The sequence below is a fragment of the Lepisma saccharinum genome, chromosome 19, assembly GCF_977018435.1.
Source record: "Lepisma saccharinum chromosome 19, izLepSacc3.1, whole genome shotgun sequence".
Classification (NCBI taxonomy): Eukaryota; Metazoa; Arthropoda; class Insecta; order Zygentoma; family Lepismatidae; genus Lepisma; species Lepisma saccharinum.
The window spans coordinates 15,415,262-15,487,350 of NC_139247.1; the positions used below are offsets into that span (position 1 = coordinate 15,415,262).

The 72,089-nt window shown below is 38.3% G+C and overlaps 1 protein-coding gene across 1 annotated transcript; it reads left to right on the forward strand.

Moving 5' to 3' along the window:
* The first annotated feature begins 22,653 nt into the window (after positions 1-22,653).
* On the forward strand, positions 22,654-45,459 carry LOC146003078 (uncharacterized). Its single transcript, XM_083141248.1, has 3 exons — positions 22,654-23,276; positions 37,452-38,060; positions 44,889-45,459. The coding sequence occupies exons 1-2, from the start codon at positions 22,760-22,762 to the stop codon at positions 38,051-38,053; spliced, it is 1,119 nt and encodes a 372-aa protein (XP_082997374.1). The 5' UTR covers positions 22,654-22,759; the 3' UTR covers positions 38,054-38,060; positions 44,889-45,459.
* The last annotated feature ends 26,630 nt before the right edge of the window (positions 45,460-72,089 follow it).

Sequence of the window (72,089 nt, forward strand, 5' to 3'; positions counted from 1 at the left end):
AAATCATTTATTGTGTTAAATTAATTTTTCCTACACCAAACTTAAAATACTTTGTGTGAAACCTGATTTGAGGTTTCCTTGTTGGTCTCTATTATCGCTTTAATCTCTGGTTTTATAGTAAAATTAGTCACAATATTTAAAAAATATTATCTGATGTACGCGAAACATGAAGATGTTCGCCGACTACTGTCTCGTGGAAGGTCTACTCTGAATAAGATGAATGACATACAGAAAAACCTTGCGGTGTATTTAATGTAACCTTGAAGTAAAAATAACACTTAATTGCTTTTATCCCTTTGCTTCAGTAGTTTAAACAACCAAACAACAATCTTTCCCGAATTACTCCATTGTAATGGATGAAAAAATCAAGCTTTTATTTCAGATCAAAAGTTACTTTGAGGCAAGTTGGATTGATTTAAATTAGGTTTCTTTCTTAAATAATCACTGATTTAAATCGCTCTAAATAAATTATTTATAGAATAATGAACATAAGGATTTTGTAGATATCAGAAACACTTTTGGTGAAAGTACATTACTCTCGTAATCATTTAATGGTGTTTATTAGGCTTTAGATAGGAAAATAAAGGAAATAAAATATATGTTCTGATGGTGTGAAGCTCATACGAAAGGAAATGTAAACACAAGATTTGTCTTGATTTAAAATTCAATAATTTTATTGTCAAAAATAGCAAACATTTATGTTAAACCATAAATAGTGTCAATATCATTAAACTGTAAATAAACATGGCATCTGATATTTTTCAAACTATCATTAAAAAAATCTCCAAAATTCAGGTACAAAGACTATGAAAATATTTAAGTTACAATTATAGAGTACATCCAGAATGTTTTGGTTTAACTGAAAGAAATGTTACTAAATTTTATTAGTTTCATATAACAAACTCAACAAACATTTCCATAGTCAGAAACAAAGAAATGTAGCTTACGTACATTTTTTATTTGCTTTAATCAATTTGTTCAAATATTTTACAGGGACATTTACTAGAAGAAGTATTTCTATATAAAACATATATCTATGTGCATGGTGCCAAAAACCATGAAAGCAATTTTAAGCTTGTTTTTTAAAAAAAAATATAAAAATATCGATTTAAATAAAAAAATCAACAAAAAAGATTTTTTGAATAAAAATCATGATTTTTATCAACCTTCTTTGAGGCACGTTTTTTAAAAAATAAAAGTATTTTATATTATTTTAATATTGACTTCGGAGCCCTAATTATTTGTAACAAATATGCTGCTTAGTATTACACTCTAACTTATTCAATAGAATAGCTAATGCCGTATTTGAAATCGTATGTAAGATAAATAAAGCCTTAAAGACACAAAGCATTGTGTAACTGTCTCACTGATCTGGTGGGTGCATAGGATAGAAAGGCCTCCCCAAAGACTGCAGAAATAATAATATTAACCATGACCTGTCCTGCTCGCTTGACGTGAGCGCTCACTCTTGCTATTAACGCATATTTCACTGCATTTTAATTATTTAAAATTTATATTTTGTACTTCTAGTTATCTATTTATTATATACCTTCTTCTTTATTACATTTTTCTTTCAAATTGTTTATTTGTTTTCAATTCAAACAGCGTAATATATCGTCGAATCGAACAACTCTAAGAAAAAGGGTATTTTCCTCAAGGTACTGAAGAACTCTCGCGCAGGACCATCAGAGCTACACAAACCCGATAAAATATAAAATCTGTGACACACTTTTCGTGTTTTCTCTTAACAAGGGAAAAACACACAGGTACGAGAACTCATTAGAAACAGCGTAGACTTATTCATTAAATAATCCACAAGAAAAATGTATGATAATCAGATTAAATGACGCGATACGTCTTTTAAAAGAGCATCGAGTTCTGGAAAAATTACCCTGAAGTTCATGATGATGAGTGACGGTAGATTCCAAAAGCATTGAATCTTCTCCAGAAACCCCGAGAAAAACCTAATCTTCCTCACCAAAACTTATAGCTCTGAAGATATCAGCGATGAAAATAATAGGAGAGGAATGACGCAAATCAAGAAAACTGTTGTGAAGTGAAACAAGCGGCACCAATCAATACTTGATTAGGGGAACTGTATCCAAGCAATCCGAAACATGACCCTTCCTGCTCTCTTACATGTTTACCCCTTGAGAAACTCTATGGGAACAGGATACTTACAAAACACTCAGTATCCAGAAACTGTCAATACATAAGTTAGCTGAAGTATAACTGTCTCGTCATTATCGTCCACACTCCAAACAATGCAAATCGTGACCGTGTGAATGTGCTTAAGGGTATGCAATTACATGCAGGGTCTTGCACGCACTGCATAGTAATTTTGCAAGGTGAGATTTGTTCTTCATCATCTGACATGTCTATCATTTTTCTGCCGAAGTTGAGAAAATGGGCAGATATAATATCCAATATTAACCTTGACGAACTCCACTGCCTGCTAAGAATCTAAGAATAAAATACGTGTATCACCTTGTGACGCTTCTCTCAGTCAAGATATGATTAACCCTTAGCTCTCTCAGCGACGAACAATGAGACTTAACTATGAGACCACCCAAGCAGAGCCGGGCTTAGAGAGAGGCAACTAGGGCCCTCGAGCCGACCTTGTGTAGGTATGGGTTGAGGGAAATACATACATTATACCCGGGGCCCAAATAAAGTTAAAGAAAATTGCTCCCCTGTGCACTGCACCACGCCATTAAGGCGTATAGGGGGTTTAAAGTTAGGGCCCCACACTTTCTGGATCAAAGCTGTGATCAGCAACAGGCCCCTGGCCGTCTTTACCCACTGGAGTCTCCTCCAGGCAGCCACATATAAGACGCGGGGTGGGCGTCGGATAACCACTCCGCCACGGAGGTAGACATCGACTGAGCTACCGCGGCTTATACGCAGATCCTATAACCAAAATTTCCTGGAAAATTAAAGATTTAATTTCCTTAATCTAGATTAGAGATGTCCTATATTATCACAATATAAACATTATTAACTAATTAACTAACTCTCTAGCCTTCTTAAAACTGAAGGTTCATGGCTGCAGCAACACAGGTGTTGAGTGTCAGTTTCCAGAAAGCCCCGCACTACATTGGCTAACTGGCTGAACTCCACCCTGGCCCGAATTATCCTAAATGCGTCGGTTCCCGCACGGTGTCTGGTTAAGTAACAGACGCACAAAGACGATATATACATACATTTAATGTCTATAATACACATATACGAAGGACTATACAATAACTAAACAACATACACGAAGGACTGTCTATTAGGCTGTAGACTGTCTCTACAACGCACTTGTAACCGCGCGCGTGTGACACGGTTCTTCTCACGACGACTCTCTGATGACGACTGTTCTTTTTTTCGTGGCAACACCCAAGCTAAGCGCCTGGCTCAACTCTCGGGACGTTCCCGAATTTACTTGTGGGTGTACGTAAGTTCCCGTAATCAAGAATACGGGAGATTCTGCAGTTTCTTACTCCCACACATTTCACATGAATAACTCACACATTATATACAAAAATGGAAAACAAGATAAAAACACTAATTATATACATTGTTCACCGAACAACAGGCCTTCCATCTGTCTTTATCCTGAACAAGATCTATATACTCTTTACCATCCCTACCACCTTCCTTCAGGTCCATCTCAACATTATCCCTCCATCTTCGTCTTGGTCTTCGTACTGGTCTCTTACCATCAGGTTTCCCAACAAGAATCCTGTAAACTCCTCTTTCCTCTCCCATTAGTGCCACAAGGCATGCCCACCTAAGTCTTCTTGATTTAATCATTCTAAAAATATCTGGACATGAATACAAATTATGTACATCTAAACTACGTAACCTTCTCCACTCACCTGTCTCCTCATCCCTTTAAGGCCCAAATATTTTCCTAAGGATCTTATTTTCAAATACTCTCAATTTATATTCCTCTTTCAATACATAAACATTGTTACAGTGAATAAATTTTGTTTTTAATATTTTGTATTATCTAAGAGCAGAACATGTTAAAGGTTAAAACAAAAAACAAAGATAGGCTAATACAAGTTTTTGAACTATTGATTGTTTTCATTTCCCTTGTGCCACTGTTGTATTTAACCTTCGAACGCTCACGTGGGCGGCATTTACACAGTCTTTTTTTAAAAAAACGCGCCAGATCCCAATGCTCAGGTCCATTTGGCGAGACAGTCAGGTGTATTCTCTAGTTAACTATCAACACAACAGATGGCGGTCCTGCCGTTACTTCGGTTGTCGTGTGATCTTCACAAAATAGTCGCAAACTTGACGTGGTGCGTCTGAGCGGTGAGAGTGCCGCCACGCGATCTGTTGTGTATCAGTTTTTGTCGGCAGTGAGAAAAAAATGTAATTATATTTTTCATGTATTTTCGTCATATATACACACTGTAACTTGATAAATACTTACTGTTAGGTTATTTTTTTTTTTTTTGTATGATTCTTCATGGTTCTTATATGATTTTCTCTCATTTTCTTCTCTTTCTCTCGTCTGTCGGCCCCCGTGGCAGAGTGGTTAGCACATCGCACTACGAAGATAGGGGTCCCGGGTTCGAATCCCGGTCTGGACGTGGATCTTTGTGAGTGTCCATTCATTAATTTCATCATGTCATCACTCATCTTCTTCTTCGCAAATTAGCCAAAAGTGGCACATAAAGCGAATCAAAATTTAAAAAATCAAAATCTTTCCAATGCCCTAGAAAAGTTATTATTAATAAACCTTTTTTGTTGAAATGTATGTCTACTTGATGTTATTGATTGAATTACCAGTGATTTCTGATGTAAATATGCAATAATATATATAAAGCAAGCAGACGCGAGCGCCCTAAGGTTAATACAAAAATGGGTGTGGTCAATTAATAATTAAAAAATAACTAACATAGTGGCAATTTTTAATCATATCCAATAAAAATCTATATTAACATTCTCTTCTGTGTACCTTTTATTGAATTTTGACCCTCTAGCTTCTATTAACGATTTGGTGTTAATCCTTTCAAATCTTCCATGCCACCTCTGGAACAAATTGTTCAGCTTCCTGCACGATTTGCAACATTAGCATCCGCTTAATCTTGAAATTTCACTAAAAATAACAGCGATTTATCTTCCATCAACTGAGCATGGACATGTACAGGCTTCCGTGCAACGCGTCTCAACAATGGCAACCCGGACTATGTTTCAACAATTGAAACGTGGAGCAGATAAATGTAATTCTACCACGAGGGAAACAAAAGCACTATACTCTCTCCCAAGAATCTCTGGAGCGAGCGAACAAAAAAACAAGGCTCTGCGCAAGTAGTGACTCCAGAGGGCTCGACCAATGAACGCGTGAGAGGGAACGGGATTGCGTGGAGGAGGAACGCCACTGCAGTTACCAGCTGTTCGTATCAGCGTGTACTGCTTTGCCCCTCCCACTTCCTTCCTGTCATTCTGCTTGTAAAAGGGCACTCAGCACACAGAAGGACAAAAACAGGACAACACACAGAATTATACTGGTCATAGGGCCAGTCGCCAGAGCCTCGTTCGTCTGCAAAAAGCAGTCCAGGGTGTACTGCGTGGAAGTGAGGTTCACAATTGGGTGTACTTCGTGGAAGCTTACCCCTTATACCCCTTATTGATCGTTAATAGTAATAATACTAACGGTATAATCCGTTGCATGATGTTAATAATTACATTTGTAAAGGGTTACCAATGTTTATCATTACTATTATCCTCCTCCGTGGCCGTGCGCAGGACTGCAGGACGGCATGGGTTCGAGTCCGCCTGGGTTCAGTCTCTATGTTCTCGGCCTGTGTATAGGACCGGTGGCAACCCACCATCGTGATGAAATTGGGGAGCTACGAGTGAGTAGCGTAACTCGGTTGAAGAACTCCACACCTCTAGGTAGGATTGTGGGAGGGAGACTGGCAATCGGGAGATAGGGCAAGGCCCTAACGGGTTGTAGAGCCACAGGTTGTTTTTATTATGATGATGATTATTATTGAATAATTGTAAACTGTATAATAATAAAATAATATTTCCTTTTAAACACTCTCACGCTTATTGAAGGACTGAATTCCTGTTTCCATTTTCAACTTTTAAAAATCTATAAACAATGTCTTAAATTTCACTTTTGAGGCTACATAGAATAAAGTGTTGGTAATCTTCAATAACAGGTTCTGAAACTTGCTTAGGATATAAAGAAAATAACCTTATTGTAATTGAAGAATATGTGACTATCAATTAAAAACAAACCATACATATTTTTTTTCAAAATTCTTCCAGGTAATTTAATTAAATAATTAATTGTTCATTTGATCAACTAATTAATGAAAAATGTTTACTAAACGAATGGGAGGGGTTTGGACTCGCTAAATCCTTCTTTTATATACGGCCATGAGTTTTATGTAATAATTAGAGGTATCATAAATTTCACCACTGACGTCCTCACTCAATTTTTTTTCTAGTCACGTTACCACGGTGACTATGACTTCGACACAAAATAAAGATGAAGTTGTCGTGACCAGTTTGCCCGTCGGGTTCACCGGGACCAGTTTAGTCGCCTGACCAGGACCTCAGACCTTGATTATTATGTCACAAACAACTCCTTATTTAATTTACCATTTAGCTGAAATGAAGATAATTTATTATTACCTATTCTTTCTTGTCTTACTACAACGACAGAGACCCGGTTCGATTCCTAGGGTTGATTTCCCTGGTTAGGTTTTTCCCCGTATATGTCTCTGCATAATCAGCAGGGGTACTTCCACTCTCCATCATGTACATGTACAGTCACGAACACTTCTGGCTTGTAACTAAATCCTTGATTTTCAACGGTATAGTTGTAACCGAGATTTGTCCGTGACTCAGTGGTGTATGTTCAGTCCAAGATCTGGCCTATCTCAGTATGTCACGTGGTCCTAGGCTTTGGAGGAAGGGAGAAGGGTAGGCTCGCTTAAACTCCGTGTGTAAGTGGTTAGACACACCCATTTAATCGTTTTCGGCCTCTTCAAGAAGTCACTTTGCCATGCAAGTTGCAGCCATTGCCAACTCGTAAGAAATCAGGTTGCCAACTCGTAAAAAATCAGGTTGCCAACTCGTAAAGAATCAGGTTGCCAACTCGTAAAAAATCAGGTTGCCAACTCGTAAAGAATCAGGTTGCCAACTCGTAAAAAATCAGGTTGCCAACTCGTAAAGAATCAGGTTGCCAACTCGTAAAAAATCAGGTTGCTAACTCGTAAAGAATCAGGTTGCTAACTCGTAAAGAATCAGGTTGCCAACTCGTAAAAATCAGGTTGCCAACTCGTAAAAAATCAGGTTGCCAACTCGTAAAAAATCAGGTTGCCAACTCGTAAAGAATAAGGTTGCCAACTCATAAAGAATCAGGTTTTCAACTCGTAAAAAATCAGGTTGCTAACTCGTAAAGAATCAGGTTGCCAACTCGTAAAAATCAGGTTGCCAACTCGTAAAAATCAGGTTGCCAACTCGTAAAAAATCAGGTTGCCAACTCGTAAAGAATAAGGTTGCCAACTCGTAAAGAATCAGGTTGCCAACTCGTAAAAAAATCAGGTTGCCAACTCGTAAAGAATAAGGTTGCCAACTCGTAAAGAATCAGGTTGCCAACTCGTAAAAAATCAGGTTGCCAACTCGTAAAGAATAAGGTTGCCAACTCGTAAAGAATCAGGTTGCAAACTCGTAAAGAATCAGGTTGCCAACTCCAGAATCACCATCATCATCTCACTGAAATGAGTAATCTTATTTACAATTTCTGATCAATTTTTCTTCTGTATTTTATTCCTAGTCTTCAGGCTTCGCAGATAGCCTACCTAGCCTAGAGTATACGCTCCTGCCGTGACTGTACTTTAGGGACAAACCAGAAGGTAAAGGCGGTCAGGTAGTGGTTAGCACAGTGCTCTATTACGCCAGGGCTTCCGGGTTCGAATCCCTACCTTGGCATGGGTATTCTTTGTGAGTGTCCCTTCATCAATTTCATCATATCACCACTCATCCTCATCTTCGCGATTAGCCAAAAGTAGCAAAAAGCGAAGTAAAATAAATCAAATCAATCAGGCATTGGCCCTCAATAGCTTGATTTGCCTTGGGTTTTTATGAAACATTGTGAAAGAATGTTTTTTATACTCGTAGCATAGTGACGTATGTGATTACTGAAATGCTAATTGGTGATATCTCGTATCGGAATGAGCGAATATTTCATATAATCCTCCCAATGTAACTAAATACCATACGAACACTTACACCCAGTGGCAGCGAATAGGGATGACGAGGGAGGCAGTTGCCCCCTCCCCCCACACCTTTTGCCACTTTTGCCACCGCACTATGCTAAACCTTATCTACAAGGGAAAGTAAACTGTATTTGCCCCCCCCCCCCCAGTTTTGGAACCTTGCCCAACTAGTTTTGGAACCCAATCGAAGCTACTGCACCTATAAGGTAAATGTAAAGGCATGTGCGCACATGTCATAAAGTCGTATGGGATGATATGGAGGTAGAGGTCTACATATTATTGATCTCTGTCATAATTGGGATGATGTGATCAGTATTACGCCCGACCGACTTTACTCCCAGGGTTTTCCCCCAGGTACTTATTTATTAAAGACATGGTTGGCCTCTGAGCCCTTCAGAAACAGGAAATTAAAAGGAAACTTCCTGGTTCATATCACCTGCCCCGGGATTCGAAGCCGGGTCTTCCGCGAGGTAGTCACAATCTCGACCAACTATTACCATTTGCACCTATACACGAACATACCATGTACAGTGGGATCCATGAGTATTACCGTGCAAATTGTCCATCACCATGTTCGTGCACGTTATTTGACCCAATAAGAGCTTCAACAATTAAACGAAAACAAAACTGTTGACAACTTCTGTACCAGCATATATAAAAATCCCTAGCTTAAAAATACAAAGGATGTAAGAGAAAAATTAATGAAAATAGTCGTGGACAATTTGCACGGTAATACTCATCGATCCCACTGTACAGTCATTGGCAATAAAAATGCGAGGGTTGTAAGGGGTGGCCCTTTCTCAGTACACCCATGTCAAACTCACTTCACGTAGTACACTCTGGACTACATTTTGCAGACTAAGGAGGCTGTGGTGCCTAGACCCATGACCAGTATAAGCCTTTATGGGATTTGTGTGGTGTATTGTCCATATGTGTGTGATTGTCCCATCATCTACGCTGTATTTAATCTTATCACTATTAGCCAAAATAGGCAGATACGCGAAGTAAAATATACCAAATCATTCATTTAATAAGCATGGGGCACATATATCCTGCAATATTGACTTCCCTGCAATGTGTATATAATGTGTGTTGACTAGTTGTACGCCGAGGGGCGATTTTCAATAACAACTTCTCAATAGGAAGTTCTTCTATCACCGTAGAGTGAGTCCCGGTTTGGACGAAATAATTTTTCTTACAATTTTTCTTAACATTTATGCCATGACCAAAATGCTACCGTGTAAAGTGAAAAATCTTATGGCATTTCTCAAGGATACGATTGGTTCTATTTCCGTAGCATTTTTCGTAGCATAACCAATCAGAAGCGAGCACTAGGTCACGGGTGCAGATGTAATGGCGGCCGAGTGAGATGTAAACAACGCATTACTTCACATTTTTAAAATACGATAACTATTCAACCGAGAGGAATAACGTTTCATACAAAAAAAAATTAAAAAAATAGGTAGGCCCGACGCAGCTATCTCTGCCGTTGCCCAGATACCAATTTTCGTTTCATGTCCCTCTCTCTTAGCATCAAGTGTTCTACCCTGCTCGCCAACCTTCGCAATTGTTGCCATATTGTCATTCCATTCCTGGACACACTCGCGTAAACATCATTGAAAACAATTGAATAGCGCTCCAGCTCGCGGTTCACACCGTTCGGCAGGGACGGTAATGTGGCAATATAACATGGCGTAGTGGTTGCTTCTTTTATGCAGTTCATGTTCATTGGCTAGCTAGTGACTAGTGTTGCCAAATGTAAATATGAAACACTATTTCTGTTACGGAATGAGGAAGGCAAAATAACGGTGAGTTTTGCTGGATTGTAAACACCATATTTTTATTATAAGTATTTGACCGGTTTGACATTGTGTGCGTGTATTGCGTGTGTGTAAGTGAAAGTGTATGTGTTTGGTTAGTGAACGTTAAATTCCATAATGCCTCCAGTACTATTGTTCATATTTCATCACTTTAGAATTGCTCAAAAGAAATGAAGTATGTGGATGCATGAGCATATCAACCCTCGGCTCCGTCACGTGTTCTTGTAGGAATTGTATGAAGGAAGCTGTTATTTTTGCTGCTTAATGCCATGCATGTTGGTTTTCTTTTTGTATATGTGTGTTAAAATTTTCATGTTTTGATGGGTGACAAGTTCAGAACAAAAGATAAAGCCGCGCGGCTTATCGTCTGGTGGAAATATATGTACTTCTTATGCTTGTTGCGGAAACCGGCATCGTTTGTAAATATACAACAAAGGCAGCCGACTCTCGGCCATCACACAGAGGCAATAATACTGCTTAAGGAGTAGTGTTTGTGGTTCAATTGTCGCTGTTTAACACGTTCGCAAGTTACACTGTTCTACAAATTTTCACTTTTTTCTGTTACAAAAAGGAAAGTAGCTCTTTCTTACTGAAATTGACGTCCTGAACGCGAATACGAATTTCATTTTCTAAGATTGGCTCTTAATTTTAGTTACGGCATAATTCATGTTACGCATAAGCAATGCGTTGGCTCTTATTTTCAAGATAGCATAATTCATGTTACATAACAATTAATCATAATCAATGTGGGGGGTGTAAGGTGTGCTTCTTCCACTTAGCGCACCCAATAGTCAACCTCACTTCCACGTAGTACACCCTGGACTGCAGACTAACGAGGCTCTGGCGACTGGCCCCATGGGCACTATAATTCTGTGTCGTCCAGTGTTTTGTCCTTATTTGTGCTGAGCGCCCTTTTTAGCCTCAGCTTTTAACCAAGGTAAGGAACTTATAGTTTTCAGACATGCTTTTATTTTTATTATGATAAGGGGCTGGACCCGTATAGTGTGACGGGTTCAAAATAGCCTCAGTGCTGACGCACCCAAAAAATGTAATTCAAATTAAAATAATCAATGTGGGCATAACTTAATAAATATATTAAGAGCGCCCGCAAAAGGAGGCCACGGGGGCACTTGGGAAAAATTAATACAATTCAAATTTTGAAATTAAAGCGTGAAAACATACATGAGAAATGCCGTGAAAGACAGGTGCAAATTAACTTAATGCTGGTGAAGCTTTATAACAATTCTCTTAACTGGAGGAAAGCATAACTCTGTTTCCTCCACTTTAAACACTTCCGTATTCAGCATCCTCATATTAGTAAAGATTGGGTACTCTCATTTCTGTAACAAAACGTGTGTAGAACAGTGTTATTAGTTATTAAACCAGCGGTAGGGTCAGTCGTGCATCACATGTCGTTGCAGTTCCAGTACCAGTGTGAACGGGCTTATTAGGAGTAGAACAGTTAAAATGCCACCAGGTTCATTAATGCAATGTAAAAATAATAAATTGTTTAATTTTATTTGAAATCACTATGAAGTTTTCTTTACATCATTTTGGGTAATTTTACGCAAGGATAAGTCCACATTTATCGGTATTAGTCCATATGTATGTACATGTACACTTGTTAGCACATATAAATCCCAGCCTTACTTATAATGCATGGCGTTTAAAACTCAACGTTAGATAGAGCTGAGTTCTCTAATTTCCTTGTTCTACGAACAGCTGTGCCTCGGCGCACTGTAGTGATTTTTCTATCGAGCAGATTAGCAACACTGGCTCTCCCGTTCTATTGCGCCGATCGCGGCAGAAATATCTGGGTTTGGCTTTTAATACAACGGAATGGCGCTGCTTAAATACGTACATACTTTATAACGTATACAGTACACGTATGGAAGAAAATTTTAGTTACTTCAATGGGCCTCGTCAAAGCAAACAATTGTAGTTGGCAGCACCCCTGTTGTGTCCCCACGCTTTTGATGGGCAATTGTTTTCCCATTTAAATACATGGGGAATTTGATGCTGAACGTGCTGCTATTACATTAATTTGCAAGTTAACCTCAGAAATTATGTCGGAACATGATAGAAATCAGTGCTCTGAAACTAAGAATTTTAATAAGACGATCGTCAACAACAGAAAATATATCGGAATTCAAAAAAGCTTTAAAATTTGTACAGCACTTGTTTACGTCACTTGCAATTTTCACAATTTAAGTGCTATATTCTTGTGAATCTGGTAAAGAATAATACATAATAATTGCACGCGACTGTACTTTATTTTTTATATAGTTGTTATTAATAACACTCCTTTTTTAAGTGATGTCATACTTTTCCTCATGGCTAGTAAATATGGTTCTCTATTTTATTCATACCTATTTATCGAGAAGAATAGTTATTACAAGAAATATTTTATATTCTGTTTCATGTCTCGCAACCTCTAGGGCTTTCTTATCTACAGGAAGTATAATTTTAATATTGTTGTAACCGCAAAAGAAAAAGGACGAAAATACGAGTGGGAAGATGTCTGCTTAATACAAAGAAAGCATATGTTAATATGAAGTTATCGCATAGGGTATAGTGTATAATAATAAATATCATGCGCTTACTCACTTCATATATTTTTTCTTTGTAATTTGGGAGTTTCTCTGTTTCCTATACTCCCGCCGTTGAATTACACATACTCGCAAGTCGCAACAAGAGGAAACATAAAAGTGGAGTGTAAAAATCTAAATTTTTGTATTATAAACCCATGGCAGCTAGGGACGACGCAAATTACGTCAAGTTCAGTGCTCTTCGTGCATAAACATACTATATTTAGCTCGTCTGAGCTACCCTAAAGTTACGCATTTATGTATTAATTCTTAGGTTCAGGAGAATGTAATTTTCGGAAACTTATGGCTTGCTACATAATCTTAAATATTTGCTAAACACATTTTTGTTATCGATTTACACAAGAAATTCTTACCGTCGTTGAAAATAACGTTTGATTAGCCATCCTATCGCGCTCCAATGTAAAGCTTAGGGCAACCAGATGACAAACGAAATTCTTTAGGGTGGCGCCTCTAGCGGAAAAGTATGGCAATGAACAGCCCCATTGTCAACACCATGTACTCACCATAGATTATGTAAATCGACGTGCCTTTCGTGCTGTATATATTATACATTGTAATCGCAATAGCTAACCGAAATGTTACATGAAATGCTTCAGTGCAAAGTACTATATGCTACAAGGTTTTTGGAATCATTTACATAGCATTTATGCTAGCTAAAATGTTATAAGAAATGCTTCCGTCTAAAGCGAGATTTAGACAACACACATAAGACAAGTGGAATGTAATGGTCAGCCATTAATATTAATCAATACTTTGAACAACCTTCATTTGTTACAATTTTCAAGCATCGGTATCGGTTGAGCCCTACTCAATGGCGCAACCACAGGGTGGGGCAGGGGGGCATTGTCACCCCCCCCCAACCTTCGATGGAAGTCAATTCTAGGAGGGCAAGGGGAGGCAAACATTGACGGCCACAGGCACCTGCAAGGGGGGCACAGAAAAGAATTGACCCCTTCGATTTAAAATGTTATGCAAATAAAAGTACATTTGGTAAAGTTTTCTTGCTCGCTTCGCTCGCAACGCCTGCTTTTCTCAGTTTTCCATGGCGTCCAGTGACATTATTTGTGCCCTTTTAAATCAATATTGTTTTCAATTGCAAAAATTGGATCTAAAAATTTAAAGGTTTAACAACCTTTCGACGCCTAGAATGATAAAAGCAAGCTCCTACCCGGAGCTCGCTCTCTTTTGATTCTGACACTCATCGACGCTACATGGATAGCTAGTCCGATTACTTTACAACACGTTACACTGCTAACTACGACGATGGAACACGGAGTTACCGCTGCCTAGCATGCTACAAGGCGCAAGGGATCGCCCGGTTTGGTGAGCTGAGGGTCGCTGGATAGAACCTTGGAACTGTCACGATTCGGTCTGCGAGAAGCATTAGGACAAGACATCACACACATCTACCAGGTATGAACAAGCGTGAATAACCTTTTACACCAACTTTCCATATCTCTACCCTCCTACGGAGCAGGTTTAGCCAACAGATATTATTAAGCTCTACCTAAATGTTTAAATGAAACTTCCCTGTGACCTCAGAGCCCAGGTAAAACGGGCTTACAACATGGTGGAGATGCTTCAGGCCCTTTTTGCAATTAAGTACCCTCCTGTACGAATTGCTTTACATTAAATTATTCTCCCCCCCCCTCCCTCCCACTTTGGGAGCATTTTTAAAGTAAATTTTTAGTAATTCCTCCTCATACTCCCACAGTACGCTTAAGATGCGTCAGACCCAGTGACAATTTTGTGTATTACCCTATGGAAAACAACCCCTCTTTTTCTTTTATGCCGAGCCCCCCCCCCCTTTTTCAACAAAATCTAGTTCTTCTGCATAACATGTATTCAAGCATCATTCACACAGGAATGAGAACACTTGCTTATACTTATTTGACCAGCGATATATTAATGACATAAATAACTGTATACCCATACTTTCATTTGTTCTTTGGTCAGCACGACGAACCTTCGTTTATGAATACGTCACAGATAGCGTTGCACGAACACCTAGATTCCTCCCTCGACCAAATCATAGAGTTAGCAACTGCAATCACGGCAAATCCAATAAATTCACGACCTTTATCCCCAATTCCCTCCCCTCCACTAACACGGTTAAGGTCTGCTAATAGAAATTACCCTCAATTTGTCCTTGGACTACAAACACCCAACAAAAACAAACCCCAGCCCTTAGCAAGTACCCCAGGTGACGTTCCTACTCCCTCTAACACTGTTAATAGTTCTGGTAACGTAGCTGTACAAACTTCCACCACTAACATGGCCACCCCAATCCCCACTGCATTGTACCCGGCACCATTTAGCGGAAATGACCCTAAGCACATTGACTCATTTTTCCTCAAGTTCCAAAATGTAGCACACGCCGCAGGATGGACGGAAGTTAAGCGTAAAGAGATGTTACCTTTATTTTTGACTGACACCGCTTTAACTTATTTTCATGACATACAGAAACGACCCAATTTTGTAGACTTGACATACACCCATATCAAAGACGAGCTAAGTACGCTATTTAAGGGATCATACCTATCAGCAGATCCTGTACAGATAATACTCCAAAGAAAACAAGTGGTAACCGAACCCATTCACACCTACGTTATTGCTAAAAAGGCATTAGTCCAGCAATACTTCCCGAACGCCACTGAAGAACAAACTCTCTCTTACATCATCACGGGACTGCGAGCCAAATACATTGGCTGTTTAACCAACAAGCATTTTGCTAGAACAGAAGAATTAATTGCCCACCTACAGAATTTCGAACGCCAGCAGTCATTAATTAATTCACGTATGTTGGAAGAGAAATTGGAAATAGATCAGGCAATTGCTCAGGCAAGCTTGCCCCAGACATTCAACCCGTCACCACTTCACAGCTGTTCGCATGCACAGGTCTATTCCCCCCTCCCCAGTAATCCACTCAACCCGAGTCCGCACTTTGTACCGTACAACCAGTGTCCATCTCCTTTTCTCCCACCATCGACTCATCAAGTCCAAAGTCTACAGTCCAATCCGGCTCCCGTAAATAACTCCCACGCAATGTATCAAGGAATGTATCATGTACCGAGTTCTGATAGTGCCCGCTGCGCGGCAACACCAGCCGTAGCAACAGTGGAACACGCTCAAAATGCCGCCTCTGGTGATGAAATAAACAAACTTTCGTCACAAATGTCGAACTTAGCTTTGCACTCAACCGAACAGATGAACGCAACTTCTCTTTTCAATCTTTGCTCAAATGTACTGGAATTTGCGAAAACGGCTAATCAAAACGCACAGAACAGAGATTTCAACAAGGGGAATAATAAGTCCTCTTCCTACAGAAATAATAATAATAATCATAGAGCTAATCACAGAGGTAACTTTCGATCGAACTCACGAGGCCAGTTCAGAGGTAATAGTAACAAGAGGTTTCAACGTCGAGATCAGGCTAATCGCGACGATGCAAATACCTCAGCCTGCAGGTTTTGCGGTCGTTATAATCACGAGAGCAACAATTGCTTTTACAAGCCACAACGAGAGAGCAGTTTAAACTAAAATCGTCTTCGACTTGCAGGAACGAAATCGAAGATAATAGCAGATTAGATAAAGTTCCTATAATTGAGAGAAATGGCCTATACTTTATTAATAGTAGCATACAAGGAAAACAGGTAGATTTACTTATTGACGTGGGTTCCCAAATCTCAATTTATCCTTCCCACCTTCTCCCTACTGAAAGAAAAACATACAGGTACAATCCACAATCCAAGGTGTGTCGGGATCGAAACTGAGTGTGTCTGAAATTGTAGTTCTTCCTATCATAATTGGAAAGCGTAAATATTCGCACCCATTTAGAATAGTAGATTCAACTAACGTCCCTCCCCTTTTAGGAAATGACTTTTTACGAACGCAGAGGTGCGAAATGTCGTTGAAAGACAACACAATAACTCTTTGTCATTTAGGACGTACTCCAAATTATAGTATTTTAAGATCAAAGTACAAGACTCACCAGCTGTCACATGACATATTTACCCAAATTGAGAATGTAAATGTGTATGAGGGAAAAGCTACCCTTTCAAACACAGTTCAGTTAAGTCCACGATCCAAGACTTATATCAATTTGAACATCACCACTACGACACCTAACACCCCTAAGCCTGTACTTTTTACCCCATCTGCTTCCCTTATGGCCCAGCATCCAGTAGTCCTTCCCAATGATACAGTAAACACTCAGTCACCTGTAATTCCCAGAGACAACCCTATAGAAAAGACTAATCCTGACAAGAAAGATGATGATGATGATGATGACTTATTTTTTTCATCAAGTATTTCATGCACAAGCAGCAGATTTTGATATTAGTTCAGAACAACGTAAAGACCCCTATTTCAGAGACATTATTAATGTTTTAGAAAACAAAGATAAAGCTAGTGACCCTAAACTACAAAAACTTTCGTATTCTTATGTACTCAAAAATGGAGTCTTATACAGGACTAATAAAATCAAAACTGGTAATAGGGATAGACTTTGTATTCCTCATGCATTAAGAAATCAAGTTTTCGACCTTATTCATGCACACAAAATGAATGGAAGTCACCAAGGTGCACAAAAGACATATAATTTAATGCTTATGCGTTACTTTTTCCCCAATATGAAGAAATTTGTGTACGATAAGGTTCGACATTGCATCCCTTGTCAGATTTCAAAGAAACCACAAGGTTCTAAACCGCATACGCTGCAAACATTTCAACCAGCCCAAATTCCTTTCCAACGAATTCATATTGACGTATGTGGTCCTTTAGTCTCTTCAAAAACGCACAAATACAAATATTTCCTATCAGTAGTCGATAGCTGTACAAGGTATGTAATTACAGCTCCTTTGGCTAATCACGATGCACAAAACATAGCAACAGCCCTAGTTGAGAAAGTCTTTTTAGTTCATGGCATCCCGGAAACGATCTATTTAGATCGTTCAACACCCAATTCAAGTTTACTCTTACGAGAATTAGCTAATATTACAGGCGTACAACTAAAATATGTAGATACTTGTGCCCATTTCACGAATGGATTAGTTGAGAGTTCATTTAGTTACTTAAAGAAAGTTATGAGAGTTTTTGTGTTAGAAAAGAAGGCTTCATGGTGTGACTATTTAGCTAGCGCAGCGTTCAGCCACAACGTTACAATCCATTCTGGATCCCTCCAGAGCCCGTATTTTACTTTGTTTGGTTACAACCCAAGGATCTTAGCTGACGCAGTCCTTCCTTCGAACCCCGACAATGTTTCCCAGACGAACGCACAGAAACTTGAACTCCTGACTTCCATACGTAAGACCGCACATGACAACTTGAACAAGCGTTACGAACAGCAGAAAAAGTACGTAGACCGCACTTCTAGGAAAATGCAGTACTCACCAGGACAACATGTATGGATTCTAGATGCCACTCCAACTCCAGGTGTGTCAAAAGCTTTTGCGTCCTCTTATAAGTATAAAGGAACTATTCTTCGCAAAGTTAACGAGAATTCCTACGAAGTAACTTTCATCGACGGCAGAAGTAAACAAAAGACTGACACTATTACTATTTCTAGACTCAAAGCCCGCTACGACTAGTGCCATGATAACCCCACTAACATTCATTAACACGCCACTCCGTTGTCACTCGCTTTAGCCTCCTCGCTCCTCGTTGCGTACATGCTAGCATCCCCTGATCCAGCATTTTCTCACGCTCATCGACTCCCCTCCCCCCTCTTTCCACTTCCAGTGCTCGCACTGCATTTCTTCGTTAGAACGAACTCATTTTATTTTTAACAAGATCAGGATTACAGAATGCTATCTCAATCGTCGGAACATTTATAATACATCTCTTGCCTAATAATTAATTTTTTTTACAGATATTTTAATGTTATTTTATAATTTGCGATTCAACGCATAGTAATAGTCAGAACATATCACTTAGCTGATTTGACTAATAAGTACTTAGTGTGTTTATGATTCTAACTAGCAAATATTTTTTTTTCCCCATTTGCTGGTACATATACGCTCAAATGAAGAAAAAGTACAAAGAAATAAAGAACGAATGAACTAAGATAGAACAAGATCAATGATTTAAAGAACAAATGAACTGCGTAGAACTTGCTTGAACTATTGGCTTTTTGGCCATAGCAATTTTTTTTATTTACGCTTAGGTGTAACGCGAACTGCTTCTTTGAAAGCTGCAATGCACTAAATATGTTAATAAAGCATATAATAAAATAGGCAAATGTTCCCACTCTCTCCTTTAATTTTATAGTTCAAATATTGATAGCATACAACATGGTATAGCTCATATCCCATGAAATTAAAACCTACTCTATTTTTCAATGAACTATTACACAAATATATTACTTACTCTTTTTCACTTCTTTTTCAATTTTTTTTTTAATTAGCAGCGAATCGAAGGCGCTTAAACCTTTGTCCACAAGACACGTAAAATTCTTGCAATTGCTTTTATAAACGACATTTACACATATTACAGAAGGAAATGTCTCGTAATCACTTAGTTCGTTCTATTATCGCTGAATTCTCCTTTCTTTTCTCATTTCATTCCCGGCTAAGCCGACTATTCTAATTTCCCCCTCCCCCGTTGCGCCCCGGCGAACTTTCCTTACCACATGGAATTATTCCACCTATTCCCCCCCCAATATAAATAAAACTTTGAATACGTACACAATTAATGTTAGCATGTTGCATATGTATTTTCTTATTTTATGTCGCTCCATGTTATATATGTGTAAAACATATGTTGTAAATGAAAGTTATACTTGTTATATGTACAAAAATAATTATCTTCGGAATGCATTTGTCATTATTTTTCTGCCATTCAAGAATACAGTTTGTGTGCTTGTTTTCCATTATTAACTAATGTGAAATTGACGGTGTTGAAAAAATATTTCAAATAGTTTGTTTCAAACAAAGCCTTTAGTACCGACTTCTACCCCCTCTTTGCGTAATTTATGAGGATAATAACGTCTTTGATACTACTACCACTAGTAATAATAATAATAGTAGTAGTAGTAGTAGTAATAACAATAATAATAATGCCATTATTATTATTATTATTATTATTATTATTATTGGTACGTTTATCCTGGTACTTGCCCCCCCAGACAAGAATTCGTGGTTGCGCCTCTGGCCCTACTACATGTATTTGTAAATAAAGCGGGCTATAAACTCAATCTAGTTGTGCGTGCAGCAATCGTGTTCACTGCAAGACGGTCAGCTCACCTGGCAATACAGTCAGCTTGACATTAAGTAAAACTATTTTGTATAATTTGTTTGCAGTGAAGAGTGAAAATGTAGACAGCAGATATTATTTTGCTCACAACTTTGGTGAAGAATAAGTTCAAAGAGCATGAACAGAAGCGGCAAGTAGGAGAAGATGCTCTTCTCTAGACTTTAGAAAGTTTCTTCGTAGGGGGGCTTCTTTAGCTGTACCTTCGCTGCCCCTGTTGCGACCTTCCGTTTAGACAGAAATCTGTGACTTTGACGTTATCATGAAAATTCCCTCCATGTTTGCGTCAAAGTTCAACAGATCCCAAGTTTTGGGAACGAAGGGGAATTTCATTGTTTCAGAAAGGTGTGGAATGTACGCTAGTCACTATGACTATTGTCCATTTTTGTCTGATATCTGTATCATCAAAAGTAGTATGGAGTGTGCAGTAAGGGACGATTTGGAAATTGCGTATGTACACGTGTGTATGTGTGTGTGTGTCTGAGTGTGTGTGTGTGTTAATGTATCTGTCATTGTATTCTCTTTTAATTTTATTATTTTTCATTTATGTCAAATTCATTCATGTTATGTTATATATTTGATTTCAGTATTATAAATATATGCATTGTAACTTTTATTTACCAGAGTTAGGTGGTAGAGCAGCCCGAGGCTGAATCTCGCTCTGTAGTAAATAAAAAGACTTTTCAATTCAATTCAATTCAATTCAATTCAGTGGCATTCAATTAACACTTCAAGTGATATTTTAAAAGATATGGAAAAATGTAGTATTTGTATATTTCTAAACTTTATATAACTTCATGACCCCCTCCCCCCACACACAATTTGCCTTCATTTAATACTGTTAAACTTTGGAAAATGGACTTGATTTACATAGCCCCCCAAGTCCCTGATAACCCGTGAGCCCCCTGGAGATCAATTCTAGCTACGGGTCTGGTTCACTGGGACGCACTTCAACGCACCTCCCTTTTGAAGACGAGATGAGAGTAGGAAGTGAAAGAGGCATAGTTAGCAGACGAGACGGGATAATGCAAAGTGTGCCCAGCGTCTGAATTCCTTTAAGAATTTCGTCAATTCATCTCCGTATTAGCGTCGTACGCCGTCCTACATAGAAACACATGGCGGAGGAACCGCTGACCGCCTTTGGGCCCCCACTCGAGCACAAGGGCTCTTCAGCCTTGACGTCGTGTCCCACCCAGGGAGACGCGATTTACCCGAGTCATCCAGAAGCCACTCAGTGTTGCCACTCGTAGGGAAATTTCCCTTTCGCTGGGAAATTCAGACCGAATTTTAAGCGAAAAGGGACATTCAATGAAAATACCAAAATTTTGTGATAAGATTCAGTTTCATATCCATGTTTTTTTTCCTTTGCTGTTACTTGTTAGTTCCACACCTATCCACGTCTCTATTTCTATTTTGTTCATTTTACGTCTATTTTCTACATCTTCAGTTAACACTGACTACAAGGACAATGAACTCACAAAATGCGTAATGCAATAAACAAAACATTACATTCAAGACTAACAAGGGTTCGAACCTGGCATCGAGTATGCTGGCTATAAACATGTATAGTACCTACGATTAAGTTGTTTAACATTTTTCATTAATGTAACATATACGCACATAATATATACAGGGTGTCATTTTAATGGCGCCCACGGACCACGGAAACGTATAGAGGACATCAAAACAAACAACTTTTTTCAGTAACATTTTTCTCGTTGGAGCGTCGTTTCGGCGCTACAGTCGTTCAAAAAAGCCCGTTTTGCCGCCTGAATGCTGGCAACCACACACTACATTTGATTGCATTTGTGACGTCATATCCCGCAGTGAAGCGATGCGTTACAGGGTTGCCAGGAACACACACATTCTGTGAAAAATGACATAGCTACAATCAGCCACATTATGTACCGTAAAACAAAACGAGAAAACACGTTCTGTAACCTAACAGGCAGTAAACAAACGATTCAAAAAATGGTAGAAAGAAAATAGAATTCAAGTGGAAGTGGTCATATCGAATTTTGTATCAACTTGCATGTCAAATATTTGCAAATATTTACCAAGTTGGCATCTACAATTTAGTCTATCCACTTCGTCCTTCTGATACTATTTGTCTGTGACACACTGAACAGATGACAAAATAGAAATGAAAGAACTCAAAATTCCAAAGGTAAGCAGCACATAGGTTAATATAATTATATTCAGGGCGTTATGAGGCAAGTGACAAAAATGGTTGAAAATACAGGGATATAAATAGTAGTAAAACAAACACTGATGTGGCAACACTGATTAGACACTTTTCCCGTGGAATATTGGAACGCGATTGAGGCACACGTTTTTATTGTCTTTATCATCTACATAAACAGGGAAGTGACTGCGGGATCCGTTAACCATGCGTGCTTGTGTGTGTGTGTGAGTGTGTGTGCGATAACTCCTGTCCTCCTTCGGGCATCGGATGAGCACGCTGCTTGTCCCTTAGCACACTTTGCAATGCGCCTCCCCCGCTTCTAACCAACACACTTTCCCACCTGCGCGATCCTCATTATTGCCGTGGTTTCCTTTCTCGACGGCCGTACCATCATTCACCTTATGCAACCCTCCCTCTCTCTCCCCCTAATCCCCCTCCCCCGCGTTTTATCTCGCAGGGGGTGGGGGCTCGGGAACCATCCGAACCTACTGACCGTGTTTTCTTAGCGATTTGAATAAAACCAGCGGGTACGTTGTTTCCCGTGTCAGTATTACCACAGTCCTGCAGCTCTCGAGTGGGTTCTATAGCATGTCCCGTAGCGTCACCTTGCGACATTGAACTTCAACAGTGCCAGTGTTGAGATAGTGTTGAGTTGCAACAATGGGACGTTTTATTCTTCTAGGCATCCTCTTGCTGTTTTGCCTCAGCGAAACGGCCAGTGGTTATTCCACCGGTGCAACGTTCGCAGGAACGAACGAGGAACACGGCAGGAAATTCTTAACACAAACCAGCGCCGACGATGTAGGGGAAGAGAGTATTTTCACCAGCATCTACCGGGAATGCTTGGCAAAGCTGTCGTTCTCATGCTTGCAGAAGAAGGTCCTTCTGTTCGTGGACAGATTGACACGAAGCGCCACGTACAGGCTGAATGACTATTTGTCCGTGGTTCGAAACACGCCGTATCCCGAAACGGCGCCGGAGATCAAAGAAAATGACCTTGACGCTAGGCTCCCTAGAACCCTACAGGAGAAGGAAGACGCCTTGGAGACCCTCCTGGAAGAAAGGATAAACAGATTCTTCAGGACGCATTCGGTGAGGCTCACACTACCTGGTACCGGTGCCCGGGATCTCAAAGACAACACGGTTGACATCAGCCTTGAAAACACAGTCGGAACAGGTAAGTTAATGTTCCATAAACGATTATTAACAGTTACTAACATTGTTTAGGGAAGTTTTGAAACAAAAATATTAGATCTGGGTCGGTACCACTTTAAAACGGATACCGATATCTACTCTTACCGATTCAATTAAAAGTTGTTCAATAAGTATTAATTTACCACAATTTGGGTTTAAAATATTTTTAAAATTACATCAGAATATGAAAGATACCTGTTATGTAATAAAAGAACTACAGTTTTTAAACATAATATTAGTTCAAAATCAATGAAAATTCGAATTTTTCATGACTTTTAGGATAATTAAAAATCCGAATCCGGGAAAGTGTCGTGCGCCATATTTGTGAACACTGCGAACTATCAAAACGCCGGAAAAGTATCGGCCTGTATCAGTAAATAAATCCAACCGATACTTTCCGATATAAATACCACTGGTATCGTCCGATACCGATACATCGGCATCGGTATCCGCTCAGCTCTAAAAAATATGCAATAGTCAGGATTGGCATGATTAAAACAAAAGCGTTTAAAACATCATGTTTTAAAATGTTTAAAACATCATGTTTTAAAATGTTTAAAACACAGGTCTATGTTTCTTTTACACGAGTTTAAAACACCCCTATAATTAAATACTATGTGGATGAAAAAGTTTCGTTCTTCACTTAATATACATTGTAGTTATTGTCAGTTTATTTTAATGCATTCACCAAAAAATGTGATAGTTGTAAAACGGAGTACCTAATGCGAAAATAGTGTTGAGCCTGGCAACCAACAAGTTAGTCACGTGTTTAGTTTTACCATCCTTCCTTGAATATTTATTTGTTTGTTTGAGTCTGTTGTTATGTCAACTTTATGCACAGAAAGGCTAATCGGGACTGGACCTACAGTTCAAAGTGGAATACGAACAATTGCGTGCCTCCACTGATTGGATATTTGTAAAATATATCTTATCAATAGAAAATAAGTCTTCTTGTTATTTGTTTTAAACGTTTTTTATTTAAAATATGTTTTCTGTTCTTGATTAAAACGGTTTTAAACATTTAAAACATAACATAAAAAGCGTTATATTTATTTCTATGAAAAGAAAACAACGCTATCAACAATATCAAGTTATGCTGTCTAAAAACGGTCTGATTCCTTCTGTCACTCTTCTTGTGTTAAAACTCTCGGTACAGTATTTACATTAGACAAAAAATAATTTAAAATACATTAATAATAATAATAACCCATAGCTCTACAGCCCGTGAGGGCCTTGACTTACCTACCGACTGCTGGTCTCCCTCCCACACTGTTCCTCCGTCACCTGTTTTAAAATACATTATAAAGTTATTTAAGTGTAATAAAATAGTTTACTTGCTCATATTACATATAAAAAACCATGAAAATATTGACAATCAATCGAAAAATAATAGACTAACATAAAATTACGTTGTACATATGGTGAAAATGTCATATGCAACACATCACCTTTTCACTTTAACGTATTTGATAATAAAAAGTAAAAGAAAAGTGAGACGTAGACTTTACAACTATTTGCAAACTAGTGTTTTTTTTGTAATGCCAGAATTTAAATATGTAAAAGAAGCACTTCAAATATAAATATAATTAAGAATTACAAAGATGTTTAGACATAAATGGACATTGTTTAATTTTTAGTATATTGCTCTGATATAGCCTATACGGAAATGTAGTTTTAAACCCCAATATCTTAAATACTTTCCCAAAATTTCATTTATTCTATTCACTCTATTTTTTATCTCAAATTAGTTGTCACGTGATCATCCTGAAACAAAGTTGTTTTTTTTTTCAATAAATATACATTTGTACTGTAAAACTCTGCATTCATAAACAAAGAACATATATTATGTTGATTTTTCTCTGAAATTGAAACGGTTTTAAAGGTCTAAGGTAAGTGAATTATTTACTGTCAAGGAAATCTTCTAACATTAGAGTCTTGCAGACCATATTTATAGGAATTTTCTTTATCTTATATTACGTCGCTTTTCTGCCTCTTGAGGATAATCGTGACAAGGAAAAATGATAATTACATGTAATTGATGAAGGGACACTCCAAGGGAACAACTATGCCCATGCAGGGGCTCGAATCCGGAATCTTCAACACTCGGAATTGTCAATGTGAAAAGCCTCAGGTTTATTGAATTAACACGTGTCAATTTATTTTTGATAATACGTCGATGAGACCAACCACTAGAAATTTCTATGCACACTAATGAAAGATGTCTGAAATTAATGGAATTAAACTGTCTATTAGATTTGTACGTGAGATATTGATAGTAAATATACTCTCCCAGAAAGACTATTGTTTATACATTGTTGTACAATTCTTCTAATTCTTGATATCTGTATATGATTAACAGGAAGGAACGACCTTTGTTTCAGCATTAAGGCTAGTAGACATTGTCACGTTCCCTGGATTATTCTCAATGGATCAACTTACGTTTGTTCCTCAACGGTGAGCCTGAGACTTATCAGCCTACTTTGAAGCCCTCAAGTAGTGGAAAATCAAATAAGGATATGTTAACGTAAACCTTGAACTCTCGCACACCAAAAATATATTTAGATGTCAGTTAATGTTAATATATAACACTTGCACTCACAATTAAACTTCTTATTACAAACAAAATTGTATTAAGATCATAATACTTCTTGACTACACAAATTAACACATTCACTTTTCCAAAAATCACTTCCATTCTCCACCAACATTCATAATATCTCTCACCTCACAACCCACAATCAAAAGTTTTAAGGTTAGTCCATAACCATAACAGACTACCCAATTGAACAAAACAAATTACGTCATAATAGACAATTAACATATTAAACATATCAAACACTTCAAATGATACAATAAGTGGGTGCGTATCAACATTAATGAACAGAGGCTAGAATAAATTATTATTAATCCTTTTAAATAAAGTAACTGTCAATACATCACTTAGTTGCTAGGAGTTAGGTGAAATTTAGCGGTCTTAAAACGTTGTTAAAACATATTGGCATTTTTACACACTATATCCTCTTCTGAAAAAAAATGTGTTTTATAATAATTGTACTAGAGGCTCATAAGTTGTAGTGATTTTAGTGCCAGTCTTTCAATGCATAAATTGCCCAGTATATACCAGGTACGCATATATTATCATATAGTAAGCTTCTAAGCTCATATTTCAACATTTTCAGCAATTATAGCGTTGCATTTTCGTGTTTTGAGTTTTCCAATAACTCTGGATATTATGATCAACTTGGTTCAAGAAATTACACTAAGCAAGCCATACATTATTTTTATGTTATGTGTTTCGCTAACTATGTCCATACAATTTATAGTTGCTATCCAATGTTTTGCTCAAGTCTTCCAATCTTCGCTTCTTCGTTTTTTCCCCAAGGGAATCTCCCGTGATAATGAAACATTGTCTTCCCACAAAACAAACTGCATAATCCTAATGAGCTCAGATGTTTCACACGAAACAGATTTGCTAAGTTTATTTATAAAGATGTCACTAGGGCAGCGAAATAATAATTGTGTTCCATCGTGCTGCAAAACAATAGCATCTTTCACCTGACAAACACAACTTTTAATTAAAACATCGAAATTAGGATATAATTAGTTACAACAATGAAACGTAAACACTTATAACCTTGGGAACTGTTAGTAAGAGGTAAGTGTTGAGTTGGTGTACATTTTGCTCGTAGGTTACACATTGAAATAAAAATCCGCACTTATATTCATATTAGGTAAATACTAATACTTCAGAAACTAGCCTAAAATTACAGCATAATGTGAAAGACTGTCGTGTCTGGAAGGTTATTTTAAGTGTTCGGCATATTCTAATTGAATAAAACCTGATCTTCCTAACTGTTAATCATCCAAGTTCGGAGATGACAGTGTTTTATCACATTCTTTTAGATTTTTGAGAAAAGCAGGCCTCTTTCACTGTTGCTGGGGAAGTTTTTGGTTAATCTTGTCATTTTAATACTTTGTGTTTGTTCTGCGCGGGACCTTTTACAACCTTGCAGTTTTAATCTTTCTCAAGGGGCTCTTTACACCCTTTTTAACTCTAAGGTAAAGGTTTTACGTAAGAGAATGATTTTTTGGTATACTTTGAAGGGTTCAAAATGACTATGCGTGCCGACGTAACCAAATAATTTTAACTCATTCAGTAATTAATTTAAATCAATTATATTTTAACAATATGGTAATTATTTTTAAGTCCAGTCTTGAGTGTGTCTATGAGCATGGCAAGTTCAGAATGCAAGGCTTCCTGGTAGGGTACGGCAGGGATCCAGGGTAAAAAGTGGACAATTCTCTTGGTTGCTCCTAATTAGTGTCTTTTGTCAGTTCATAGTAGACTCTTATCGTCACGATTAATATCTAGAAGCAGTAAAGTAGCAAAAAGTAATTAGAAACAAATTAAATGTGATGGACTGGTAACTATCTGATTCATTTCCAGCACATATACTGTGAAAACCAATAAATGTCCTGGTGTTTACACAAATCATCATTTTAAGAAATACCTGGTAATACTTGGTAGAAAGGAATGTAAAGTAATTTTTGAAGTAAGTCTGACACTAATGATGAACAGATTTTCTCGGACTATTAACTAGGTGAGTTGTGGGAAAAATTTCAACCTTTCGAGAGCTAACGTCAATCTATAATCTTTCTTCTCCTACCCTAAGGATGAGAGTAACGTTAACTCTCGAAAGTTTGGAAATCCTTCCAGAACTCCTGGTTGCTAGCCCGAGAGAATCTATTCAACAAAGTATTTTTCGCCTTAGAGTGTCTGTAATTTTTGCGGTACCAGCCATGTGGGTATATCCGAGTTCGATCCCATGCAGGAACAGCAACAGTTCTTTCTCGATTTAGCATGAGCAACAGCGACATATACTTGAAAAGAAATAGCAAGCCTCTGTCCGGAAATCCAGATAAGAGTAGTGATTTGACCGAACCAAAAGTCGATTCACAGACCTTGTCAAAGAACTCTATCGTTTTGTCATTCACATATACTGAAGCTTGTTGACAGAAAAAATAACAATTAGATTTACTAAACAAATATAGCTATTCAGGTGAAATATCATTTTTCACTTCGGAGTTACCAGAACGTCATTCCATGGCCACAGAGCCATTGCTCATCACTTTGGTACTTGGCTACATTCCTTCGAAACAAATTCTGTTTGCAAAACAACGGTTTCATGTGTGGTGGTGGGGATGAATGTAGAATTGCAATATCCAATAACGGTGGATACGATAAGTCGATAATTCAATGTACGTAGCTCGAAATTGAATGTAATATGATACTCAAAGTGGCCATATGTGACGAAATTAATGATGTAGAAATACTGTTACATCCAGCAATTACGGGGGGGGGGAGGGGTGCAAATGCCTGCCCCTCACTTTTTGGCACTTTTGCCTCTACAGTATGCTAAGCCTTATGTATCAAGGGATATTAAACTGTCTTTCCCCCCCCCACACTTTTTCCACCTTGCCTCCCTAGTTTTGGAACCCAATCACCGCCACTGCATCCATAGGAAGAAAGTTCAGCACTGTTATTGAAGAGGAAGTATATATTTTTTCACATGTGAACTCGGCATGGTACCGAGACGAGGTGGGACTTGCCTTATCTCGTGAATATTATTCATGTTCCAGTTCTTAGTCTCATCTCAAGTTGTAAATAGATGTTTCCTTCTTGATTTCGGCTCGGATTGCAAATATCTGTCTCATTCTGGGACTGGTCTCGAGTTGTAAGTAACATTATGCGTCTCGTTCGTACTCTGCATCTTCTCTGAGTCTATCTCTTGAAAAAATATAATGGCTAAAAATATAGTTTTTTTTTTTTTTTAAGTTTTGTTTTACGCTTACTATGCACAGATAGGCTAATCGGGACTAAGAGGGATCCTGGGTTCGAATCCTGGCCTGAGGATGAAAGTGCTTTACGATTGTCCTTTCATCAGTTTCATCATATCACTCATCATTCATCTGAGGAAATGACGTCCTGGTTTATTGTTTTAACGCACCATAACATTAGCGCATACTCCCTGAATGTATGCGGGCGGAGGCGAGCTTCATTTATGGGGTGTTCCCCCTTTAATTATTCATTTAGTATATCACTCATCCTCGTCTTCGCGATTCGGCAAAAGTGGCAGGAAAGCGAAATAAAAAAGAAATCAATTCAGCAATAATCGGGACAAGACCTAGCTTAAAGTGGGATCCTAACCACTATGTGCCTCCGCCTGGTATGGAACCCAGTAACTATGTTACCACTATGCCATCGGGAAGACCCTAAAAATATAACATTAAAAGGATATCGAACCCATCTGTAAATAACCAATTGGTGTGACCAAAAAAAGCAGTTTGGATTTAAACGAAATCATGTATGACTTACATTCTCATTTACCGAAGTCCAAAGCAGAGTCTAATGGCAGGAAAGAGGCGCTAAATAACAAAAATCAAATCAAAACCCTTAACTTCTAAATTTTAACAAATCTGAAAATTTTCTGGGAGGAAATACCGCCTGGCTCTTGCCAAGTTACACCTATAATAAAAGCAACATATATGATTGTACTTACCCATAAACGACACGATTAGTACCCGATATCATCGAATAAATCATTTATAGAAGCTATATTTCTTGTTCCCGGTGAAACCACGGCAGTTTGAGTCCCGATTAGCCCTACCTGTGCGTAAAATGGACTTGGATAATATTTTTCACACAACTTGATCAATAAGTAGGCCTTCACCTACGCGAAAAGTTTTAACTCTCATGCTAAAAAGGAATATAGTACCTTAACAGCAGTTGAAACCTGTTTTGAGGTCGGAGGTCGCAGGTGACGACTGGGTTCAAGGTTCAAGCACTTGCCAATAGAGTGGAAACAAATGAAAACCGGCCCACACGACCCGACGTCACGACACGACCCGAAATTCTTCGTTGTGTCAGGAAAGAAGCACGCCAAAAGCCTACTGAACCACGACGGATGAACCGTTAATATGTCCACGAGGAGAAGGAAAGAGAAGTTTCAACCTTGACATACAGAAACCCTTCTCAAAGGCTGTTGCAAGGATACATCGTGTTCCGAGTGCAATGTTCCATCATTCGATGTCCCGGTAGTCGAAATTAGACTCACGATTCGATTCCACTGTTGCACATTTCAAATTACAACACTTTGAAGTTGTCATTACTTCTGAAATTTCATTTTCGGAATAACGCCCATTTTAGAAGGAAGCATTTCCTTTAACATCTTTGCTAGCATAAATGCTATGTAAATGCTTCCAAATATTTTATAGCATATACTTAGTACTTTACACGGAAGCATTTCATGTAACATTTCGTTTAGCTTTTGCGATTACAATGTATAATATATACAGCACGAAAGGCACTTCAAGTTACACCATCTATGGTGAGTGCACGATTTTTGCAATTGAAACAACTCAAATATTATTTCCTACGTGTACGGTATACGTTGTAAAGTACGTATTTAAGAAGCGCCATTGCTTTGTACCTAAAACCTTTTTATAGGAAACATTATTCTTGTCGGTTGAATAGTTATCGGCTTTTTAAAATGTGAAGTGATACGTTGTTTACATCTCACGCAGCCGCCATTACAACTGCACTCGTGACCTAGAGCTCGCTTCTTATTGATTACGCCACGAAGAATGCTAAGGACGGATCATATCCTTGAGAAATGCCATGGTATCTGAAATGCAATAAGATTTTTCACTTTACATGGTAACATTTTGTTCATTGCATAAATGTTAAGAAGTCAAATCGAAAATACAGAAAACCGACAATATTTTGAGAATATTTTGAATATTAGGAAATTAAGATGTGGTGAGAGCAGTGGCGTATGCTGGTTCTAACGAGTGGGTAATCTTCGACCCTTGATCCTCAAACTCCAAAAGTTTCCGTGCAATTTATGTCAGGATCCATATTGGATTTAGGAATATTGTGTCGGAATATTTGTCTTATTGCTACGACCACAATCAATTAATTCTCGTTATTGCAGTTTAATATTCGTGTAGAATTTCAAATAATAAAACAAGACAGTATTATAAAGCTATAAAAAGAACAACCTGTGAAATATAAAATGAAAGACGTGCACTAATGAAATAACAACCCGCAATATTAATTTAAGTGCAAAATCCAACTTACTCCAGGACCCGATTACTTGTGCCGTACCACATCCAAAGCACGCTGTTTGTCCAGTTGCACGTCAATACGTGTCTGTGCGAAAGATTGCAGCTTAACAAAGGAAATTATTTGACTTTTGGATTTTTCATGTTTGGTACAAGCGTTGCAAAGATTGTTTAGATTACAGTATCCGCCCCGCGTCCATACATTCTTTTCAGCCCCGAAAAGTAAGCACGGCCAACCAAAAAGCAAAGCTTATTAACACTTATACTTCCTGTCAACCATAGTGTTTTGTCATAATTTGCTTGCAAAAATGCCTCACATATTCCCGATTTTTGTCTTTGTGTGTAGTAATAAGTTCAAGCGATGACACTGGCCTACCTGTATTAACAATTTGCAACTTCTCCTGAAAAGATCTTGTTCCACCAGCAAATCTTGTATCACATCCATTACCCTTTAACACAGCACTATCACGACAAACACTAACACCTAAATAAATAATAAACACGAAGCTAACGACTACACGCATTCAGTTTCACGCGCCAAACTTCTGTTGTTGTGTTCCAGGCTAAGAATAAAATTCCCTATGAATGATAAAAAAAAATCCCTTTCCGAGCTCAAAATGACAGATTTTAAAAGTTCGAATCATTGCAGGCCAGAGCCAGAATTTTATTTCGGGATGGGGATCATCCCTTATTAGCAGCCACCACATAAAGTTGAAACGTGGGGTTAGAAGTCCTGAAGATGAATCTCAGATTATTACAACGTATTATGCAAGGTGTTTAATCCTGCTAATGAAGTAAAATTAATTACCACTATACACTTTTTAAATTATATATTTGTAGGATTTCGGGGAGGGGGTTTTAGCCCCCGAGTCCTCCACCTGGCTACGTGCCTGATGTGTTGTTTCGTTTTATGTTTAATTCGTTCATCTTCATCACTATTAATCTAAAGAGGCGGAATATAGCAACTTAAATTAACTAATATATATATAATTTATTTTTGATATCTCTCCCTTTAAAAGAGGGGTCCCGGGTTCGATATCCGGTGGAGGCACAAGTTGTTCGGATCCCACTTTAAACTGTAGGTCCAGTCCCGATTAGCCTTACTGTGCATAAAGTGGACTTAGAACACCAACTCAAACCAAAACTCTCCCTTTAAAAAATATTCAGTTCCGTGAAAGAAGTATACTCGCTGCTTTTGAAGATTAGAGAGGAGAAACAATCACTATTTTTGTAAATACAAGGATGGGGGGAGTCAGCATATAGGTGCTTTAATTGCTTAAGCTTTGAATATTAATTTAGTTTGCTTCGTCTTCAATTTAAGCTTTTTCCTTTTGATAAATTTATGTTCAAGTGACAGAAATCAGCAAGACAGAAGCAAATATAAAGTGAAAATTAGCGTAGAATTGGTTTGCCCATGTTATTCAATTTTCCTGTTCTTCGCACTCGACCGGGTATGTTTCCCCTAGTTCAGCAGAGGGAACGGAAAAGGCTCTGAAGGTTGAGAGTGCGACCGGTGGACTCTCACAAGAAGGAGGTTACCCCGGCCACGGAATCACCGCGCCTGAGAAGCAGTGTTTCCTCCCCCTCTTTCCTCTCTCCTCCCTCCTCGCCAAGGGTTGTAAGGGAAGCGGGAGGAATGACGTCAGGGTGAGATTCCCTGAAGTCATTCCACCGGCTGGAGAAAGGTTCCCGGACATTCAGCGGCAAACGGTTGGAAGCATTCGCGCGCTGGAAGCAAAGAAATGTATGCATCGAAATTTGTTTGGAAGAATATTGCGAAGAAATGTATATATATATATATATATATATATATATATATATATATATATATATATATATATATGTATATACCGTGCGTCCATTTCGATCTGCAGCCGAGAGATCGGGAGAAGCGTGGCGGGCGGCGCTTGCAGAGTTGCCGACATTTGCGGCCTGAAATGCCCGCTTATTTTTATGGACATATGCAGACATTTATATAAATATTGCAAAACGAGCACTAACCTGTGTTATAAGAGTATGGTTTTAATTTTAGTAGCTTAGTGGCTGTATGTGCTGATGATTTTGACACTACCATCTCCTGTGAAACACGGCGTAGAGGTTTGTTTGGATAACTTTCTAACGCTGCCCCAATTTCATCGAGTTCATCGAGGAAGCTCACGAAAACCATTGACTTTTAATGGTTTCGTCGGCAGCGTAATCTTGATACAGTGTTGCACATTCGAAACCTCCAAACGATCCCCATCGACACAAAACTCTTTCAAGGATATAAACTTAAGCAGGACGTTGCTGGTCAAAACTATGATTAAAATGTTTTATTATCTGTGACTCTTATCGTCACTTCTAAAGCGTATTTTTTTGTGTATATAATTGCAGAACTTGGATGAATTACAGATGATGAATTATAACCCAGGTTAGTGCTCGTTTTGCAATATTTATATAAATGTCTGGATATGTCCGTAAAAATAAGCGAGCATTACAGGCCGCAAATGTCGGCATCTCCGCCAGCGCCGCCCCCACACTTCTCCCGATCTCTCGGCTGCAGATCGAAATGGACGCACGGTGTGTATATATATATATATATATATATATATATATATTTAAAAAAAAAAAAAAGAAGTACAGCCGGGTCATATGCGATTACCTAGATCAGTGGTTTCCAACTTCAAAAGGTCCGAGGGCCAAAATTATGTCCATTAGTTGATTGGCGGGTCGAATTTTTTTTTTGGGGGGGGGGGAATTAAAAATTACAAAAATTGTAAGTACTGAACAGAAAAATGAGGCCGATCTGGTTCTTTTATTAAAGTTGGAATGTCCACTTCAATTTCTGTATTTGAAAGTCTCAGAAGGTGAGGCAGTGAAGAATCTGCCAGTCGGCTTCTGTAGCGGTTCTTGATGGACTTCATTGAAGAAAAAACACTTTTACACGTGTATGTACTGCCGAACATCGATGTCATTCTTTGCCCAAAACTACGAAGGTTTGGATAGCGTTGCTTTGAAAGGTATTCGAAAAACTCGGGCCCCTTTTCTTGCCTAGTTTGAAGGAAATCACCTTGCAAATCACACAATTCAAGTAGGAGAGAAAAGCTTCTTGTTCTTCGATGTTAACGCCAAGAGGATTGATAAATAGCTGGATGCTTTGCACTGAATTCAGAAAAGTCCAGTGTTTCTTCATCTTCTGCTAGCCGCCGACAGCTTGGAAAATTGACCAGGTTATTCTTCTCCAAAGTAACGTTGAAAATCTTCAGTTTATTACGAAACTCACTTATGTTTCCCCTTAAATCTGACACCAGCTGGTTTCTTCCCTGCAATTCCGCAAAGCGAAGAGGTGGAAGCAGCCAAGTGAAGGGGTTGAATGCATGGTGTGAAGAGAACGTTACGTCACTTTAGATTCTTCTGGTGATTATTATTGACTGCAAAATCAATTCTACTTGTGACATTGTCTTTCTTCACAGAGCTTCCGTTCCTTCAGTAAAAATAGAACATATTTTAATAATTATACATAAAATTTATGTATTTTGCAAACTGGCTTCGCGGGCCGCAAAAAAGGCATCACAGGCCGCATGCGGCCCGTGGGCCGCCAGTTGGAAACCCCTGACCTAGATGACCCAGAGTATACGCCGCTGGCTGAGAGACATATGAGAAACTTACTTCTATTATTTTTATGACAGTTGCCTATGTACGATTTTTTCAAACTATAGTATATTTTATGTTATATATTACTCATGCTACATTACTGTAGTAAATAACTAATAATGCTCTTCACAACTTCACGGGGCAACAGGGAGTGTGCAGCCTCAGGCAGTCAATCCATCCTTATTACCAACCTCCAAAGTGCCGCAAGAAACAAACTTCTACGCTAAACATGCATGATCATGTGATATTTAGAAGTATAATAACTCTACCGCCACCATCTTCATTTTTTGAAGACCGTGCACACATTCTAAGTGTTACATAATTATTTAGTTGACAAGTAATAACTAAGGGTAGGATTTTCAGCAGGAAGACTCCCATGCTTCAAGAATATGTGGTATAATTTGGATCAGTTTGGAAGCCATCTTTCGTGCTTTGAACTCTGAGCTAGGTATAATTAACAATTCATTATTATCGTCGCGATTAACCAAGATAAGCAGAAAAACGAAGTAAAATAATCAAAAGAAATAACACCAATTTTGGCGAAGTTTTAAGAGTCATTGAGATGAATATTAGATGAGTCAATATGTAAGTAATCTTCCTGTGCATATAGTAGTACATTGGGTGTAATAGTTAAAACATTAAAAACTACTTTCACCTTTCGAAGTTTTTCAGCTATACTTGTGAGGCTATTGTTCTGTATTTTTACTATCATGAAAATATATTGCAAACAGAGTAATTATAACAAGAATCGCGATTTCTGTTGGGCTCAAGAGTGAACGAAATATTTGCAGATGGTTCTGTTTCGGTGGTTGTGGCTGCTAGCATTGTCTCCTTCTCTTGCTCTCTCGCCTTCTTTTGTCTTTCTATTTGTTTTATCTTTCTTTTTCTTTCTTTCATCCTCTGTCCATTCTTTATACCCCCACCACTCTCCCATTTAACTGTCTCTCTACCTTTATTTCTGGCATTATATTCCTCTCTTCGTCTATCTCTTTCTTTTCTATTTTCTTGCTGTATCTTCCATTCTGTCTTCCCCTTCTCTCTCCTTCTGTTCTTTTTCTTTCTATTATCTTCCTTTCTTTCCAAATATTTCCTCTCTATCTTTATCTGATTTTCTACCTCTTACTTTCTTCCTTTACCTATTTCTTTCAATCTTTCTTTCTTCTTCTGCCTCTCTGCCGCTCTCTCTCTCTCTCTCTCTCTCTCTCTCTCTCTCTGATTCTCTATCTCATTCTTGCTTTCCTTTTATTTCCTTTCTTTCAATGTTCCTCTATTTCACAAACACACACTCTCTCTCTCTGATTCTCTATCTTATTCTTGCTTTCCTTATATTTCCTTCCTTCCTCCTTTATTTCAATGTTCCTCTATTTCATACACACTCTCTCTCTGATTTTATTTCTTCTTTCTAGTTTCTTCTTTCATCTATTTTCTTCCATCTTCTTTCAACCTCTGCCTATCTGTGTCTGTCTCTGTCTATCTATCAAATCGCCCATTGTTCTTCTATTCATTTCTATCTTTCTATTTTCTTCTTTTGTCTATTACTTTCAATCTTCCTCTCTCTCTCTTTCTCTCTCCCACTCTCTCTTTTCCTCTGATTTTCTATCTCTTTCTTTCCATTCTGATTTTTTCTCTCTCTACTCCCATGTTCCTCTCTAAGAATACATGAATCTGAAAATTTCTCAGGTAATTTGGTTGGGTAGGGGGGTAGAATAAGATAATTTCATGGTGGGTAAGAGCCCACCCTTGCCCAGCACGTGGCGCTGCCTCTGCGTCAGAGTGCTATACGATTGTGGCTTGAAACAAGATTAAATGAAAGTAAGCTGCGAGACACAATATTGAAATTTCTTCCCGCAAATATACATGTATTGCTGAATGAAAATCACATTTTATGTAAAAATATGCACTCTATATAAACAGAACTTATGTAATATACCTCTAAATATGTCACATGAAATTCATTAGAGTTTCTAATGCTGTAATTCGCTGAATTGTATAATGTTTTTTCGTCACACCAGCAAGGAAAATGTTGCACAGATCCTGAAATGCCTAATTCCTTGCAATGTGTAATGCGTGTTGCCTAACTCTACGGCGAGGAACGAAATTAAAGACAAACTTTTCACTAGCAGGTTTGGTCATCGCCGTAAAGTTAGGCAACTCATTACAGTGAAGCGAGTATTTCAGGATATAGGTTTTCTACTACTTCCTATTACGAGTAACTGTACATTTGAGTCTTGCAGAAACGAATATTACCTATTTATCATATTTGTGAACTGAAATGAATATTTTAGAACTGAGATGCATATTTGTGAACTGAAATGCATATTTGACATATCTGACGTATTGTTTTGCCGAGCGGAGAGTCAAAGTCATATTATTAACGAGAGTGTTTATTCTATATTTACAGGAAGGTTTATGAAGAAGAAGAAAATGATGATGATGATGATGATGATGATGATGAAGATGAAGATGATGTCCCTGATCCCCATGATCCTTGGGTTGGTGGGCCTGAAGGCTTTCAAGGCGCTGATGCTGTCCACCATGTCGCTGGTGATCTCCGCCATCATAGGCCTCAAGAAGTTGGTGGCGCAGAAGAACATGAGCTCCTCCAAGAAAGTGGTGGAGTGGATGCCGGCGGGTGGTGGCGGAGGAGATCACCACCACCACGACCACCACCACGATTCGTCGTCCTTCGGCAAGGGCAGCTGGTCGAGTGGCGGCGGAGGTGGCGGAGGAGGTGGCGGCGGCAGTTACGGTCCACCCAGCGGGGGCGGCGGCGGAAGTTACGGTTCTGGCGGCAGCAGCGGCGGATACGGTGGTGGCGGCGGCGGTTACAGCGGTGGCGGAGGCGGCGGCGGATACGGAGGGGGCGGCGGCGGATACGGCGGAGGCGGCAGCTCTTACGGCGGCGGCGGCGGCGGGGGCGGTGGATGGGCTGCGAGGACGGACACCAACACGTGGGACCCCCACCAGGCGGCGTACAGAGCGTACTACAACAACACTGCATGAGAATAAGGTACGTTTGCACTGTTTACAGAATGGGGACGTTGCCCTCCCTGGAAATTGGTACCACTAAATATAAATTACAGAAAAGCAATAAGCTTATCATGAATCGTGTGTGAACCAGAAAGATGTAACTCCAGTTTTACAGGAGAGAGGAAGTAATGTACTTTTAGGAATATGACTGACTCTTAAAAGAGTCAGTAAGTTGGAAATACATGAATCCACCTTATTGTCATCGATTAGAAGTGTAGATATGTCGCTCTGACTTCAAATAGAGCTCTTCAGAGGAATTTATTTAAACAAAACTGAAAGCGCTTTTTTCGAGTTACGTTCCTTTGGTTCTCATATGACGAATAGCCAATAACAGAAATGAGGTTTGGTTAATTAGCATTCTATCAGAACATCCAAGGCTTCCGCGTAGCCAAATGGTGCTTTGGCCATTTGTGCAAGTGATCCCGGGTTCGATTCCCGTCTCGAAAGCCAGAAAACAAGCAGCTATGGGACTCGATTCGCTGACTACGCGAATGAAAACTCCACCCTAGTCCTTAGAGGAATGTTGCGCCATGAAGTTCAGTTTCGTTTAGCAGAATAACCAATATTTAAAAAATGAACTCATAGGATTATACTGGCTGTGAGTTCAGATACCGGAGCCTCGTTAGTTTGCAAAATGAAGTTCAATAAGCCGAATTCGATTTCCGATGTCCACTTAGTTAAAATGTCCTGTATATGTAGCCCCATTTATGTATTTGCTCTAAACTTTGTTCTATTATTTATGTCTGGAAAAGGGCTGCTCGAACATTGTTTGTTTGTTGTAATATCATTTTATTTATATTTTTTTAAAACACTTCGTCATCCATTTGGGAAAGGCACGTGCCCCCATGCCCCTCCACTAAAGCTGCCAGTGTGTTCAGCAGCTCTGGATTCAAGGTTGTTTAGTTTCGCGGTTAACTTGGTTAACTTGGTGGGTTTTCTAAGGTGGATGCGATTTAAACAAGACAAAGACCTTTATAGCAATGTTGCCAGATACGTGAAGTGTCGGCTGACGCGTGCGGTTGTATTGAGGAAACCAAACCACAGAATTATCAACCGCTCCTCGTCTTCATGCTCTTCCTTTTATTGCTTGTTCCGTTAGCGGTGTCGGTGATAAACAGTTGTACTATTTCCTGGTGTAACTACTCGTGTTGTATTCTGTGGTAGTAGATTTACACGGCCATGAATAATTTGCATGATGGACTTACTTATTTCGCCTGTAATTTTACGCTAACAAGTCTCTTGAAGTAAGTCACCTGCATTTCGCATTGCTTTGTAAGTTAGCCATGATACGGTGTCTGGGAACTTCATTGGCAGAGAACTTTGACACGTTATTTTCTTAACGAAAGAACATTGTGTTAAAAAACACAAGAACATGTTCACAGGAGGATTCACAACATTCGCTAGATGTCTCTCAGAGTATGAGTAATACTTCTTCGTTCGTTGTTTACAACAAAACTATTTTTTTACAAAGATATATAAGTAGATTTCACTTATTGTGAAGCAAAATACTTATTGTGTAATTCTGATTATTTCTGTAAAATATTAACACCTCACAATACTTACAATTCATATTAACAATACAACACTAAATCATAATTCATCCATTTTCAGTCTAGTTCAACTCCAACAAAAGTGAAACGACAAAACAAAAACGAAACACACATCGTAATCCGTATAGTAACAATTTATCAATATATACACATACAGGTTAGTCACTATTCAGTGGCATCTCAGAAATAGACCATAATATTGAATAAACACAGAAATCGCATGCCAAGTTGCAGGGATTACAAAATATCAATGAATATTTATCCAACGGGAAAGCTCCCTGCCAACAACTGTTGTTTCCGTGTGCAAGATTGATCCAAATGGGGTCATTCTTGCTAATTTCTTTCAGATCCATGTTTGTTTTGCCTTTGTAAAGGTACTTTGTAAGTAAGTTTCACAACAAGGATCATGTAACCTTTTCTTTCACATCACATGCAGGCTAGAGGGTTAGTTTTCTTCATTTACTATTTACTTCAATTACTATGAATCTAGATTAAACAGTTCACTATTATGGCGACATCCATGGCAAAGTGGTGTAGATCTCCGTGGAGGAGTGGTTAGCACAGCGCGCTGCAACGCCAGGGGGTTCCGGGTTCGAGTCCCGGTTGAGGCATGGTGTTTTGTATTTGTCCAAACGTGAAAAACTGAGAATACTGTAAAAATTGAAAAGTGTAAAAGTTGAAAAAGTGTGAATGACGGAGGGTACCACCGTGTAGGGGTATTCCTTTAAAAAAAATGGTTAGCACAGTGTTCTACGACGTCAGAGGTCCCGGGTTCAAATCTCGACCTGTGTATGGGCATTCTTTGCGAGTGTACCTTCATTAATTTCTTCATAATTGTATCATCACTCATCCTCACGATTGCAATTAGCCAAAAGCTGCGGAAAACTGACGCTAAATAATAAAAATCAAGTCAAAGTTCACTACTAAGAAACCTTTATAAGGCTTCTTGTGATCTCCAATATATTCAAATATTTTTTATAACTCTTCATTTCTCTTACGCTTGAATTTGTTCGAATTGTGTGTTTTAAGTCCACTTTATGCACAGATAGGCTAATCGGGACAGGATATGCAATTTAAAGTGGGATCCGAACCACTGTGTGCCTCCACCGGTTATCGAACGCTGGACCCCTTCATTACCACTAGCAATCGCGGAAGCTTTTATGCATTGTGCAAATCGAACTGAATTGAAACTTATTTATTTATGTGAACAGCTTTATACAGCATCTGTGCATATAAAATATATTCACATCACAGATAGCATTCTAATCACTAAGAATTAAAATAAAAATTAAAAATAAAATATATAATTCTTAAATTACATTATATATAAAAAGACGAACACCTCCTGCTCGAGAAGTCAGTCCTCACTAGTACTGACCCCTATCAAATGAGTAAAACTAGAAAAATAAATGCTCTTTTACAGTGCCGGATCTACAAATTTTGGGCCCTCTCGCAAAATGTTACCAAACGCCCCTTTCTACTTAAAATACACGTACTTAAGAAAAAGATGTCACCTTTGGAAAGATTTGATTTTTTTTATTAGTGTCGCATTTCTGACACCTTTGACTAATCGCTACGTTGAAGATGATTGATTTGGCTTATTTTGCTTCGTTTTTCTTCCATTTCTGGCTAATCGCGAAGATGAGGATGAGTGATGATATGATGAAAATGATGAAGGAAAGAAAGCTCATTCTCAGACGGGATTCGAATCAGTTACCCTTGGCGTCGCAGCGCGCTGTGATAACCATTCCGCCAGGGAGGTGAATATATCTCTGGAGATTTAGGTAGAATTGTCCTTCTCATACAGAAATTTCACAAAATAATTTACAGATGAAACTTTTGATAAGTCACTTTTGAGAGCTGTTTGAAGAGGCAACAATTCAGCTGGGAATGATGCCAATATATGTTTCATAATATTCTGTAATTGCTCTGCTTTTGCTATCACTTCGTCATATATTGGGTTTGGTATGCTGTGGTGGTTAGGTAAGCAAATCAGGTTTGAGCCCCCCCCCCCCCCCCAAGGAAATAGTAAATTCGTTCTATCCACGGGATTTTCGTTACTTGCTCCGCTATGGTCGACGTCTAGTAAGAACCGTTTCACCTCTTAACTCATTGTACGTATACGAGGGTTGCTATTTATGTATCCGGAATAACAAACAAACAAAAAAAAATGTATCAATGAAAATGGTTTTACTGTTTTTCAAAATAATCTCCATGATGATCGATGCACTTTTGCATACGTTTGAACCAATTCTCATAGCACTTTGTCCATTCCGATTGAGGTAGCTGGAAAACATGCATTTTGAATGCATCAATCGCTTCTTCTGGCGTCGAAATCATTGACCACGTAGCTATTCTTCACGTACGGGAACAAAAACAAATCATTGGGTGCTAAATCAGGGCTATACGGCGGACGACGCATCAATTCAATGTTTTCACCGGTCAAATACTGAGTTGTTTGGACCGATGTGTGACAACTCGTATTGTCATGGTGAAGAATGATCCTGCGTCGCTGGTTGTTTTTTCTGATTTCCCAGAAGACTTCTGGCAAACAAATGGTTGTGTACCATTCAGAATTGACGGTTCTACGATTCTCTAGCGGCACTGTAGCCACATTTTCATTTTTCCCCAAAAAACAGGCGACCATTTGCTTCGAAGAACTTCTTGCACGAATAACTTTTGTTGTGTTTTGCTCATCTTGAAACACCCACACCGTCGACTGCTGTTTGCTTTCGGGCTCATATGCATAGATCCAAAATTCGTCACCTGTGTGGATGTTATACCCGGTTTTTGAACCACCACGATTGTATTTTGTGAGTATTTGTTTGCACCAATCGACACGAGCCTTTTTTTGAGCGATTGTCAAATTATGCGGGATCCAACGCGAACAAATCTTCTTCACGGCTAAATGTTCATGTAATATCTTATGTATGCTAGTCATACTAATGCCCAGGGATGCCTCAATCTCACGATATGTTACATGACGATCTTGCATTATCAGTTCTCGCACAGGACAATGTTTTCTGGCACAACAACCGATTTTGGACGGCCTTGTTTAGATTCGTCCGTGAGCCAACGACAGCCACGATTGAATTCACTAAACCAGTGATATACAGTGCTTTTAGATGGTGCTTCATCGGCAAAAGTCGATGTGAGTTGATGTATGCACTGTTGTTGAGATAATCCATGTCGAAAGTCGTAGAAAATCATTGCTCGAAAATGTTCTCGAGTTAATTCCATTGTTGGCCACCGATGAAATTTTCAAGTCCCTGTAACAAACAAAAATAGCATCCGTAAGCACAACGTTCTGGCTACACATACCCTAGAAATGTCCAACTTTACGATTGATATATTAGATGTTACCTAGCAACATTAGTGTTGCCAGTTCCGGATACATAAATAGCAACCTATGTAGTACAATCTCGAGTTAGATCCACACAACAGATCTAGGAAAGAAAAACTCGCTGTTAGAACAAAAATAATGTTTAGTTTGTGGTAGGGGCCATTAAACGAAAGTTATTAACAGAAAACTTCGGCGTATTAGTCAACTTACAATGAATCACAAATCCTTTCATTTAACAATATTTAGATCGTGTTTTGTTCTTTGCTCTGCAGCGCTTGACAAATTACTATATACACATATTTGAGTATGTGAAGGGCATGACAAGGCCCCCCTAAAAGCTTGCTGATCTCCGCATCCCCGCACGCTTTACAGATTCGGCACTGCTTTTTCACTCCACATACACATTTTTCTGTTGTACTTACTAATGTGACTACCCTCCGCAGAAGTTAACCCCTCTGACTCCCAGTTTATTTTTGTAAGGCTCTTTAGCTACCTCTAACAATTGGATTGGATTGATTTCTGTTTTAAGGCCACTTCACAGAAAGGCTAATCGGGACTGGACCTACAGTTTAAAGTGGGATCTGAACCACTATGTGCCTCCACCGGAAATCGAACCCGGGACCCCGACGACGCTGCCACTGCGCCATCGGTCCTCTCCTCTGACAATAACATGTATCTGATTGCTAGCTACTTCTTCACCTATGTCCTATCCTAGGTATAATACTCAGTAAAGATATAGAAATACATGCATTGCTCTATTTCACGAATCAATGAAATTAGCACCGATTTCGTGGTTTCTTTAACCCTATTTCTAATTGCTATTTATCGTTGTGGTTGAAACTTATCTATCTAAGCCCCCAATAATGTCAGCATGTTTGGCAGAAACTTATATCAACAATATTAAGTAGCTGTAATTTTTCGATAAATATTGTCTTTAAGGTCACTTTTCCTTTATTTCACCTTAGTCCAGTCACTTGAAACAACGATCGGTCGATAAAAGTGTTTCAGATATCACGTAATATTTGTTAGTTATAATGCTAAACTGATATAATTCTGTACTTTGATTGTAAATTCATATTAAAATATCAACATTACATTTCCTGATTATGAAATATAAAAGAAAAGGAAGATCATTAGATACATTTTTAAATTGTTCGTTAACACAAGATTTCCTATCATCTCATATAAATAATAATAAACCGTGGTGCAACAGCCTTGAGGACCTGAGCCTACCTACCGAATGCCGGCCTCACTCCTACTCCATCTAAACTTTACTCTAGCGCAGCTAAATATTATCGGGTGTTTCATAAATACGGTTACAAAAAAATATTGCAAGTAAACTATTGAACTTACGTTAATGAAACCAGTCCAGAACGATCGAGGAATGCAAACAGTTTATGCGTGTGTGTTTTGTTAATCTGAGAGTTCACATCTCTGCCGCTAGGTGACACTCAAATCACCCACATCACTCACAGTGTTTGTGCAATGTCTTAGTCCTCAAGATCACGGAACCTTACACCGTGTGACTTCTTTTGGTGGGCTTTCATCAAAGACAGGCCATTCGTCTCACCGGTGCAGCCCTAAGGGAGCGTATCATCGCAGCGATAGACACTATCGACAGGTTCATGTTGATGCTAGTGTGGCAAGAACTAGACTATCGTCTCGATGCATGCTGTGTCACCCGTGGTGCAGACATTGAACATTTGTGGGTGTCAAAAAAAAAAACTGTTTGACTTTCTCGTTCCTTCTGGACTGGTTTGATTAACGTAAGTTGAATTCTTAACTTCCAATAATTTTTGTAACCCCTCAATTATTTCTGAAACACCCGGCATAATACGTATATATGTTTGTTTCTTGTATGCTCTGTAGTGTATGCAATATTTCATTACTAAATACACCTTGATACATGTTTCAGGTTTCGTTCGTTGACGAACAGTGCCAATATTCTCCCAATCTGGATGAAGTGCTTCTGCCTAACCTTGAACCGTGAGGTTTTGGAGTGAGAAGAAAGGAAATGAAGGGTTAAGGAACGCTGTAAATAAACGCTAAGTGGGATAAAAGTGCTCGGAATGCTTAGTGAGCGTGCAATCACAAACTGATCACAGAGATTCCATAGAGTGATGGAGAAACATTTGGGTGAAACGGGTTTCGTGAAGTGTTAATTTATTTATTTATCAAATAATTTATTTAATAGCAAATCCACCATGAAGTGTTACTTAGTAACCAATATCTCCCATATATGAATTTAAAAGTGTAAGTATAAATGCGTGAGTAAGAACGTGCAAAAGAGTTTAGTATCTTTATATGTTCTATGATATTTATGAATTCAGTATTACTCTGTTCTGTAACAAATTCCTTGGATAGCAACTTTGTAAATATTATTGTGAAAGCCTTAGTGAATTTGGAAATACTTGTACGTACCTGTACCTTCTTATTTATTACCTTCGCCAGTATGTTTCATGTCAATCAGTAACTTGAACATTAAATTATAATAAATAAAATATATTGTTATTATTTTATTGTCACATTATGCATAGAATCTGCATGGAATTTAAACGAGATGTAACTTTTTCAACATGATCAATTTATTCTTAAGTAATATAAACGATTCCAGTATTTACTCCAGGGGTCCCGGCATCGAAACCCGGCATGGTAGCTCACAGTCAATAAAGGTTTCATGTCGGGAATAATTCCTTTAAAGCTGAATTTTGGCCAGTTGTTAGAATACTACTACTAGTGCAAAATACCAAAAGTCCCCGCCCCTCCTCCCGGTCCTTCCCTCCCAGCACACCCTCCCCCAAACATCAATTTCGCAGACTCTTAGTTATTGACCGATATCTCCGTATTCAATGGCCGTAGATACGTAATCGTTTCTTGAGTCGTAAACCCCATTAAATGGGCTACTAAAAGATTGTGTTTAAATTTTCAATAATGTCAGTGGTTTTGCAGTAATTTAAAAAATAATCCCCAAAAAGTGAATTTTTTCTAGTACTTTCTTATGATTTTGCCTTGCAACTTTTTAATAAATTAAATGACAAGAAATTGTTTCGAATAAAAGTTGTAGCTTAATTAATAAGCTTTAAAACGATATAAGGTTTAATGTATTTTAATGAATGATACACCATAAAATGTATCCCCAAATGGAGGGTAGGACCAAAAAAGCGTGTCTTTATCACAGTCCGGCGGTTAAGTCCGGAATCATTGACGTTTTTATAAAAGCAAGATGCTTGGTAGAATAAATTGTTATACTACTCAAGATATGTTCAGTCGAGTAGCCAATGGCCATCTGCGTGCTGACGGCCGCCATATTGGATATTTCTTGATTTAATATATATCGGGAACGGTGGCACCTATTAACCTAAAGGAAATCGGTCTTCAGAAATGTTCCAAATAGTGTAAACTTTCATCACATATCAATAAATATATTTTCGAAAAACAAAGATAGTAGTTTTATAGAAAACTCACTATTTATAATACACCGTGTCCATAAATATACTGTCATACTTTAAAGTGGTATTACGTCGCTTTGGATAATCGTATTTAAATTAAATTGGTGACATTTGAAAGAAAAACTCTAAATATTTTTGTGCATGTCAACAATGGACACCAATATCAGCAATGGACAACAATGAACGAGATCAAACATAGAAACTGAAATAAATTCACTCCTGACAACAATGGACGATGCAGGTTCATTGTTGGATATTTAGCAGGCAGGCAGGTTACATGTGAATGTTTTCCTTTAAAATTGTGTTGTTATTACAGAAGATTTAAGAACGTAGTTGGTGTGTTTTAGAATATCATTACACGCAGAGTTTGGTGAACGTGTTGGTGTGTTTTATCATACCACGCAGAGTTTGGTGAAGGTTCAGCGTGCTTATAGGCGAAGATTTCAAAATCAGGCTCCTTCACACACGTCAATTTTGAAGTGGTACCGGGATTTTGTGGATCGTGGCTGCATATGTCATCAAAGGAAAGGCCATTCAGGGAGACCATCTGTCAATGCGGGAATTGTGGAACAAGTGCGGGAGGCATTTGTTCGTAGTCCTAAGAAGTCTGTACGTAGAGCTAGTCAGCAGTTGAACATCCCTAAATCCACTGTATCTAAGATCCTGCGTACGCGACTGAAGTTTCACCCCTACAAACTGCAATTAATAATTTTCAGTGATGAGGCAACATTCCACATTGGTGGAAAAGTGAACAGACATAATGTAAGGATTTGGGGGAGTGAGAATCCACATACAATTTTGGAAGTTGAAAGAGACTCCCCTAAAGTGAATGTCTTTTGTGCCGTATCGAAACGTCAAGTCTATGGCCCGTCTTTCTTTCGAGAGGATACTGTGAAAGGTCCAGCTTATCTTGACATGCTCACTGAATGGTTATTTCTACAATTGGAGGAAAATGAAGGCAATGAATTTATTTTTTAACAAGATGGAGCACCTCCTCACTGACATTTACATGTTTGGAAACATCTGAATGAGCGGCTTCCAGGAAGATGTATTGGACGTGCCGGAAATGATGATAATGTCTTCTACAATTGGCCGCCGAGGTCACCTGACTTAACGGTCTGTGACTTTTTGTATGGGGTTACATAAAAGATTGTGTCTATGTACCCCCATTGCCTCAAAACCTGCAAGAACTGCAAATTCGCATCACTTCTGCAATCCAGTCCATCCCTGTGGATATGTTGGAGCGTGTGTGACATGAATGGGAATATCGCCTTGATGTCTGCATGGCCACTCGTGGGGCCCACATACAATGTCTATGAGTTGTAAAATAGAATATTTGAGTTTTTCTTTCAAATGTCCCCAATTTCATTTAAATACGATTATCAAAAGCGACGTAATACCACTTTAAATATGACAGTATATTTATTTACACGCTGTATTTTATGTGAATAACTGCGAGTTGAAAGTCTTAATAATTCTTAAAGCAAACAAGATATTTTATATTTTGTAAAGTTACGAAATGTTTCTTAGAAGACTTTAGACGAACTGGACCCTTAAAATACAATTTATTTTTGTTTATAAATTTACCTTAAGTAACATTTTTTAGAGAAATATAATTTATGTACAACCCGATTTCATTTCTGAAAATTGTATTGAAAAAGAAGATCTATATTTAATGATACGAAAATAGTGAAAATTATTTACAAAAAGAATTGTTATGAATTTTTCATAAGATCATTTCGCTTCTTTGATCAGGTCTGAAAATCATATCCTTCACATCCACATAATGTAGTGGAGGCAAGATTTTCCATTCAACACTTGTAACGACCGTCCACTGTACTGTTTACTTGTGTCGTATTTTATGATTTATCTGTAGTTATCGCTAGCAAATACATAGTATTGTCAGCCATTGAAGTATCCCAGAACCAATGTCACTCTGTACTCCTCCAGTAGAAATCAGCAGAGCTGGGTTGGCAACAAGGGCACTTACAACAAAGATAACAACCCTATGGCTATAAGTGCTACAGGTTCATCCATGATACATAAATGTTAGTAATCTAAAGTTCTCATGTTGACAAAAGTGGATCAAAATAGCCCATTCTAACCATGTCAAAACGAGTAAAAACAATTGGGATGTTTCCCAATTACAACACATTTCCGGAAAGCCTTAAGTTCAGAACACTTTTCTTTTCACAAATTTCTATCCTCTTGTATAACATCTAAGAAACTTTGCCTGTAGTATTATAATAATACTACAGGCAAACTTGGTCCACTACATTGAAAGAGGAACATAAATTAAGAGTATTTGAAAATAAAATCTTTAGAAATATATATGGACCTAAAAGGGATGAGGACACAGGTGAGTGGAGAAGGTTACATAATTCAGAACTGCATAACATGCATTCATGTCCAGATATTATTATAACAATTAAATCAAGAAGACTTAGATGGCATGTGGCACGAATGGAAGAGGAAAGAAGAGTTTACAGGATTCTTGTTAGTAAACCTGATGGTTAGAGACCTGTAAAAAGGCCAAGACGAAGATGCAGGGATAACGTTGAGATGGACCTAAAGAAAATTGGTAAGGATGAAAAAGATTGGACTGATCTTGCCGAGGATAGGGACAAATGGAAGGCTTGTCATGCTGTAGCCATAAACCTTCGGGTTTAAGAATGCTAGAGAGTGAGTGAGTGACTCAAGCTCAGAACCTTTCAGCCTTCAAGATCGGATGAGTTAAGAACTTGCAAGTAAAGAAACCGCCTAGTGTTGTCATGTTATGAACTGCATTAACTCAGATGAGTTGAAGCATTCACACTGAGGAACATAATTTGGATACCACTTCAAACTTCAACTCATACACGTAAAGTAGCAGCATTGCTGCTTCTGTTTCTTAATGACTAAATAAGTCGCAATTATGTGACATTAGTTTAACGTCACTCAAAATATCGTAAATCTTCTGAAACCAGGATAATTCCAATTATTGCATGCCATCAACCAATATTCAAATTATCGAATTGGTTTTATTCTGGCCACAACCGTACGGAGACGATTCATGATGGTGTTCTTGCTGGAAGGGGATAGATATCTAGGTATAAACTATGGAAGAAACCAAAATTCCTTATCATATGGAGCAAGGGATTAATTTCGTAAAGCTTGAAATCTGAGAAAAATAGCACGTGTCCATCAGACTACAACGTGTGTACTCTACAAACTGCATATGTAAATTGTAACATAGAAGCTGACTTAAAAGTCTCAATCTTAAAGACTAGTGCAAGGAAGACACTAAAAAGAGCCCAAACCACTGTGACAACTTAAATGAGACCAGCTAAGGCATAGAAAACATAACAATTGATACACGTTCTTCTGTACCCACATTTCAGGGTTGCAAGGTGTATGTAATTTATTGCATATGTTCGAGAATAACCAACTTTCTCCTTTGTCGTTAAAAGTGTCTTAGTGTGATAGCTTGAGGTGAAACACGTCTGTTAGTGACACGTGACAGCAACAGTGTCCCTTGTAATATTGTGAAAACATCGATTTTTGGAACAGCCCATTTATTCCCTTGTGCAATGTTTTTGAAACTTCGTCAAAGTTCTTTTTCTGTCAAATTCAATTGATGGCCATCCAAATTATTCGTTGGTATTGTGAAATGTTGCAATAATTTACCTCAGTGAGTTCTGTGCATCAATACACACGATTTAAAAAATAAAAAAGAATCCGCCTTTGGCAACACCTTGCTTTTATGTTATTAAAACATGCATGTTCTTACATATGTTTGTCTCTCTAAATTTTCCCAATATACAGGGCATTCTCTTGGCAGAAAGCGTTTGTTCTCATTCCGTTTAGCTATTCCGTTATACGGTCGTAAACACCGGGTTGCGTGGCTTTTCGGACACTCCGTATAAATCTTTTGAATACGTGCATTAAATACGTGCGGTACTACAGTCGGTTAAAATTAGGGCGTTTCAATTCGGACACCCTGTATATATACGTATATATAATAAATTATATTAATCAATCAATATAAAGTGGCCGCGGTAGCTCAGTCGGTAACGCGTCTGACTACCATGCTAAAGGTCCGGGTTCGATCCCCGGCCGGTTCAAATCCGGGAATTTTTCTAACGATGGAAGCGGCCCCGGCGCACACCCAGCGTGGAATAACATGGGTAACTGGGGGAAACCCTGGGGGGTAAAGGCGGTCAGGGGCGTGATGCTGATCACATCACCCCCACTCACGACCGGATCAAGAAAGTGTGGGGCGTTACCCCCACACCCCTATACGCCTTCATGGCGTGGTGCTATGCACAGGGGAGCACTTTACCTTTACCACTCAATATAAAGGTTATAGATCATTACAACAATTTGCCGATACCGATTCAGTAGTGGTATTTATGCTATTATAAACCCACGAAAGTATGAACCCCCCTCGAGCAGATTTGCTACACTTAAAACAGGCTCAACATGCCCATATGAGCTTTTTGCTCAAGTATGGAACCCCGTCTAATCCAAGATTTTTGTAAAAAAGCCCTCATGGATTCCATGAGAAAGTATGACCCCCCTCAGAAAGTATGAACCCCCTCAGATACCCATACCCATACACACCCACCTACACACACCCACACCCACACCCACCCACACATATTTACTTCCGGTCCACTTCCGGTCTACTTCCGGTCCACTTCCGGTCTACTTCCGGTCCACTTCCGGTCCACTTCCGGTCTACTTCCGGTCTACTTCCGGTTTAAGTTCAATTGGACACCAGGCTCATCTTACATATCTAGTACTAAGACAATGCAATATGCAGAGACCCTCTAGAATTGCTCTGTGACCCTCTCATTTCTTACATCATAAACATATGATTTTTCACCTATGAGAATAACACTACATATGGTGTCATCAGGTAATGCCTCATGGAATTCACAGATAATTTTAATGTTTGTCCTGTCATTCACTACAACTTGTTTTCTTTTTGAAGTGTTGATTACAAACATGGGTCTCTGTGCTTTGAATTCATCTGGAGTGTAATACATGTCAGTATTGCCCGTAGTGACACGTTTGAAGGAAGAAAATGCCTCATAGAATTTGAGGAAATCATTCTTGGACATGTCTAAATTATAATTTTCTCTAGGAAAGACCTCATTTCTGCCATTTTTAAGATATATGTTCTTGATGTTGCAGTTATCAAATTTGCTTGAATTTTTTTCCTGATTGTTGTGTCTTCCAGTCTGAAACAGTACCACCACAAAATCCGGCATGTCATATTGTATACTGGAGAATGAATTTGTGGCATCAAACTCATAATAAGAACCAGCGGCGGGCTTCTGTACGCATTGATATGTATAAAATTGCAAAAGAACCTGTGGATTTTTTATTATATCTGCTTTGTATTTAAGAGCATAACTGGCTTCATATTCAACAACCGGGATTCTTAACCCCATAGTCTGAATAATGCATTTGCCCTCATCAGGTAGGGTATTGGGCAGAGCTTCTCCTGTAGAGTTTAATGTGCTGTACCTCATCAAAGCATTATTATCATTTGCAGCTCTTCTAAATGTAATTCTTAACCCACCCTTCCACATAATTTCTTTGTAATCCGAGAAGAATCCTGGCAATAGGCGCATCGGGAACAGCACAGTGTGGTTCTTAGATAATATCTTATCACCAGCCTCAAATCCACCGATTTTGTAGTATGAAGCCTCTGTTTTGGATAATTTTAATGTAGCCAAAGCTGTAGAGGTAATGCCGGGATAATCCACTCTGTTTATAACAACACCATGTTTTCTGATCTCAATTTCAGAGAACAGATGCGGCACAAAATTGTCCACCAATCTTATATTTGAATTTGCCGGATAATCTGTTCCATCGAGCTTTACAACATCAAATTTGATGTATAGATCTGCTCTGTGGGGGTGTATAAAGCCATCCCCTACATCAAGATCAACCTCAATTTCTGTGTTGGGTTGATTTAAATTTGCAAATGTCCTCCTGTTTGGGGAGAATGATTGTAGCTCATAACTCTCAATATTTTCCATTGTATGTATTTTTATTTAAATATTAATCTCTATGATAGCAGTTGTTGTGGCTCCAGCAAAATCAACTAATTCTTCTTTTTCATTAGTGACCATCAATTCAATGTAATCTATTCTATTATGGCACACAGGAAAATATAATGTTGGGGATGGATTGTAGATGATGGGCTCCATGAATTCAGAATTAGGTTTAAATGTTGCAATGATGCCAGTTTGTTTGTGAGTGCCTATGCCATTTGATTTGGTGATCATACCCTCGGCCACATTACAGTGAATATTCAGAGTCTCTATGGCTAAGAATTTGGGTATATTAATAGCAGTGTGTTTGATGGCTGGTTCAAGTTTTGTGTTGTTCTCAAAGCCTAACAGCTCTCCTATAGTACCCAGATCCACTGTTTCTGTAGCAGATACAATCTCTACTCTGTGAGTGACAGAATTTTGACTTAACACTACACCTCTGGGTAATAGAGCATTTAGAGTGGATAGATTATATTGCCCTGGAGTAATGACAATTTTTTGATCCCCTACTGCAATTTTGTTGTTGTGGTGTGTAATATTAGGGATCAAGTACATGCCGTAAAATGCTCTGAGAGCTATTGTTTTGGGATACACTATGTCATCATGCAATTTGAGTTTCAATATTGAATTTTGGCTGGTGAGATGGAATACCCCCATGATGTTTCAGATACCACAAGGCTTTTTGAAAATTTTCAATTGTTGGTTTATTTATTTGAGACATATATCTGAGAACAGATAAACACAAATGTCCGCAATTAACATCTTTGAAATTTTGAACACGGGCATTATTGTAATAAAGATTAGCTGATTTTAGATATTTTACTAAATTTTCAGGTGGAACACCTCCAAATGAATCAAACACAAATGCCTCATTGTTTAAATATTTAAGATAACAGATCCAGTGAGTGCCCTGATTTTTGTACTCATCCAAATTAACAATGCCACACTCTTTGTTGAGTGGTTGTTCTGGTAAAGAATCAGACATGTACACACCCCTAAAATTTTTGATGCCCAGTGGTTTGATTAAAGCTTCAATATCTTGGTTTGTAAGCGGCTCTTGTTTTTTTTAAACTTACTCATGGCTCTCTTAACACCTTTGCCTTTTTTCTCCATGGCCAGGTTATGGCGCCTCTGCTCATCTAATTCTGCCCTATTCTTCTTGGCATCTATTACTGTTTTTGCTATGGCAGCTGATCCCCCGGCCAAGCTCCCAACAGCCCCGAGAGCAGCTAAGATGGCCGGGATAGTAAATATGAAACCCCCCACATGTGATTTTTTTCTTGATTGCTGTAATTTTTTTAATTGGGGGGTACTAAGCAACAATTTCATACCATGGCCCTTTGCAAGACAAGAGCTTTTTTTCTTGCGCTGCTTTTTGGTTAAAAGACTATCAAGAGGCCCAAGAGATTTGAGACCTGCATAAGGTATTTGATACATAACACCCTTTGCCTTCATTGTAGGTTTATTATATACATATTCACAGCCCCCACCCCAGTTTTTGTTTGGTGCTCATAGCTATGGTGGTTCCCAATGCTGCTATTTTTTCACTTAAAGAAGCATCTTTGCTTACAAATCTACCAAATGCAGCCTCTTCTAATTTCTTGTCTGCAACATGTCTCTTGTCTAGATCAGAATGTGTGTTGTATGCTATGTCATGGTCTCTACAAGCAGCATCTAGGGGATTAACACCAGGATCACCTCTGTTTAATCTATGATCCAGTTTTGTACCGGGACCACAATACTGATAGCCTGGAATGTGTAGTTCAAATGGCAGGTTGTTTATAATGTCATTAACCAACCCCCGACCCTCAGAAATATTCCAAAATTTAGGTGGTAGAGTATTAATAATTTTTATAAGATATCCAATCCCCTTAGTGTCATTCACTATAAAATTAGACAATTTTGTGCTTATCATGTCCATAATTCCAACCTTTTCATTGTAAAAATTGTGGTTGCCAGCATTTTCCTCCCCAGCTATCACCAATAACCTATCTACAAGTTTCCTGACATCATCAACCCAGACAAATTCTTTAGGCAGGGTATTGTATTGTTTGATCCCACTGCCAGTTTTGATCTGTGACCATATGGGCTTGATTAAATTGTTGTATTTTGCTCCACTGCTCGACTTAACCCTTTTTTGTGTGGGATCATTGTTCTGGTATAGAGCATCTGATTTTATTAATATTTCTTTGTAATAATCATAATCTTGATCTGTATAGCTGCCAGGCCTTTTCCTAGTCATCAGTTCCCACAATCCAGGTGTTCCGGGGTACTTAACAAAAGCACCTTTTTCTCCGAGACGAGATTCTGAATAAACAATCAGATCATCCCCCATAAAAGTTACTCTGAAATTGCCAATTCTATGTATGATGCTGCCATCAAGCTCTGTGTCAGCATATAAGCCAAACACCTCATCTTTGTTGTCTTTAGGTGTGGTTAAATATTTTTGAGCAAGAAGACCCAATTCAATAGGATCCTGAGTAGCTTCAATTCTTCTAGGAGCAACAGGACTAGGTGTATGAATACTGGAAAGTGGGGTGAATGGATAATCTAATATGTTCCTAGCAGCTACAGGTACAAGCTCTGTGATCAAATTTTGATTTTGCTCTGTAACAGTTTTGATATTCTTACCTAATTCACTAATAGCATCAATTATAGGCTGTTCTGTTTGTTTGTGTTTTTCATAAAATCCCCGGTTTTCTGATTTCCATCCCTTAAATCTTTTTACAAGATAATCTCTTAACTTAAGATCATCAATGATTGGCCTTTTCATGGTTATTTATATATGTCTCAACGTCTAGAAAATCGTTGATTTTATTTCTGTATTTGCCACTATTGGGTTTTCTTGTCATATCAATTGTGACAAACCCATAACTGTCCTGGTTCCAGCACCTACTGCAAAACTTGGAAAAATCATTGTAGCTCAAGTCCCCACCTACATATTCATCATGTATGTGTTTGAGGTTGGTATGATCTTGATGAAACACACATATAAAATTGCTGTTGTCTCGGATCAGCTGCTTCGGTATTTTTGAAAAAGTCTGTGCCAGGTAGAAGCAATCTATGTTTTTGTGCCGGCCCTGTGTAAAGAAATTTCTAACCTTGTTTTGATTATCCAGTATAATGTCATCAAACACAACAACAGAATTATCGAGACATTCATGAAGTGGCTTAACATCTGGTTCAAAAGTGGCTATATCCAATCCATCATATAGCTTCATCAGCTGCTGATATTTTAATTGTTCCAAGCTCTTAGAGAAAACATACAAGTGCCTGTTTTTCCAGTCTAACCAGTTGGGTGCCAATAAAAAATTATCAACCATTAGTGTAGTTTTACCACAAGCAGATGGCCCAACAATAAGACACTTAATATTATCAGGCAGCAAGTTGCCATTTCTCTTATTCTGTTGCTCAGGTTCTGGCAGCCTTTTTATAACATCCCAGGTGCTCATATTATTATTTTGTCTGCATCGATCCAGCTGTGTTCTGGAAGTCCTAGCCATTTGACAAATAACTTGTTGCCTTTTCTGCGGATGATTTTTTCTATGAGATATGTGTCAGGCTGTTTAGTTTTGCTGAGCTCTTGTTCATAGAATCGGCCTTTGAGAATTTCTCCTCGGTGATCCTTTATTATATATGTGTTAAGGGTCCCAGGTTTAACTTGAACCACTGTAAATAATTCAGTGCTCCAGTTTCTTGTAAAGCCTCTTTTGAATAAGTGCTTATATTTGCTGATTCTTACTTGTTCACCCACCCTGTATTTGGCCTTTCTTTTTGTTGGCTGATATTTAGGATAATAAACAGTGCTGATCAATTTTTGCTCATCAGATGAAGTTACTTCAGAGGGTTTCATGTTGATTGTAGAATGGACCGACTTGTTATATTTATGTAGAAGTTCTGGAAGAATATTAATCCATTTATAATTACCTTGAAGTGTAAATTGTTTATACATAAGATTTTTTAGGGTTTTATTGAATCTCTCTACAATTGAGGCCTTGAGATCACTGTAACTCGAATAATGTTTTATTGCCTGGCTTTTAATAAATTGTTGAAACACTGAATTATAAAATTCTTTGCCATTATCTGTTTGCAAATAGCGCGGTGATCTTCCACTCTGATTGATGATTGTCCTGATGGCTTCTGTAACACATTTTCCAGTCTTGGATTTGAGTGGCACAGCCCAGGCAAATTTTGAAAATGTGTCTATTACAGTGAGTAGATACTTGTAGCCCTTGTTGATTTTGTCTAAGTTTTTCAACTGCCCACTTGCCATTTCAATCAAGTCGCTCTGCCATAAATCATCTATGCCCTTTGTGACTACTGGGAGTCTCTTAAAATTATGTCTGGCTTGTCTGTGTAATTCATCAACAATAATTTGTCTAGACATAATATGAAAACAAGAATATTGCAACTATGGGGTGTTCAGCAGCTGATACTACAGGATTTTCTAAATATAATTTGTCCCCTATTTGTATTTTAAATTCCAGAGAGCCATCATCTTCAGCATAGGCTGTTTCTAATATATTGGGATCTGTAAAATCCTTCAATTCTACACTGGTGATTTTTGGTTTGTTGTCAGCATTTGTTATTGATAAGGTGGGGTAGTGGTGTGCCTGTGGTTGATGCCAATATTTGATCTTGATTGGTCTCAATGTGCCCCAACAAAAAATTGATAATAAAATTGTGCAGGGGACAGCATATATATTTTGCCACCTGGTGTAAATGGTGAATCATATTCTTTGTTGGGGATACTGTACAATTCAAGAATTACTGTATGTTTTGGATTCTCGATTATGCCTGTTATTTCCTTTTCTGCTGTAAGCAATCTGCTTGTTACAGATTCAAGGTGCTCATTGATGGTCCTAACAACATCATCATGGCCTGGCTTGATTTTTATGTCTACAACAAGTTTCTTGTATTGTTGCACAATCTCTTGAAGCTGGGTGGCAAAAACAGACAGAGCATTTGCTTGATTGGATTCCATGGTTCCTAGCTGTTGCTTGATATTAGCTACAATTTGTTGCAAATTTTCAACAACTGCCAATTTTGAATTTTGAGCAGTAAGATCATGGACCTGTCTTCTGATATCCTCAAACAGGGCATGCAGTTCATTTATATGTTGATTGGTTGGAAGAATAGCCACTGTCTGAGTGAGATGTTTGATCTCTGCCTGGATATTCTTGATATCTTCTGATTTCAATATGCGATTCACAGCTCTCTTAATATTTTTAAGTTCCTGTGATGTAGGCAGATTTGATACAGTATTTTGCAAAAATTCAAGTGCCAATTTCACATTATTTAATTCAGAAGCATCAGCCACATTTTGCATAGCATTTTGGAGCAGGGCTATATCTGCCTGAGTGGGTGTGGATTGTTGTAAAATTTCAAGTTTTGTTTGGATATCATCTATCAAGTGATGAAAATGAGATAGTTCAGATTCAGTGTTGAGGTTTTCAAGCTTTGTGATTTGTTGCTGGACACTGACAAGGGTATCTACAATTCCAGGCAATCGGGATTCTAGTACATTTGCCAAATCACTTTGTACTGCTGCTATTGTACCTTCAAGATGGGTTATGGTACTTTGAATTTTTCCAAAATCTTCATATGTTTCAAGTTGCAGCTTGATATTTGCTACACTCCGAGTTATTGCACTCAAAGCATCAGAAGATGGCAAATTGTTCATAAAATTTTCAAGTGTCTCAATTTTTTCTTTAACCTCGGCTATGGCATTGTTCAAGGGGTCCAGATTAGGTATCTGGAGTGATTGAATCTGTTCTTTTAGAGTGGAAATCACTAGATCAAAATCTTCTTGTGATTTTATGCTTTTGACAATTGTTTGGAGCTGTGTCTGGACATTATTTATTTGCTCTTCCAATTGTTGTTTCAATTGCTCGGAGTTGGTAGCCTGGGTCTTAAATTTGGCTTGAAGAGCTGCTACAGCTTCTTCCAAACTTTGAAAATTATCTAATGTTGCCAGATCAGTATATTTTTGAAGCAATAATTTGAGTTCAGAATCAATTTTAAGAAGAGGGTCCATGCATTGTGATTGTAAATTTGTAATTTCTAATTGAAGACTGGCATTGAGTGTGGTCTGTAAAGCTTGTAAATCACTTCTTAATTTCTTGACTCTGACATCAAGCATAAGAATCTCATCACTGTGATCTTCATGTCTTGTATGGCCAAATATATCATTAGGCATTTTTGTTTTAGTGGTTATTTATTATAGAGTATCTGATTCTTAATTCTATAAAAAAGGGTATAAGCTTGTCATAGGATCCAGGGACCTCAATATATAAGCAGTCACCAGCAGAAACAGTATATACAGTGCCAGAAATCATGTTTGAGTGCTTAATTCTATAAATATTTCTCCCTATTGAAATTTTGACATTACCCTCAGGGGTTGTAATAAATTGCAATTGCCCACCTACAGGTAATTGGTAATGATTTAAATTATTGTTAAATATGTACAATATTTTACCTGTTTCATCATCAACATCTGTAAGTATGCTGTTCAGATGAATAATTAACAAGCCACTCAGTTTAGACAGCATATCAGAAGAGGGTTGTGGTGTTGGTAGCTCCATAATAGCCTGTTTTTTGAACCCAAATAAGTTCATAGGCATGTTTATTTATTTCAAATCATGCTCTGTGATTGGGCATTGATTTCCATTTTTCAAATCACAATGCCCCCATGGTAGAGTATGTATGCCACATGATAAAATGCATCTCTTATCATCATGTGGGTCCAGAGCCACTTTTCTTACAATATTGCTAGTCAGCAAGTGATCCACACTCTGAATTCTGGATTCTGAAGTTCTGATTGTGCTACATGATTTGATGCAATTTTTATAATCTTCAAATTCAAGATCTTTTTCCACAGTTACTTTGCCAATGCCCTTGGCCTTTTTGGCAACAGCGCCACTACATGTTTCAAAAGTATACATCTTGGCACTTAACCCAGCAAATTCCACAATAACATCACCAAGTGTCTCATCTTTTAACTTGCCAGGCACCTTTTTGTTGTGGTGTTTAATTATTGTATGTTCACTGGTATCAAAGTATTGAAACAATTCAGGCTGTAACATATCTTGATAAACATCTTCTGTTTTAATATCAAAAATAAAACTATCTGTATCCATGTACATCAATTTTATATTATCACCATAAAAAGGTTTCAACACATCATACTACAATGTTAACATATGTAATTTGGACGATTCCAATATCGCAGCCCCTACATAAATAGGTTTATCAAACTTAATCTTTGTTTTCTTCATGTTGAAAAGTGCCATGTGCTCATCATAAATTCTTCTGTAATTGAAGTTGGGCTTTGCAACCAATTTTTTACTCAGGCTGGGGTCAGTAATTATTTTAACATCGGTATGTTTTCTGACATTTTCAATTGTTTTGCCATACACTGAATTCACCATCAATTTAAACAAGCCCTTATCAAATTGGCTCTTTGCAGATGTTCGAAGCTCTGTATTTGTATCAATGTATGGTTTCAACCATTCTGAGTGCCTGAACCTCAAAACTTTTCCAACTTTGGTCACTTGAACACCATGATGCATCAGGAACTGGAGGTTTTTGTAATATATAACATAACCCTGTTTCGGCTCCAGAGTCATCATGAGCTTCTTCTGTTTAGAGCCAGGTGAGTACTGAACCTCGGGAATTGGGGGCAGATCAGAAAATTTATTGTGCAAATCATCAGGAATTGTCAGATCAACCTCTAAGAAGAGGCCATAGTCACTGTCATCAAAGTCCTGAAGATCCTCAATGTTGAAATCTTCAACCCACTCAAGCCCTGCATATGGCAGTTTTTGCATCATGGCATGACCATAGAGGCTGTTTGCATCTACATACAGTATATAATTTGATGGCCGTGCTGGATCATAATCAGGCATATATTTGTTATTTGCTCTGGCATATCTCTGAGAACATTGCACCATCCCCCCTCTTATACATTTCTCCATAAACAGATACTTATCTTGATCGTGGATCAGATCCAAATGCATGTTAGTATTCAAAAACATTGCAGCCCATGCTAGGCCCGGGGCACTGTAAAAATACATTGGATCCAGTCTATAATTTTGCATGGAAGATTTTCTGAATGTCTGCAATATATCAGCTAAGAGGGTGACATCAAGTTTCAAATATGCCCTGTGATAATCACCAAATGTCTTGCATTTTAAATTGTTCCACATCAACTTGGCATGGTGATAATCATCATCAGTGATTCCAGATCCTCTGATTCTGCTGTAAAACTCTTCTTGTGGTGGCAGAGAACACTCATCAAATTTAGAAAAATCTGTAACATAGTCATATGGATATACACCCTTCCGCCTAATTAATTTCGGGTCCTGATTTGGAAACATAGCACGTGTGATTTTGAATTTATCATCAGATAATTGATTTGCCAGTGTAGGCAGGCTAGCCGATAAAATTCTGTGAGAATCAAGAAATCTTATGTGAATAGGAACACCATTAACTTTAATTATCTTGCTAATAGATATATATTTCTCATCATTTTCAGCTAAAATATTTAAATTCTGCTTGTCAAACCCCTCGTATCTGATAAGATGATGGAAATCATAATTGGATGCTCCATGGCAAAATATGGGGATAAATTTTGGTCTCTTGATCTTAATATTACAGCTATTACACAGGGCCATTAAGAATTTACCATCTGTATGAGAATGGTGATGTACCTTGATATTTGTATCTGAAAATTCAGAATCACATACCGGGCATTTTTCTGCATTGTTGAAATCTTCAATCTGTTTCTCTGTTAAAGGCAACATAGGCTTTGATTTCAATAAATTGTTAGATGCTATGTCACGGCACTCATTTTCTATTCTATGTGCAAATATTTTGATGGCATCTGGTCCCATGTATAAGTATGGCTCACTAGCTACACCATCCCGTATAACCATATAACAAAAACTGGAAGGTTCATGTTGCTGGTATGGTGTACTTGAAGATTCTTCGGGATCTGGATTGCAGAATGCAAAAGGTTTGAGGTTCGATTCAAAATCACAGACAATATATGCTGGGTGTTCCAACAAGGCTTCAAACTTTTTGAATTTGCAATTTTCACTTGGATTGGGCATCACCATATGAACAGGTTTATGGTTGCCACAATATTTCAGATGCTCAATTAACTTGTTTTTTGCAATTTCTGCATTCTTTTCACAAACACCATTTACCATTTTTTGACCATCAAATACAGTTAAACATCTTCTGCACAACTTGAATATTCTATTAGATTTGTCTAGTTGTGTTCTGACTATAGCTTCAAGATTATGTATCAAAGTGTAATGATATGTGCCATCCCCTTCAATTAAGAGCAGATCAATCGGAATAGCAGATTCATCATCAATTGTACTGATTCTGAGAGGTGCTATCAAGCAATTGCCAGTGGAACAAATAAATACATTAATAGATAATTGTTTGCCATTGATATGCCTGGCCCTTTTTTCAAATTTATCAATATTCTGAACAGACATTGGATATTCTAAACCCTCCATTGCATCGTCAAAAAAATGTTCATGTTGTTTGTAATAACTTATTCTCTCTGGATGCCTTGAAACTGGAAACAAAACAGCTAATATACACCACAAAAAACATTTCTGGTCGGTATTTTCAATATTAACCACGGCTCTTCTGTTTTTAATATTGTCAGGTAATGGCAAATATGTAGAACCTTTTAATGGGCTGAATTCAGAAATATTAACATATAACTTGTGTGGAGAGCCGCATAGGCTCCATCCAGACTCTTTTGCCGCAAATTCAGAGTGTTTAATATTCAGTTGATTTATCAAGCTGCTTATTATTGTGTCTAAATTTGCGTTTGAATATACCGATACAGTTTCTGTTATGTGGGGCTGTGTAAATTTTGTGCCATTTGGTTTCTTATATTGTGTAAACAATTTGAGGGAGAGCTTATTAGAGCCATTTTGTGCATTTAGAATTGCCTGCACATTAGGATTTACACTGTTCAAGAAATTCTTAATGCACATCTTGGCTCTGATACAAACCGGTAATCCCTAAGTTGGGCATTAAAACTGCTACGGATGGGTTCATAGCGTGGCTGCTTTGCTGCTCTGGCATTAACAGGTGCTTCGTGCTTTCTTTTCAGACCAGATGTAGATGGTTGTGGGGGCAATGTTCATGACTGTGCAGAGCAAGTATCTTTATGTGTATATGTGAAGTATTGCATGCTGTATTTTCTATGGCATTTGGGGCATATTTTTGTGGGAGTTCTGTATTTGTCTGGGTTACAAATCTTTTGGTGCTTAGCCCAATTGGGGCTGGATATATTCTTATTGCATTGATTACAATGTTTTTGATTCGGCATTTTTGTTGTTGTTTATTATATACAATTTCTTGGGATTCAAATCAAAACTCTATGCTGGATAAAAATATCAGTTGGGTTCAACACTGTGCTTTGTGTGTGTGTGTATGTGTATATGTGTGTATACACTTAATATTTTTGGCTTTGGTATTTATATACAATTTCTTGGGATTCAAATCAAAACTCTATGCTGGATAAAAATATCAGTTGGGTTCAACACTGTGCTTTGTGTGTGTGTGTGTATGTGTATATGTGTGTATACACTTAATATTTTTGGCTTTGGTACTTATATACAATTTCTTGGGATTCAAATCAAAACTCTATGCTGGATAAAAATATCAGTTGGGTTCAACACTGTGCTTTGTGTGTGTGTGTATGTGTATATGTGTGTGTGTATGTGTATGTGTATGTGTGTATGTGTATGTGTATGTGTGTATGTGTGTATGTGTGTTGATATTTTTGGCTTTGGTATTTATATACAATTTCTTGGGATTCAAATCAAAACTCTATGCTGGATAAAAAAAGCAGAAATAGGCCACAACTTGGCCACAAGTGGACCGGAAGTAGGCAAACCGGAAGTGGACCGGAAGTGGACCGGAAGTGGACCGGAAGTAGACCGGAAGTGGACCGGAAGTAGACCGGAAGTGGACCGGAAGTGGACCGGAAGTAGACCGGAAGTGGGCCGGAAGTGGACCGGAAGTAGACCGGAAGTGGACCGGAAGTGGACCGGAAGTAAATATGTGTGGGTGGGTGTGGGTGTGGGTGGGTGTAGGTGGGTGTGTATGGGTATGGGTATCTGAGGGGGTTCATACTTTCTAAGGGGGGTCATACTTTCTCATGGAATCCATGAGAGCTTTTTTACAAAAATCTTGGATTAGACGGGGTTCCACACTTGAGCAAAAAGCTCATATGGGCATGTTGAGCTAGTTTTAAGTGTAAGCAAATCTGCTTGAGGGGGGTTCATACTTTCGTGGGTTTATAATAGCATAAATACCACTACTCGATTCCAACCAATGGCAATACCGATACTTGTTTAATTCCAGTAAAATGACAAAAGCTAGTTACTGAGGCACAAAACTCATCACACCACATTAGTATTAATGATATCAAATACTCCAAATTATTCTCATATAACATTATATCACTTAAAATGTCCTGTGATATTTTATGTAAACTTCTTTCTACCCCCAGAGGATGCAAAAAAGAAGTTTTTGAAATGTTGTAAGAATTGCTAAAGTGCTGCAGATACACCGAAAAAATTGGTGTATTATTATAAGTGTCCCTGCCAGAGAAAATTATAGTGTGTAAAATAAAATGTATGTAGTGCGTATAGCGTACAACCTGCACAAGGAATGCAAAGTAAATACAAATGTAAACAGCATTCTTATCGTTTGGATTAACCTGGGGAGGGAGGAAAAAGACGTAAAAATATACACAAATACAGATATATATATTGAGCTATGCTATACATTTGGCTATGACCTGCTGTCCATTATTCTGTCATTTGCAATGAAAACAAGTCACTGCAGTGTCGGCATAGGGCGCAACGCTTTCGCTTCACCCCTGCCTTTGATCTTGTCATCTGCTTCTCAGGAGGGTCCATCATTTTCGGAAATGTACATGGAATTCTTGTGCGGTGAAGGGTGAACGAACTTTTGAAAAGGACAAATCTTGACAAATGAGTTATTTCTCTTGGCCGCTCTAGCCACTCAAAATCTTTGGTATCATCGCCAGCCCCGTGGCAGAGTGGTTAGTACATCGCGCTAGGCGCCAGGAGTCCCGAGTTTGAATCCCGGCCTGGGCATGGATGATTGTGAGTGTACATTCATCAATTTCATCATATCCACTCATTTCCATCTTCGCAAATTAGCCAAAAGTGGCACACGAAGCGAAGTAAAATATAGCAAATCAATCAATCAACCTTTGGTATCGGCGAAATAAATTGAACCGATACTTACCGATACCGATACCCCTGGTATCGGTATCGGCTCAGCCCTAATATATATATATGGCGAAAAATAATCGAAATATAAAAATCAATAATGATAAGTATAATAATATCAATTATAATGAAAATGATAACCATAAAATTCAAGGGTATTCTCTTTATAATAAGGAAGGTGACACGAATATAACTTTAATTCTGGCTACCCGGTATCTTATTTCCACAAAAATTGAAGATACGCTTTTTTAGGTATTCAAGGTCACATCATGTGACGTTCAAATGAAAATTTCAATATTATCATGCAAGACTATTTTCAGATAAAACTATGCTCCCTTAGCTTCAAAATAAGCTCAGATGACAGTTAAGATTTTTTTGTTGACTTTGTAAGGATAGTCCTACTCCGTCGCCGTACGGTCTAAGGCGCTGTGCTTTGGGCTCCGAGTCCGCCTGTCTTCAGTCTCGGCCTGTGTATAGGACCCGTGGCAACCCACCATCGTGAGGAAATTGGGGAGTACGAGTGAGTAGTGTAACCCGGTCTCGGAATTCTCCTATAACGGCTGAGGGTTCGACGTGCTGACCCCACGTCACCCCATTATCGGTTGAAGATCTCCACACCTCTAGGTAGGATTGTGGGATGGAAACTGGCAGTCGGGAGATAGGCCAAGGCCCTTCGAGGGCTGTCGAGCCATGGGTTATTATATATATTGTAAGGCCCTTCATGGGCTGTTACGCACAGGATTATTATAAATTTGACATTATTTTATAATGTTGGCAACCTTGCTATACAAACACCGTGCATCATTAAGGGGTAAACTTTTACACATGTAAGTTACTTCATGTTCTCTACCATCCTACCAAATTTCATGAAAATCCGAGATGGTTGGGTTGAAAATTTCAATCTTTTTGTGATGATTTGGCATGGAATGACACAGATGATACTCCTTTTTATCTGCGCCATGCACATTTTAATATTTTTTTTGAAACATGATTTTTTTCTATTATTTCTTAAAATTTTCAGATCATGTCACATTAACCGTCTCGTTATTTGAGCATATATTTGATTTCGCGAAAATGCTTCTTGACTCTTAAACGGATGTGCGATTTTCCCACCCAGAAATCAAGAGACATAAGCACGGATGATCCCCTTGAATAATTATAATATGAAGCTAGCGACTGCTATAGGTTGCGTTGCTGTGTTGCAGTTGCTGCACAGCAACAAAGATATTAACCCTTAACCAGACGCACCTCTTTCACTACCTTAAGTAGGCGCGTGGGGGTAAATTTGACCTCCAAATATAAAATATTATTTATAATCAAGTAAGATACGTATGCACCAAAAAATACTTTTATACGATTAAATTGACTATTTTCAAGAACTTAAAGTAGTTTTTGAATATCGAAAATAGGTGCAATTAATTTAAAAGAAATAATATGGACAGACATTGCATTTTCAACATTTCAAAGACTTTCTTGCAATAGTAAAATCAAATGATAATAATGAGGAAAGTGTGGAATAAGTAATGCAAAAAATATTTTTTTTGTAGGGTATACACTTCAAATACTTGTGTAAATTTAGCAATATCCATTTATTAAAGAAATATATATAAATATATATTTTTAATACGTTTTCCCTTGAAAAAATTGAAGTTCCAATACATATCAATTTTCAAAATCTCAATTGTTTTACACAACTAACAAAACGGGACCATTGTATTATTTTTTTATCATATATTATGTCAAATAAACTTGTCTTGTTTTTAAAACTTCATTTCCTTCCCTTACAGATTATCCCCGTATAATTTCTACGTACGTATTGGTATTTTCCACAGTGATTCTCACAGCAGTGTCATCTATGAAAAGTTAAAATCCTCTATAGCAGATTTAGCATTTTTTGCAGTTGCAAGTGATCCAGAAAGACGTAAAACAATGTTCATACTTCTTTTGTGAACATTCGAACATGAGCAGGGAGCTTCTTTCCATCGAGTTATTTTGTCCTTTCCCAGGAAATAAGTTTCATCTTCATCCGGGATATCATTCTCATCATTATGATTTGTCTTAGAATTAGTATAATGTACTCACTCAGTAACATGATATTCTACATCATGATCTGATTTGGAGTCAATTATTCATCTTGAAGCACTTCAGATGAACTAAGTTCGAAATGTCCTCCAACAGCCACCGTATACGCCCCCTGCTGTCTTTCATACAACGAGCTTTAGAACAATTTCTTAGAAAAATTAAACATTCACTTTAAAACACGGTCACACAACACAGATCAAGTATAAACTGTTAAAATATTTCACTCACGAAGCATAGTAAGCGAAAGTTCTAGAAAATTGAACAAGAAAAGAATTACATACGTAACTAGGCGCGTGGGGGTAAATTTGACCCCCATCAACTTTGGAACAGCTTTTCACCTTACTGCAATTACACACACAATGAAGGAAATGACCTCGACAGTTGAATCCGACTGTTTTAGGAAGGTACTAAATAAGCTAACACAGGGGGCAACCAACAAGTGTCTGGGCGTTAAGAAATACCTACCTGGGGGTCAAATTTACCACCGCGCGCCTAGTTAATAAACAGCGCTGCCATCTCGAAGCTGATGTACGAACTACCTACATCTGGCTGAGTACTGCAAACCGGGCTAACAAAAAAGGTATCCTGAACTGCAGCACCATCTCTTGGAGATACCTTGAACTACATCAATATTAATCTTTCATTTGTGATTTCACCGAAGATTTACGTAACAACCACGAGCGTTAACAAAAAGGCAGTGTGATTTCGTTTCTCCCTAGAACATGATTGATTGATTTGGTGTTTTAAGTCCACTTTATGCACAGTAAGGCTAATCGGGACTGGACCTACAGTTAAAAGTAGGATCCGAACCACTGTCTCTCCACCAGGTATCGAACCCGGAACCCCTTGATTACAAGGCGACGTCGGTACCACTGCGCCATCGAGAAGGCCCCTCTCCTGAACAGAATATGTCAAAAAGCAACTTGAAAGTAAAAACACAAAAGAAAAGGAATGCATGATCACAATATATTAGAGAAATGGTTTAAGACAGACGAAAATCGATTTTAAAGTGACAGAATAAATGAAAGAAAAAGAAAGAGATTTCCAAAAAACAATATAAAAAAAGAAAGGAAAGAAAAATATATATATATAACATTATTTGCAAAAGATAGTAAAAAAGAAAAAAAATACTATCAAAAATAAAATGATGGTTTTAAAGAAACCAAAAATAATGGTACATCAAGCAAAAAATGTGGAGGGTGTTGTAAAAATGTATACTTCAAGCATCCAAGTTTCCAAAATTTGGGTGTGTCAGGTAGAAATTTTGTGGCGTATTATGGGGTGCTGGAGTTTGGAGGTGTGTGGATCGATCTCTGATATTGTCTATTGGGATGGAGCACTATAAACACTTTTCATAATCAAGTAGGTTTATTTTAAGAGCAGACTTCTGAGTAATAGTGTGACTCCGTGGCGTGTTCTGAAAAATTGATTGGGTTTACCGCAACAATTCTTATTTATTATATAATTTTTTTATACACCCTCTGTCTAAATTAATTAGATCTAAAAAAAAAATAAAACATCAATGCACCATGCAAATGAAACAAAACCAGAAGTCCGATAACTTCAAAATTTCAAGAAATTTCTATATTTTTCATATAATCTCCCTTTTCGTCTGAATGGACTTAGATTTCCGTGCATGAAGAGAAATTTTCCTTCGTGTAACAACACTGCGTCTGCAGAGCGTGGCACAGAAAACAGGAAGGAACAATCAGTTTTCTCCTGCCAACGCTGTTTGCAGGTTCCTCGACCGTATTAGAAAAAAATATTCCTAGATCGAATTTAAATTAATCCGAAAGAAAAGTTCCTGGACCGAATTGAAATACTTTACAGATAAATAGTTTCTTTACGGTCCAGAACCCATTTACGCCTGCTGATTTTCTCTCATGGACCGGAATTGAATTTATTGAAAACTCCTGGACCTTTAACAAAACTGACATTAACCAGTATTTAAGTTCTTTAAATAAATTACAACTCTGGTTTACAAGCTTTTTTCATAGTTTGCATTGTATATATCCTCCTCCGTGGCCATGCAGTCTAAGGCGCTGTGCTTTGGGCTCCGACTGCGGGACGGCATGGGTTCGAGTCCATCTGGGTTCAGTCTCTGGGTTCTCGGCCTGTGTATAGGATCGGTGGCAACGCACCATCGTGAGGAAATTGGGGAGCTACGAGTTAGTAGCGTAACCCAGTCTCGGAAATCTCGTATAACGGCTGGGGATTCGACGTCCTGACCTCACGTCACCCTATTACCGGTTGAAGATCTCTACACCTCTAGTAGGATTGTGGGAGGGAGACTGGCAGATAGAGATACGCCAAGGTCCTTACGGGCTGTAGAGCCACGGGTTATGTTATCACACACACACACACACACATATATATGTATAAAATGTATATAAATGTATGTACACAAAATGTATAAAAAATCTTTGATAAAAGTTGGTTTAACTCGGTAAACGCTGTAACATGGAGATACGCCAATGGTGTGACTTGTTAGTACTGGCAATGTAAGCAAGAGATGAACATTTTCTTTTGCTCTGATCAACAACGGCAGGGGCGGCGCCAGGGTGGCGCTAGGGGGTGCTTACGCGCCCCTTAATTTTCTTCCACACCCTCTTCAGCACCCCCTACGTTCAACTGAAAACACTAACATTAATATGTAATATTATGTCATGTTGTCATATTGAGCGACGAATGATAGGTACTGAAGTAAGATGCAACGTCCGCGCGCCGGAGCACTGCAAACTACACCACGGAGCGGTGCAAAAGTGTACCCATATATGCTAGCTTGTAGCCAGCCGAAGACATGGACTCAAAGTATCTCAGGGCTTGCGGGGTTTAGTATGGAAAGGTCAAAGGTCAACTTGTAAACGTTTATTTATATTTATACACGCATGTAAATAACCAGTTTAGCACATACGCTCTTAAATCCTCCTCAGTGAGGTACCTGGGCAGTATTAGTATGTTTATCTAATTTAGGGGGGAACCAACTAGTACAGGTAACCAATAGGAACCTGGGTAGCCGTCACGTGCCACGCCGTCTGGGGACAACATGCGAAAGCGTCAATAGCGAGGGACGGGCCAAGGGCCCGCGGTTTCACAAAGGTGTTGGTGTGAAAGGACGCCGCAAAGTCAATCCAGCTACGACAAGGGAACGGTTCGGTCCCTTGGCATGTCCAGTCAGTAGCAAGAGACGGCAAGGTACAAAGGGTAGGTCTGGAAGCACCCAGGAGACTTGGGCTTGGGCCGCCACGACCCAAGGGTAGCACATCAAGCTCTTATGGGGCAGACCAGGTAGGTAGGGAATCTGTTTTTTTTTTTTATTCTCCTCCTTCCTTCTCAAGGAAGCTATTGGATCCTGGTAGGGGAAACTTCCAGACTAGATCTGGGAACCAGGTCTTTCGCAGTCGGCATCTGGCAGTCGACTGAGCTCCGGGCCTCGCTGCTTTGTTTATATACTGTTTGGTGGCAGCACTGAGGCGGGTGGAGAAGATCGGAACTAAGCCGGCTGCAGCGTTGCAAACTCCCTTCAAATCACGAGATGCAACTCGTGCGTTATAAAATATCAAGTTTAGCATTGTAAAAACCACTAGCATGTGGCGATATAAACTTAACACTTGTGTGCTAAACTGAACACGTTACATTAAAGAAATTACAAGATAAAGAGATTCAACAATGCAAGTTACAAATTAAACAACAATTACTGCACAAAAGATAACTGAATGAGTAAACCACGCAGGGTATTTAGCATGCTTTCTTTAACCAAAACGTGTGTGCCATAACAATATATGCTTAACAACAATGCACTCAAAATTAGATAAATCAAAAGCGTAAGCCTCGCAGGGCATTTCGCAAGCATTAATAATTATATATTTAAGAATATGGCTATCACGCAGGATAGCTACATGTGATGACCACGCAGGGTCGTTACATATGCCCCTCTGTCGGGCAAAAATTTTGAGGAAAATTAAAAAGTTTAAATTTTCAGAAAAATTTTTGGTAAACCAGAGTCTATATCTCTTTTACTCTTCAATCACTAAGTCTTTTCTTCATTTACTATTTGTCTTCTCCGTTCGGGGGAACACCTGAAGAGACGAAGGTTGTCAAAATTCACTCGGTCGACTGGGTTCTTGGTCGTCGGGTTCAACAGCAGGGCAGTGTTGCTTCGAACATCCGAGGCGACATAGGGGCCAATGTATACCTCAAACAATTTGGCGATAGTCCTATTCTTTCGGGAACTTAACTTGTGATTCCTGACAAGAACCAAGTCACCTTATTCTAATTGAAGAGCGTTTTTTTTCTTTCATTCTTCTGTTTCAACAATTGTTGAGCCTTTCTAGATGGTTTAGATAAGGCTTCGTCGTAGAGATGGTGAAGTAGTCCAGAACTTCATTAGACAGGGATACACGGAATAGCAACCCAAGAGGAAAAACACTTTGAAAGATCTGAGACAGGGTGCATGGCAAGTTAATCAGCGAACTCATAACCAATAAATTCATAATGAGACACAATATTAGCTGGACGAAGTTCCAAATCTTCCAATCTTCATTCTCCAGTAAAGCCATCAGGAAAAACGGTAAAGAATGTGACTCGTAAAGAACTGTCTCGGCACACTGCTTATATCCAACATCCTTCAATGGTACGAGTTTCTCAAGAATAATTTTCAAATTGCGTCTCAGCACATTTAGGAACTCCTGCTTATGGGAATCAGTCAAAATATCTAATACCTCTACCTTCCTTGAGAGGTCAGCGGATTTATACATCTCAGCCTTCTCTACCTGGGCTACCTGGGATGTACCACACAGCGTCAATATCCAGAGGATTCCCTTCCTCATGTTCAGGAGTCTTAACGAAAAACAACTCTGCTGAGTGCATGACTTCAAGAAGATTCGCAACATATTTCTTCAACATAAAAACTGCAGTACTAAAAGATATTCCGCCGAATTCTAGCTCTACTCGCCTACTTCCAAAAACTCGCTTTCTGTGGGTACCAGAGAAATCAACTAATCTTATTTCTGGAACCTTTTGTACCTGATCCTTTAGTTTAGTCCAGACCTTATGACTTAGATATGAACATTCGCTTCCGGTATCAATTATACAGTTTATCGGTATTTACATTAATTTTGCAGACACTGCTGGTGATTTGTAACTAGTCTTAGATGCTCGTGCAGATTTCAGATCACTTTGCAAATTTATTTCCTCTGTTTCGGACAATTGAAAATTTACTTTTAGTTCCTGGATACAT

Excerpts from the sequence above, each read along its gene's own strand:
- LOC146003078 (XM_083141248.1), top strand. The coding sequence starts at position 22,760 with ATGGGACGTTTTATTCTTCTAGGCATCCTCTTGCTGTTTTGCCTCAGC. Across the intron at positions 23,277-37,451 it reads TGAAAACACAGTCGGAACAG|GAAGGTTTATGAAGAAGAAG; the intron begins GTAAGTTAATGT and ends CTATATTTACAG.